General features: G+C 37.9%; 1 protein-coding gene across 1 annotated transcript; it reads left to right on the top strand.

Moving 5' to 3' along the window:
* Positions 1-16,462: 16,462 nt before the first annotated feature.
* LOC141554394 (thyrotropin-releasing hormone receptor-like) lies at positions 16,463-33,215 on the top strand. Its single transcript, XM_074286226.1, has 3 exons — positions 16,463-17,639; positions 19,031-19,448; positions 28,099-33,215. Exons 1-3 carry the CDS (start codon positions 17,263-17,265, stop codon positions 28,525-28,527), a joined length of 1,224 nt encoding a protein of 407 aa, XP_074142327.1. The 5' UTR covers positions 16,463-17,262; the 3' UTR covers positions 28,528-33,215.
* The last annotated feature ends 38,874 nt before the right edge of the window (positions 33,216-72,089 follow it).

Raw genomic sequence — 72,089 nt, forward strand, 5'->3', positions numbered from 1 at the left:
TATAAATAATAACTGAATACATGGCAACTGAAAAGGAGAAGAGGACCTAGGACAGAGCTCCAGAAGATATCCAACATCAGCAGAGACTGAGATGTGATCATTATAGGTAAAAGAACCAGGACAGAGACTAGTGTGCAAAAAACCTAGAGAAAAGAGAGTATAAAGGAAAAGAAGGTATTGACAGTGACCAAAGCTTCAAAGAGGTCAAGAAGAATGAGCATTTGGAAAAAGTCTTTAGATTGGATAATTAATGAAGATGAAAGCCGTTGTATAGAGTAAAGAAGACGGTGAGCAAAGAAAGTGGAAGCACCTGTTATAGACAGCAGGATATATATGTGTGCATGTGTGCGTGTGTGTGCACGTGTGTGTGTGTGTGTGTGTGTGTGTGTGTGTGTGTGTATGGAGCAGAGATGTTTGATAACAGCTAGTGGGGCTGAATGGAACAAGTGAGGGGTTTGGATATCATGAAGAAGACATGAGCATGTCTATAGCCAGTGGAGGAATATACAGAAAGAGACTGAAGACTCTTCTCCTTTTCAGTTGCCATGTATTCAATTATTATTTATATTTTGCTGATTTTAAAATGTAATTATAGTGAGAATATGAAAAAGGGAGCAATCTGCCGGAGAAGATGGAATTGAATGGGATCACCTTACTTGTGGAGGAGTTTGTCTTGGCAAAGAGAAGGTTCACTTCATGTGAGACAGGGTGAAGGAGAAGGTGCCTGCTGAAGACATCTGAATAATGTGAGTTCAGGAGGATGGGAGAAAAGGGAGCTCTTGGCAAAAAGCCTCTTTCTGTTCCTGAAAGATCAGGCATGATTTTTCCACTGAGAGAGTAGGAGAAAGGAGAACTATAGGAGGTTTGAAGAGATGAAAAGATTTGTAAAAGACTGTGGTGAGTTACTCAGTCTCTTGGGGAAGTGTAAAAGAATTGCCTTTTACAATGTGAAGGACCAATCAAAATTACATAACATAAATTTATTGTGCACTTAGCACAGTTTTGTGATTTTCCTGTAGTTCTGTTCAGCAGAATTTTGAGTAGGAATCAAGGCAGTGGATGGTGGGAGTAACCCAAGGACGAGGTTGGCAAGGTAAGATCAGTGATAGTATAAAGAGGCAAGGAATTCAAGAGGAAGAATAGATAATGTTGAAGAGATTCATTAAGTGTCAAGATAGGAAAATGAAGAGAATGTAGCCAGTGTGGGAGTTATGGAAGTAGAGGAATTGATTAGGATAGTGTGGATAGAGAACAGAATTTGGGGTTGCAAGGCAAAATGAGAGGTACCATGATAACAGATTATGATCACATAAAGGAATTTCAAAGTTCATGAACATGGAAATAGAAGTGGAAGAGTTGAGAGTGACGACAGGATCAAGGGTGTGACCATCTCTGGTGAAATTGAGATGGAGTGGAAGAGTCATTCATAAGAAATGAGAAATTGGGAGGTTGTGGCATTTGAATGAGTATCACTATGTATGTTGAAGTTCCCTACTATGAGGGCAGGAATTGTGGAGGAGTGAAAGACTGTGAGCAGGTACTGAACTCATTGAGGAAGGAAGAGGAATGTCTTAGAGGTTGGTAGACAATAGCTCTCAGAACTTTTATTGGGTAGATGTGAACTAAGTGAGCCTCAAAGAAGGAGAGACTATTGAATGATGGGGTTGAGGGAGATTTTGGAAGCAAGAATGAGAAAAAGATTATTCTAATTTCCCCCACCTGGAGCAGTGAATAAGAGAGAATTGAATGGAAGTACAACTAGTATATAGGACAGAGAGACAGAGACAGAGACAAAAAGACAGTGATAGAAAAAGACAGACAGACAGACACATACACAGTCATAGAGAGAGAGAGACAGGAAGAGAGACAAAGAGAGATCAGACAGGAAGATAGAGACATAGAGACAGAGCGACATAGATACACACACAGAGATTGATTATGGAGTCTCAGATTTGAAAGTGACCTCAGAGTATATTTAATTTTTTTTCTTTTTTTCTGAGGCTGGGGCTAAGTGACTTGCCCAGGGTCACACAGCTAGGACACGTTAAGTGTCTGAGATCAGGGCTGAATTCAGGGCTGGTACTCTATCCACTGCGACACCTAGCTGCCCCAAGTCTATTTAATTTAACTTTAACCTAAGAAAAATCCCCCTTGTAAGGATAATTATGACAATTAACATAGTTACATATTGCTTTAAGATTTGCAAAGCACTTTATATATCTTATTTCATTTTATTCCCAACATATGACATATGGTCATTTAAGTTTTGTTTGAAGAAATAACCAGTAAATATTTAAGTGCTTATTTTATGTTTGGGATATAAATGTATCAAGTGACAGTGTTCTTGCTTTCAAGAGTCTCACATTCTAATGAGGGTGACAAGAAGGATATACATAGATACAAATATAAAGAGAGTAAATATAAATACAATCCACAATCAAGAGGTATAATAGTCTGAGTCTATTATAAAGGATATATTGAAGGCTGTAAGTCTTGGAGGTATAGACTCATTCCATCAATAAACATTTATTAAGTCCTTACTATGCACTTAATATTACTATGCCAAGCACTGTGCTTAGCTCTGGGGATACAAAGAAAGGCAAAGTTAAGAGGTTATAGGAAATCTGTCATGAGATGATGGTCTTTAATGTATGTAGTTATTTTTACTAATGAGAATAAATATAAATCCCCTTTGCAGCTCCTTGACCATCTTCTATTCTCATTCTCTGCTAATTAAATGGATCCATCTAAGTTGATGAATTCTCTGGTTCCTGCCTATTCTAAAATGCAATGTTTCTCTGCTCATTAGGTTGAATAACTGTTTGTTGAATTGGGTGAAACTGAATTAGTATGACTTATTTATAAGAGATCTGAGGATAACAAGGTCTGTCCATATCAACAAAGGGTCATGGTAGCCAAAGAGCTGATTCAGTCCCAGCCTGCATTAATAGAAGTATCATGTTCTGAGTGAGGGTGGTCATAGTCCTGAGGTCCTCTGCCTTTTGTCAGCCAATATGGGGAGTGTTATGTTACCCTGTATTTTAGGAAAGGCATTAATGAACTTGAACATGGCCAGAAGGAGGGTGAAAGAGTATAAAAATATGACATATAAAAACTGTTTGGAGGACTGGGGGTTATTTCATTTAGAGGAGAGAAGACTAGTGGGTGAGAGGAAAGAACAGAGTGAAAAGTAATCTGTCTAGAGATGTCTACAGAAGGACTCTCGTGGAAAAGGGATCAGACATGTTTTGCTTGGTCCCAGTGTGTCAGAGAAACAGATTTTACCTGTTTATACAGAATGGCTTCCTAGGACAAACAGTTGTCCTAAGTGCTGTTTAGGATCAGGCTGCTTTGGGAAGTGACTCCTTTCTGTTAACTTGAGGTCTTCTAACTGAAGGCTGAATGACTATTTCTAACAGGTGCTATGGAAAAGGCTCCCTCTTCAGATAGGAGCTGGATTAGCTTCCCGTTGATTTCCCTTCCAATTCCGAGATTCCCTCCATCTCAACTGGATTTTGTTATCTCAAGAAGCTAGAATGCTCCCAGTATTATTCTCATGTTTTCCACAAGGAAGCGTGTAAATCCAACCCAATCTGCTCCAGGGATGGAATGTTGTCTTCCTTCCTCACGTGGATGCTGGGAACATTTGTCAAATGGAGGAGAGACTGAAGGGGGAAAAACAACCATTTTAGGAGACTGGAGTTTTGAGTGAATTACACTGTAATTTGTAATACTCTAGTGTTTTCTTCTTTCCCAGCCTATTAGAATGATCTGAAAGTGTCTTGGAAAAGCCTAGAAACATGAACCACTACATAGAATTCCCAATCCCCCTATTTTCGTCCGCCTGCATTTTTGATTTCCTTCACAGGCTAATTGTACACTGTTTCAAAGTCCGATTCTTTTTATACAGCAAAACAACTGTTTGGACATGTATACATATGTTGTATTTAACTTATACTTTAACATATGTAACATGTATTGGTCAACCTGCTATCTGGGGGAGGGGGTGGGGGGAAGGAGGGGAAAAGTTGGAACAAAAGGTTTGCAATTGCCAATGCTAAAAAATTACCTATGCATAAATTTTTTGTAAAAACAACAACAACAACAAAAAAAAACAAATAAAGAAAGAAAAAAGAAAAAAAAGAAAAAGAAAAAGCCTAGAAACTTGAGAGGCAATAAAAAGTTTTATATGTAATCATCTTTTATTGCATTGTTATGAATATGCTTGTTTTAGTCCATAAATCAAAAAGAAATAACTAAATTTAAATAAAAAAGGAATATAGCTTTCCCTCTTTGCTTATTAATAAATAGAAACAAAGAAGGCGTAATAAAGCAATATCACAGTATCTTACTTGTTTTTCCTGCAACCTTATTCTTATTTACATTTAAAATTAATAAATACATTTATTTTAAAAGTTTATTTTGAATTTAGAAATCACTCATTTAGGAAGATCATGAACTTATAATGTTAGGCTATAGTATTTAATCAACTGTATAATCTGTGAAGGTCAGCTAGGTGTCACAGTGGAGAGAGGACTGGATATAGAGTCAGGAAAAGCAGGAGTTTTAATCTTGACTCAGATACTTAAGTAGCTTTGTGGCCCTCAGCAGGTTATTTTTACCTCTCTTAAGTCTTTTTCTCATTTGCAAAATGGGAATAATTATAACATCCCCTTCATAGGGTTGTTTTGAAGAATAAATGAGAGAACACATGTAAAGAACTTTTTCACATCTTAAAGTGATATTGACATGTTTACTATTATAGGAGTATGCATATATATGCATATAAACACACATATATTTACTAAACCTGTATTCTTCTTTACATACTACTTATTTATGTTTAAATAAATGTAACAACTACTATACAAATAAATAAACATACAAAAAATTAGGAGGTGATTAGGTAAAGTAAAGCTAAAGGAATTAATAAATAAGCAAAACTGTAAAGGGTTGAAACTCTGAATAGGTGCACTGGAATCAGACAACCGAGCACTTAAGGCTAATTACTGATTGGATAATTCTTTATTAGTATATGCTTGGAAAAATGGCCCTTTTCACTATTCTGTGCTGCCTCGATCTTTTGGTGTATACAGAGAATTGTGGGAAGGATTAGGGGGTGGAGTAAGACAGGCCAGAGTCACTTTGGTGGTGGGATGAAGAAAAGAGAGGTTGTAGAGAGCTTGTGTCCATCCCCTTCACTTCTCTCCCTAAAGACCAAGAATAAAGACCAAGGGCTTTTGCTTATCCTGACTCCAGCTGATTCTAAGGCATTCAGGGTGCTAACTCAGACTTCACACAAAACAAAATAAACAAAAATTCTTTTGGTTTCATGTTTCTTCTGTTTGAAATTTTCATTTCCTTTCTGTTTTTAAAACTATGGTCATAATCAAACATGCACTACTTCATAAAGTTTTATATTGAATTTAGAACTCAAGTGTAACCACACTTTGATGTCTACATCATGTTTACAGGTATTCACAGCTGAGCAACACATTTACAGTTAGTTCTGGACATCTCTTCTGGAATGTAGAATGTCTGAACACAGGAAGTTTGGAGATGATCTAGCCTAATGCCCCTCTTTTTATAGATGTGAAAACTGAAGCTAGTAGGGGAGACATGATGTGAAAAAATATCAAGGAGTTAAACTAGATCATTTCTGAAGTTTCCTCCAGTCCTAAGTCTGTGACCCTATGACTAACTAATGGAAAAGCCCAATTCTACTTCTATTTGCATATATATATATATATATATATACATATATATATCTCCTTTGTTCTTTACATTATTTTATAGTTTTTTATTATATACATGTGCTTACCCCTCCCCTGCATTATTCATATGTGTACATGTAATTATTTCCTCATACTCATATGCCACAAATGTTTTCTTCACATTTATCTATCTTAATGTTTCTCAAGCTGATATCCCCAATAAAACCTCCTTCCCTCAAGGGAACAGAAAACACCCCAGGAAAAATAGCCGCTTATAATTGAATCTCTCTTTAGGGAAAAAAATATTTACCTTTAAAGCCCTCAGTATTTAGGAGTTAAATGCCAAAATTTTAAGAGACTCCACTGTGGTTCACTACTTCTCCAAAATAATGCATTAATACAGAATAGCCATTTCATTCTTCCCACCTTGCTTTTATTTTGTCCCTCTCTGGGGAAAAATAAAGGTGTTACTACAGTATTGCCCTTCTCAAAAGTAAATGTACATGGAAATCATGCTGTGTGGAGGTGGAGAGGGGAGATGTTCTAAGTAAAGAGCGTAGTAATGGCATCCATGTCAAGGTGGTGTTGTAAAAAGATTTGAGAACCATTCATCTGTCTCTATAGGAGATAATTATGAAGGTCTTTCAATTTTTTATCACCATGATCATTATCTCTTCTGAGTAAAGTAAGCCCAGTGGGATTTACTACTAGCTCCCAAACCTACAAGTCAAATCAGCAAATATCTATTAAGTACCTATCATGTGCCAGCTATTGTGCTAAGTATAGGTATAGAGTATTATTGTGCCAAGTACCAGGAATACAGAAAAGGCAAAGAAAAAAAAATCCCTGATCTCAAGAGGTTTTTTGCCTAATATGGAAGATAAATTCAAGCAACTCTATACAAATTATGGTTCAGTATATTGGATATAATCTCAGATGGAAGGCTTCTTGCAGAGGGTAAATTCTTGATCTGAGTTCCTCAGTTTCCTAATCTGAAATTAAATTACTTTTGAAATCTCCTCCATATCTGATGTGTTAAGATTCTATAATGTGATAGTGTTCTCTCTTCTAAACTATTTTATTAAGATCAGTTGGTGTTGTACTTCAGCACTGACACTAGAGGACAGCAGCAGCCAGGGAACTGTCCATAAAACATGTTAAATTTCAGGAAACAGATGTTGCGTGCAGACTCAAGTGAAAATCGTGACCTAGGACTGGTAGGGATAGTAGCATGCACAAAGGAGGGGGGCCAAGGGAGAATATTTGTCAATTCCCACTAAGTCAATAGAATCTATCGGAGAAAAAAGAGTGCATCCAGAAATAGAATTGTATTTGTGGTGACAGTGTTTATAGACATCTTGCCAGAAGCTAACAAGTTTTCATGTAAGGAGCATTAGCTCCCTTGGATCTGAAATTGCTTTTCAGAATTTTTGGGGAAAATAACTTATTTGCATTCACTGGAGACTCTTGTTTGCTAAAAGAGCAGTTGTCAGCAATGTCTGACTGAAATAACTTTCCAATTAGGAATTAAAATGCATAATAATGAATATTTATTATTTGTCAGGTCCTGTGATGACCATTTTGGAACATTTCAAAATTGTAAGTGACCTCAGAAGTCAAGCTGTATCTGATCAGGAGTTTCTTTTATAATCTTTCCTAAAAATATATTCATTCAACTTCCACTTGAAAACCATAGTAATGGACCATATGAGACAGCTTGCTCCATTTTGGACCGCTCAGAAAATCTTTAAGGCCCCTCCTAGGGGCTCTATGTTAGAATGTGAAATTATATGTTTTAATAACTTTTTATGTTCTAAAGGCTCTGACAAGTCAATAAATATTTGTCAATAATGTCAAGATGGTATTAAGAGACATCCTGTTTTTCAGAGCTAAGGCCCAGTAAGCAAGCTATGCCCTGAGTCTGGCGTAACAACTACCCTTTGAATTGATGATCCCTCTCAGGCAATCATTAATGGATCCAGACATGAATCCCTGCTATGAATGGACTTTTTGTCACTAGACAATCTTGCCTCACTGTTGCTGTTATGTCTCACTACTGTTGCTACACTATACTGTTGACTCTTTGTCTAGCCATAAGTAAATAAATTAAGATTCAGTCACACTAAAGTGGGTCCTCCCACTAGGGGCAGGGCCTTGGCACATGTGCCTAATCTGCCTCCTTGCCGGCAAGCTATTTCCCTCACTTTGAAATTAAACTTCTCTTTGATTCCTGTCTCTTATGTCACAAGCCTGCTCTATTTGGCTCCAGTCATCCATAGTTACTGATTTGGTCCAGTTGACAATAATAACAATAATAATAGCCAAAATAGTGCTTTAAGATTTAGAACGTGCTTTACAAATATTATCTCATTTTATCCTCATGATAACTGATAGGTAGATACACTTATATCCCAATGTGACAGATGGGAAAACAGCTACAAGGCATGTGACTTGTCCAGGGTCATACAGTTAGTATCTGAGGCAGGATGAGGTTCATTGCTCTATCCATTGTACCCAGTCGCCTATAGTATATTAAGCTCTTATTACATGCCAGATATTGTGCTAAGTGCTGGCAAATAAATACGAACAAATATATGAACAAAATAAGAACAAATAGTCCCTGCCCTCAAGGAATCTAAACTTTGATGGTGGAAGGTTACATATACATATATGGTAAAAAAGAAAGAAAAAAAAAAAGGAAGGGAAGGTGCATATTCCAAGATAAGATGATAAAGTCTAGTTGGTGAAGTATGAGTGGTCTACACTCTTCCTCAGAATGGAGGCTCTTGGAAGAATTCTATGTTCCAAGCATGTACTAGCTCTGGCACACAGTGCTCTAAATATTCTATGCTCTAGGAGCCTTTATAGTCTTAGCAGGCTATGTTCTAATGGACTTCCTAGCTCTAACAATCTGTATTCTAAGATTACTTGCATCTCTTGTGTTCTCTGTCGATTTTACCTTCTAACATTCTACGTTCCGGAAGTGCTGTTGTTCTTTAATTCTAAAACATGGCTCCTTGACTTTGAAAGGCTTATAATCCATCAGGGAAATTATGGAGAAATCCAGGTTTTTTGGTAATCTTTCCCTTAGCTCTTGAGTGCTTTTTTCCTGTTGTGTGGAAAAGAAATCATATGCTCTTAGCTTTTTACATCTCTCCTGCACAGAGCCAATAACCAGTAGACTGCATCAATCTGGGTTCATTTACGTTCAATAAATATTTGCTAAGTACTCACTATGAACAAGGTCTTCATAGTGAAAAGCAGTACAAATAGAGTACAGGGCAATCCTAAAACCAGAAAGTCCTGGATTCAAATCCTGCTTTCTAACAGGTACTGTTTGACCCTGTGCAAGTTATTTACCCTTCAAGCAACCCCATCAGGCGAGGGATTTTTAATCTTTTTGGTGTCATGGACTCCATTGGCAAGCTGATGAAACATACAAACCTATTATCAGAATGTTTTAAATTGCATTAAAATGAAATACTTGGGATTGCAAAGGAAAATAGTTATATTTAAATAATTATTAAAATATATTTTTAAATTCATGGGTTGCAGATTAAAATTCCCTGCCCATGTATGTTGCAGAGAGGGTTTTGACCTATACTGAAAAGGAAACTGTTTCACCTGGAAGTTCTCCATGCCAGTAGAATCACAGGTCCAATCCCAGTACTTATGAATAAATCACTATGCTTTAGAATACAAATAGGAAAAAGACAAAAAGATAACATATCTTGTTCACATGGAGCTTATGTTTTATAGATTATAAAGTGGAAGCATAATTCTCTTCTAGCTAGGGCAATCTCACTTCTAACCAGGGCAGTTTTGCTAAATGGACTTTGTGGTCATTGAGGAAGGATTAGAGATCATAGACAACTAGATCTAAAATTGCAAGTAGCTTCAGAGGCTATTGGTTCGACCTCCTTAGTTGATGTGGACAGACTAGCTACTCAGTCAGAGAACCTCTTCTCAATTTGAAATCTGTGCCTGAATGAAATCACAGATCTGGCAAAGATTCTAGGGAATGGAAATGGGCATTTGGGTCTCTGTGGTAGCCAGTCTTTGGATCTCCTGTCTCTGACATGGTGCTGTTGTGCTCCATGGCACACTCAATCCTCAGGGCTGGAATGCTTCTTGCATTGATACCTCTCTCCACCTGCTGAAATCTCATTATTCAAGGTCCAAATCAAATATCACTTCCCCCACAAAGCTTCCCCTGATTCTATTCCCCTTTGGGGAAAAAAAAGTTAAAGGGAAACACTTCCTTGAAAAATACTACTTGGTATCAGCTTTTCTTATAATTCATTGTACATTATCTTGTCCATCTTCCCTCTGAGACCATAAGCTGTAGAGGGAAGAGACCATGTCTATGGTCCTTCCTAGTGCCTATCATTATGTCTTGTTCAGAGTAGCACTAGAGATGTATTTGGTGATTTGGAGTTTTTGAATAGCCATGTTAGTGTGGAGGAACTCCTGGGACCCCTCTCTCCGGAACAGTTAAAGTGACAATTTCAGCCCCTTCCCTGAAGGAATATGTGGAGCAGAGCCTGGCTGACTGTGTCTCAATGGAGCAAGGAAACACAAGAGGAGATAGCCCCCATGGGGGAACTGTTGATGGGGCTCCTCACTCAGAAGGGTTGGTGCTTGTTGGTTTTCCTGAGGCAGAGAAAACCAGGTTCTTTTCTCATAGGTTTTTCTGAGAGGGAAGAAGCATCAGCTGATGAAAAGCTGGCTTTATATCAGTCAGCAGGCAGCTGTAGTCCTGCAGAAGAGGGAGAGCGAGGGGCTGTGTGCATACTCACACACTGAGAGGAAAAGCAGAAGTCACAGCAGAGGGTGTGTGTGTGTGTGTGTGTGTGTGTGTGTGTGTGTGTGTGTGTGTGTGCTTCTGCACTCATTTGATCTTTCTATATTTAAAGAAACCATACAATTTACAGTGGGAAATCTCTTCATTTAGTAAAATCTGAGAGGCTGAGGGATCGGCTTGATTACTCTCCTTCCTAAATGAATGAAACAAGACTGAAATGAAGCATTTCTAGGTAAGTTCTTCCAGGAAGTTTCAGAGGGGCCTCTGGATGATGATACCTAAGCAGGGTGGAGGGGTAACAAAATTGTCCATGTGGGGATCGGAATGGAAATTGGTCTGCCATTGACGGGAGTGGGGGTGGGAAGAGCACAGGCTACATTTGGGGGGAACCAGCCAAATTTATGCTGGAGAAGGAAGGCCAATTTTTTTTAAGCTCTCCTGAGCTGTTTAACATCAGGAGATAAAATACAGATTGTGACTGGGTGAGCTTCCACAATCCTGCAGATGTTATACATTTGAATAAGTAGTACTCCAATCCCTGGATCTCTCAACTGGGATAAAGGGACTACTCTGGATTGATTCTCGCCAAATGCGTGAAGGAAGAAATATTCTTCTGAAATATGAGGGTTTCCCAAGGATAAAGTCTTTTGACTTTGGAAGTGTTACAGGCAGCAAGTCCCTGTCCAGGTACTGACTGGTTTTTCAAAGAAGACAAAATATTTAGTTAAAGGAGGGAGAGTGTTGGGGGGAGTGGGAGAGTGGGTGATAGGAGAGGCAGCTGGGTTTCTCCTCCCCCTCCCCAGGTAGCTAGGAACTTCCTACCCTCTTGTTCCTGGCATTTCCACAGTCCCTAGTAGTTATATGTTGTTGCCAGGCAGGCTGCGTTTTCTTCACTCTGAAGCTTAGGATGGGGATGGGGGGAGCTGCAGCTTAGCCCACTGATGGGGAGGATATGAGGGGTGACTCATGCAAATCAGCCTTCCAATCACTTGGTTGAAGTTGTATTTTACGTCTGTATTTCAGGGCAAAGTAGCCATTCAGGGATCAATTGTAATCTTCCTCTGAGTAAAGGAGTTGATCGTTTGGGTTACTAGGTTTTCATTTGCTTGTCTGGACCAAAGCAGGTATGTAGTGTCTGTTGGTATATCCATAGATATGTGCATGCCCATTGTCTAACTGCCTGCATCAGCACAGGTATCATTTATTCCTCTCTGAATCATCATAGGTCTTTTTATTCACCTTTTTCAATCTGTCTTTGTCATATTTGACTGTCTGAAGCGTGAGTCTTCTGTCTGTCTATAGAGTATATGTTTATGGGCTTTTCTCTCCCCTTCTCAATAGAAATAAGCCCCATACTTAATTATTAATTGAGTGAGCTATGACTCTTATTTTATATAAACTATTATTATTTGTGATATGTTTTTATTTAAATTTTTGTATGATTTTTACAATTATTTACAAATATTATTACAAATATTATTTGTAATAGATGTGCTTTAATAAGGTTTTATCATCATACCGTTTTATACAAAATTGCCCAAGGGAGCTTTGTCACAAGTAATTGTTTAAATATGTTCATCACAAATTTAAAGAACAGAACCATTTTGGTGTTGAAATAGGGGAAAAGGGGCAGCTAGTTGGGGCAGTGGATTGAGCATCAGTCCTGAAGTCAGGAGGACCTGAATTCAAATGTGACCTCAGACACTTAAAATTTCTTAGCTGTGTGACCCTGGGCAAGTCACTTAACTCCAACTGCTTCTTGCCAAAGAACCTTTAACCAATGAATCCTTTGGCAGTTCCTCAAACAGCATGCGTAAGATGATCTGGTTGATTTTTCTTCCCCCTAACCTTTCTGGACAAAGTTGCTCCCTAATCCTCCTCAGCGATTTCTTCCAGTTCATCCTACGTATTAGCTTGTTTGTACATAGTTGTATCCCTCCTTAAAATAGAGGCTCTTTGATAGCAGGGATCATATTTTTGCTTTTCTTTGTACCCTTCTTGCTTTGCATAGCTCTTGACACCGGGAAAAGTGCTTAACAATTACTTATTGGCTGATGATTGACTCAGAGCACTCTAACCCCCACCTCCAACACACAGGATCTTAAGAACTAGGGCTGGAAGGGACCCCAGAAATTAACCAGTCCAATACTCATTTTAAAGAGAAGGAAACTGAGGCACAGAAAAGGGGAGTGACCTGCCCAAAGACACATAGGTGACATGGGTTACCTCTTTCCCTCCTATCAAAAACTGTTCTCTGAAAAGGTTTGTCATGGCCGAAGAATCTCCAGGGGAAATTCCTGAGATATGGAGACAATTCCTCCTGATTTATGGAGACAATGTCTGTGATGTAAACTCAGAGACCTAGACAATCGATCCCTAACCTTTTATTTAGAAGGGAAAAAAAAAACTGTTGGTGAGGGAGTGGGACTGGGATAGAAGAAGGCTGAATGAGGGAGTTGGGAGATGGGATGGAATCAGAACAGGGCTTAGAGTTCCCAACCTTATTTCCAAATTCTTGCATGTTGTATAGAGTCACAAAGTCATGGAAAATTGTGTGTATCATGTATAAGGGGAGGATATTATAACAAGGGACAAAATGTCACCTTCCTATTCTAAAACCTTCATGACTTCCCATTGCTTATTGCAAAAAAATACATATACATGTTATATATTTATATATGTAATGAATATTAATTCCATGATTTATGTGTAATGAATATTACTTATATAATCAGATACATGTATACCTACATATTTGTATATACATAAACACATGAACATACACATACTGCACATATATATGGATGCACACATGTACAGGATACACATAGATACAATATGCATATATACATGTGCATATATAAGTATACACACATATACAAAAGCATACATATATGCCTTTAAATTCTGATATTCAAAGCCCTCTCCCATATGGTTCTACTTTCCGATCTTTCCAATCCAATCTCCGTTTGTTTCTCTTCATAGACTCTTTATCCCAGTCAAACTGAACCATATGTCCTCCTTCCATCTTCCCTCTATCATATTTTCCATGCTCTTTACTGTTAGCTTCCCTTACCTTGGCTAGAATGGCCTATATCCTCTGTGGTTGTTGAAGTTTTTCTCTTGCTTCAAGCACCACCTCAGATGGAATTCCCCGATTACCCAGATTCCCCTCTAGATTACCCCAATTACCCTCTAGATTCTGATCTTAACTTCTGTCATTTGTGTCATTTGTAAACAAGTGTATTTATTTAGTAAGCTCTTACCCCAGATCAGGAGCTGTGCAAAACAGCTGGGACACAAAGAAAGGCAAAACTAGAATGCTTGACCTCAAGAAGCTTATACTCCAACTGGGGGTACAATTTGTAAACAATTATGTGAGACTTTGTAGGAAATTTGGGCAGGACTAGGAGTCACCCAAAGGAACGCTTCCATCTAAGTTACAAATCTTGAATTCCAAAATCCAATCAGATCAAGTTAAATGGACTTTCTGGGCCACATCTGCAAAGTAAGGGTGCTATCTCATAGCAGAGATCCGGACTAGATGATTTACCAAGTTCCCTTGCAGCTATAAAATCTATGACTTAATCTTGGAGCCAAACTATTTCCAAAAGGAGCACACCTTTCATAAAAAGCTATTTTTTATTTTGTTTATGCCTATAATACATAATACACATAAAATACAAACATGTATATTTGTTTTTATATGTACACACACATGCACATGTACATATACATACATGTGTATTTATGTCTAATATTTTCCTTGACATATAAGCTCCTTGTGAGCAGAATCTGTTTCATTTTGCATTTGCATCCCCAATCAATCATTTAGTCAAGAAGTTTTTTTTTGTGTTTTGTTTTTTAATCAAGTGCTTGCTATGCTCCAGGCACTGTGCTAAGCAAAGGAGATTCAAAGAAAGGCAAAAACACAATCCCGAACCCTCGAAGGAGCTCACCTTCTAATGGCAGAGACAATTCCTGTAAAATGTGAATAATGATACTAGGGTTACAGTGGATAGAGTGAATCAGACTGGAGTCAGGAAGATGAGTTCCCATTTGGCCTTAGAAATGTTCTGGCTGTGTGACTCTAAGCAAGTTACTTAACCCTGTTTGCCTCAGTTTCCTCAACTGTAAAAACACAACATCAATAGTATTCACATTACAGGTGATGAAGATAAAAGGAAATATCATTTATAAAGCATTTGTCACAGTACCTGGCATGTAGTAGGAGATAAATAAATTTTTATTCTCTTCCTATTAATCTACTTCTCAGGGTTTTAAGTATAAAATAAGATCACAAAAGCTGTATTCAATGTAAATAGGAAGCTAGTCCAGAGGAAAGGTAATTGGGGGAGGAGGAGAACCAAATCTGCTCTTTTCAGAAGAAGGTATTTGCCTTTTTTTTTTTTTTTTTTTTTTTTTTTGGTGAGGCAGTAGGGTTAAGTGACTTGTTCAGAGTCACACAGCTAGCAAGTGTCAGGTGTCTGAAATCAGTGAAGCCAAAAGGTGGAAGTAAGGAAAGAGCACGGCAGCACACCTCCTGATATGTATTGGCGATTAATAATTGTTGGTTGGTTAATTCAAAATGCGGGCATTTGATTTATAATGAACTCAGAGGAACCTCTTTGCTGTAAAAATGGGGGTCCTAGGCAATCATAAAATCTATTAAAATCTCATTTTAAAGTTAAAAGGAACATTTTGAATACTCTGAATAATTGATTTCATCACCTAAATGAGCTAGGGTGTACAGTGGAGAGAACTTTGCACCTGAATCAGGAAGAATTAGCTGGGAGGCCCTGGGCAATCCACTTACCCTCTGTCAACTTCTGGATCCTCCTCTGCAAAACAGGGTAATAATAGTTCCTACCTCCCAGAATTGTGGGGAGATGAAAAAATATTTATAAAAGTATCTTGTAAAACCTTAAAGTACTATATGAATGCTAGTTACTATATCTCTATTGATATAGATTTTGACCCTTCTACATTTCAGCAGATAATTTCACAAGTTACTATAGAAATAATAATTGCAATAGCATCTACCTTGCAAGGTTGTGAAGATCAAATGAAAATAATAGTTGTAAAGTGTTAAGCACACTGCCTGCCTAGGGTAGCTGTTATAAGTAGCCAACTTTCTGATGTCTTAACAGTCTTTCTGTTCTTAACTTGACTGATTAGTTAATCAATAAGCATTTATTTATTAAGTGTCTATTGTGCCAGACATTGTGCTAAGAGCTAGGGATGCAAAGAAAGGCAAAAGACAGACCCTGTTTGAAGGAGCTTGTAATCTAAGAGGGGAGGTAATATGTCAATGACTACACACAAACAAGATATAAACAGGATAAATCAGAGACAATCAACAGATGGAAGACATTAGCAGTAAAGGAAAATCAGGAAGGGCTTCCTGGAGAAGGTGGGATTTTAGCATGGATTTAAAGGAAGGCAGAGAAGCTTTAAAGATAGAAGGATGGGGAACATTCCAGGGACAACCAGGAAAGATTTCTGGAATCCTGAGATACTTGGTCTAGCCTGAGGAACAGCAAGGTAGCCAGGGTCATGGATAATGGGGAAGAGCCAAGCTTCTGCTTGAAATTTTTCTACCTTAGTAGAATCTACTGGAGCTTAGCATGGTCTGCTCTGCTCGTGTGGTCTTTGAAAATCCAGTATCACCTCCACACCTCAATGAGGAACTGGAGGAAGATATCAGCAAATGGGACAATTTGGGCAGCAGATGTAGCAGGAAAAGTGTTGGATGTGAAGGCAGGAGACCTGGGTTCCACCCCCAGCTCTGCCATTTGTGAGCTCTGTGACCATGGCAAGTCAGCTGTTGAGAAGTAGAACGAATCACCATGATGTGCTAAAGTCTCTATCACATGGAGGCCTTTAAGCAAAAGGGATTTAATTGTTTGTTAGACCAGAGATTGGAACGTATGATTTATGAAGCTTTTTCTAATAAAATTCTAATGTGAAGAGGTACTTGGTATCATAGTTTGTCCATCTATAAAATGGGCATGAAATATGCCACTTATCTCACAAGACTGTTGTAAGGAAAACACTGCTGAGATTAAAATGCTGCAGAAACATGAATAAGGAGAGAGAAATTCTAGGTACAAATCTTGGTGCTGCTATCTATCACCTAGATGGCTATGGGCACATCACTTTATGTCTTTGGGTCTCAGTTTCCTCATTTTTAAACTCAAAATGGTTTGACTAGATGATAGTTAAGGTCCCTTCCAGCCCCAGGTCCTGTGATCCTAGATCTAATGGAGAAGAAACACAAATAACTCTGTTTTTGTATTGCTTTTGCAGAAGCTAAAGATACAGGTTTTCTCCTTGAGGTCTTGGTGTTTTATATGGTCAAAAGCTCTCCAGAATCTCTAGAAAATGAAATTCAGTCATCAATTATAGTCTCTCTCTCTCTGTCTTCCTCTCTCTCTCTGTCTGTCTCTTCCCTTTCTCTCCTCTTTCCTCTCTCTGTCTCTGTTTCTCTGTCTCTCTGTTTCTGTCTGTCTCTTTCTCTCTGCTGTTTCTGTCTCTGATTATCTATCTCTGTGTCTCTCTGTCTCTCTCTGTCTCTGTCTCTGTTTCTCTCTTCCTCCTATTTCTCCCTTCCTCTCCCTCCTTCTCTCTCTCTCTCTCTGTCTCTCTGTCCTTCTCTCTCATACACACACACACACATACACACACACACACACACACACACACACACACACACACACACAAAACCTTTCCCTCTTCATCATCATGGAGAACCGCAGCAAAGCTGACAGCCCCACCAACATGTCACTGATGGGCAGTGACACTGTCCTGGGCTTGATCGAGTACAAGACTGTCTCTGTTTTCCTGGTGCTGCTGATCTGTGGGGTGGGCATCATTGGCAACATGATGGTGGTACTGGTCGTGCTGACCACTCGGGACATGCGGACACCCACCAACTGCTACCTGGTCAGCCTGGCCTTGGCTGACCTCATGGTACTCCTGGCGGCCGGACTGCCCAATGTCTCCGACAGCCTAGCTGGGCAGTGGATCTATGGGCATGCCGGCTGCCTCTGTATCACCTACTTTCAGTATCTTGGAATCAATGTCTCTTCTTGTTCCATCATGGCATTCACTGTGGAGAGGTAAGAATATTTCTTTTATTTGTTTTGCCTTCCTCATTTTGCAAGGCTTCTAGGTGACTCATAAACTATAGCAAAGTCTGGGAGGGAGTCATGATCCATTGCAGGGCAGGTCACGTGTTGTAATAAAAAGAAGCTTAGATAAAGAGACCCTGGGCATACAAAGAAAGGCAAAAATGAGGTTCTCCCACCTCCCGTTCTGATGCAAGAGACCGCTGGGGAGAACAATAGTGCCCACCTCTCAGGCTCCTAAAGACCAAAGGAGATAAAATAATGTCCCCAGCTCTGACACTCATTAGCTCTATGGCCACAGCTGAGTCACTTAACCACCTGAGACATAGTTTACTTGACTCTGTCCCCGATTTATTATTTGCTTTGAGCATTTACCTTCCTCTCCACTTCCCTGGGTCTTTCTTTCTGGGTTCTTCACTTTTAGGGGTATTATGGACCCCTTGACAGGCTGATGAAGTCTAGACACTCTTTTTTCAGATTAATATTTTAAATGATTATAGAATAAAGCGATTATATGGAAATAGTTATCAGAATGTTTTTATAAAATGAGCCACTTTAAAGTGGGGGAATCAAAAGAAATTAAAGTCCCAGTAGACCATATTTATATAACTGTTGTGGTTTACAAAGCACTTTAGAATTCACTTCCCTGTGAGACTGATCATGTCAACATCATTATCCTTTTGCAGATGAGGAAAGCAAAAGTTCAGAGAGATCAAGAGACTTAGCTGGGAACACACAGAGCTAAGAAGTGTCTGAGCAGGATTCAATCCCTCTGTTTCCAAGTTCAATTTTTCCCCCTGTAGTGCTCTACTTTTAACTAGATGGTCCCTTCTAGTTCTAGTAATACATTATTTTTAGCTGCAAAGCATTGTTCCTATTTCACGGATGAGCCATTGAGGCCGTGATGGAGCTGAGCCGTAGTTGCAGTTCGGTGGATGGTCTCCACCTGCACCATCGTCCTCCTTCCCCTCATGTGACTTAAGAACTTCTTTATCATTGACTTCAACAATAAGTATCTAATGAGTGCCTATTGTACCCCCTGCACCATGCTCAGAACTGGAAGGGATTGAGAAATGTCTAAGATAAGCAGCTGAGCCAGAACCAGCTCAACAGGTTTCTAAGAGTCTTAGGGTTCAATTTTCAGCATGAGCACTTGTTATGTAGATAAGGGCTTGTTCTATTGTTTTGTTGATTGTCCTAACTTAAGAAAGTGGAGGGATAAAATATTAATAATGCAAATTAAACTTAAATGTGTTGGGCAACACACTTTTTTTTGAAGTACTGGTTGTTAAACTTTTACCAGCGTGCCCTTGATGATGTGGCTCCCACCATGATATGATCTCTGTTTAAGTGGTCTGCACTCTGTTTTGTTTGTTCTCCAGGTACATAGCCATCTGCCATCCTATAAGGGCCCAGACAGTGTGCACAGTATCCCGGGCCAAGCGGATCATCACTGGGGTCTGGGTGGTCACCTCTGTTTACTGCATGCTCTGGTTCTTCCTGGTTGACATCAACATCACCAAAAACCAGAGTCTAGAATGTGGTTACAAGGTTTCCAGGAACCTCTACTTGCCCATCTACCTGCTGGACTTTGCCATTTTCTTTGTCACCCCCTTGGTGGTGGCCACTGTTCTCTATGGGCTAATTGGGAGGATACTCTTCCTGAGCTCTCTCTCCCACCTCCCCAGCTGTGTCGGCCCAGAGGGCTGTGCGGAGGGGAGCGCTCCAGAGAGGGGAGCAGAGCAGGGCAAGGCTGGGGGCCGGCCCCGGACTAAAGGGGCCTTGTCTTCTAGGAAGCAGGTAAGATGGATTTCCCTGTGTGTCTGGAGTGGAGGGGGCAGGGAGAGAGAGAGAAGCTTCTGAGGTGGGAGTGGGGTGCAGGAAGAAGAAAGAGATACACACAGAAAGGCAGGGATGAGCAGAGAGACAGCAAGCAGTAAGAGAAGGGCAAGAATTAGTAAGAGTTCATTGTGTGTCAACTGGGCAGCCAGAGTGCTGGGTGTGGAGGAAGACCTGAATTCAAACCCAACTTTTGATAATTACTAGCTGTGTGACTGATTTTGGGCAACTCAGGCTATTTGCCTCAGTTTCCTCACCTGTAAAATAAGTTAGAGAAGAAAATGGCAGACCACTCTGATACCTTTGCCAAGAAAAACCCAAATGGGGTTGTGAAGAGTCAGATCAAACAACAAAATCAAAATCAGTAAAGTTCGTGTTAGATGATGATGAGGCCCCCCAAGTGCAAAAAACTATTCAATCAAACAACAAAATCAGGAAAGCTCTGTACTAAGTATGAGGAGACCCCCCCCCCAAAAAAAAAGACAAAAACCTGTTGGATCAAACAACAAAATCAAAATTAATAGCGCTCTGGGCTAGGTGATGAAGAGATCCTCAAAAAGGCAAAAAACTTGTGTCCCCTGCCCTCAAGGGGCTCACATTCTGTTTTTTTTTCCCAAGGCAATTGGGGTTAAATGACTTGCCCATGAGCACACAGCTAAGAAGCATTAAGTGTCTAAGGTTGGATTTGAACTCAGAACATTTGAACTCCAGGGTAGGTGCTCTATTCACTGTGTCCTCTAGTTGCCCTGTGCTCACATTCTAATGACAAAGACTGTAAGTTATGGAAAAGGAGGGAGATGACAGATGCAAAGAAAAAAAGAGACAGTGATGGGAAGATGGGCACTCAAAAAACAGCAAGCAAGGTGGGACAAGAAAGGGGAAAGGGCTTTTAGGAGACAGGAAGGGCAGGTGGAGGTGAGCAGGGAGGCAAGGCAGTGGGAAATTCAGGAGGCAGAATGCAAGCTTGGGTCCCACATCCACAATAACTCTCCTAGGATTTTGAGGAAGGGAATGTTAACAGAACAAAGCTGAACAGAAGAGAAAAGAATGTGTGATTTTCCAGCTAGTAATTGCTACAGCATCAAATTGGTCCAATTTAATGTTCATATTTTTGCTGCACTTTCAATACAAGGAATTATAGGGTTTGCTGTCCTCTGAAAAAGCTCAGGGGAGACCCACTGGCTACCCCCAGCCAGCTAGCTCCTCATCAGGAGGGTGACATAAAAATCGTCCAAGGATTCATCACTAGGGACTGCTTCCAGTCAAACTGGTCAACATGTAGAGTCATTTTAATAATCAGTTTATTATATGTTGAGCATACAAAAGTCAGTGGGCCCCCAGCAGCCATTTTCAGTGATTTTATGTAGGTTTTAGTTACAACTGTAGGACAGATACAATGGAATTTTACAGAGGGCAGAAGTAGAAGGTAAAGATTTACACATCAAAGAATAGAAAACAGAAAGGGATGATCTGCCTCAGGTAAAACGACAAACTGTCCAGTAAACACTGGGGATAAACCTGGAATCTGCAGACTAACCATTAACAATGGAGTTATACCTAATTATTAAACACTCGGTGTTAAGTAAATAGGGATAATAGGGCTGAGCCAGAAATTCTTCTATCACTAACCAGTTAATCACCAAAGCTAAAGGTTGATGTTCCATTGAAATCTGCAGGCTCTAGCTATCTTGAGCTGGTGGTAGCAATATTTAAATTCTTTGTGACAAAGAGGATACTGGGAGTATGGTGTGTGTGTGTGTGTGTGTGTGTGTGTGTGTGTGTGTGTGTGTGTGTGTGTGTGTGTCTGTGTCTGGGAGGGAAGGAGAGGAGAGAGAGACAGAGAAACAGAGAGAGAGGGAGGGAGGAAGGGGAGAAGAAGGGGAAGAGGGAAGAGAAGAAAGAGAGAGACAGACAGAGACACATAGAGAGAGAGAGAGAGATGGAGGGAAGGAGAAACAATGGGAAGGGAGGGGGAGGGGAGAGGAGAGGAAGAAGGAGAAGAGAGAGAGATTACAGAGTAATTAGTTTAAATCCCAGAGAACTAGTCCACTGGGGCTCTGGACAGAGTGAGGAACAATGTTTGTCAGATTCTTCCAGATTCAAAGCTAGACTGCTCTGCTACAGAAAGTTGTAACCTGGTCTATTTGCTGAATCTAGAGCTTAGGGAAGCAGGGAATGTCTTATTAGATATTATCAGTATGTGTTTATTTTGTTTTTTAATTTTATTTTTAATTTATTTTTTTAACCCACATTGCTTCATGAATCATGTTGGGAGAGAAAAATCATTGCAAAAGGGAATAACTATGGGAAAGATTTTTAAAAAGCCAGAAGAAAAGAACATAGCATGTGTGGATTTACATTCAGTCTCCTTAGTTCTTGAGATAACATTTTCTGCCCAAAGTCTGTCAGGATTGCTTTAGATCACTGAACCACTGAGAAGAACCAAGTCTTTCATAGTTTATCTTCCCACATTCTTGCTGTTATTGTGTCCAATGCATTTCTGCTTCTCGTTTGCTCAGTATCAGTTCATGCAAATCTTTTCAGATCTTTTTAAGATCAGGTTGTTCATCTAAAACATTTTTTAATATTATTAAATTCATCATTTATTTATTTATTTTTATAGAACAATAATATTCCGTTACCTTCATGTGCCACAACTTATTCAGCCATTCCCCAATTGAGGGACATCTACTCTTTTCCAATTCTTTTCTACCACAAAAAAAAGCTTCTACAAACATTTTTGCAGACATGGGTCTTTTCCCTCCTTCATGATTTCTTTGGGATTCAGACCCAATAGTGTCACTCCTGGGTCAAAGGGTATATCATGTATGTTTTATGTATCGAGAAAGGGAGTATGTAGGCTCTCTTCTCTACCTTACCCTCTTACCCACTCTTGCCCCATCCTAGAGTTTTCAAGAGGTTTCCCAGAATTCTTAGATTTTTGAATAAATAGTAGTAAATACTTAATAAGTGCTTGTTCATTCATGTGTAATTGTATTCTACTCCCACTATAATCATGTTGCCTCTCAGCAAAAGCCTGAAATTTCCCTCTCTGTAATATGAGGAGATATTATTAATAGCTACAAGCCCAATGACTGAAAAGGGACTGAGGCATTTAATGGCCCAGCCTGAATAATTAAGATGATCTCTTAATACAATTAAAAATAAGTTTCAAATACTCCCCCTTTCCCTTCCAAGCAGCCTCCTCTCTCAATCTGCTCTATTTGTCTAATTAGCCACTATGAAGAAAAGAAAGGCAGTACAGATTGAAAGAGAGATCACTATATTGGGAGGCAAAAGATCTATGATTAGCATAGATCAAGTCTACTCTTTACCACTGACTGTCTATGTGATTCTGGGGAAGTTGCTTTATCATTATCAGTGAGTCAATAAACATTTATTAAGTGCCTATGATGTCAGGCATTGTGCTAAATGACAAAAGTATAAAGAAAGGCAAAATATAGTTCCTGCCACTCTCAAGGATCTCTCACAGTCCAGTGGGAGAGGCCACATGCAAACAAGCATTAGACAGAATAAAATTGGAAATACTCTATGGAGGAAAAGCCCTGGAATTAGGGTATTTGGGAAAGGCTTCTCTAAGAAGATGGGATTTTAGCTGGACTTGGAGGAAATCAGGGAAGCCTGGAGGCTGAGAAGAAGAGGAAGATAATTCAAGGTATAGGAAGACAGCCAGTGAAAATCTGCCTCTTTATCTGTAAAATGACCCAATTGTACTAGTAATTATAATAGCATTATAGGAGAAATGTCTTGTTGCTGATAAATATCTACTATAATGCAGAAATTATAGAGGTGGGAAAAACCCAAGTTTTATTATGCTCAAGCACAGGTTCAGATCTCAGACAAAAAAAAGAAATTTGAATCCCAATTAGGATTCTAACAAGGTTTCTTATAGACAAAATTATGTCAGAGTGACAGAGCTTCATTCTTTTATATACTACAATCTTGTATTTCTCTTAGTCCATAAAAATCAGAAAAGAGAGATTCACAATCTCATGCTTCCATCAATGTAATAAAAGTTGAACAGATTTTATTAAACTTTGTTAAAATAACCTCATACATAAACAAGCCTTATTAAAGAGACACTACAGGTAAACTAAGTTCAGGTTATAGTTTAAACTACATTTAAAGGGATCACAAATAGGCTGTTACCAAGGAGTCAAGGACAGTTGAGATTCTTCTCTAACTTCTTACCTAAGGAATGTTTAAGGCCTTAACTAAAATTTTACATCCCATGCCCTGACCTTCCTTTAATATTATTCCATGAGTCAGTTTTTGGTCAGACATGGTTAATATTAATAGAGAACAGGCTTTTACTTAATCTAAAATTATAGTAGGAAAGGCAATGAACCCCAATGATAACACTTAATAAAAGGAAATAAAAATCCCCATAACCATAACTAGAATTAATATGGAGGACTTTAATATTTGCAGCATACACACACACACACACACACACACACACACACACACACACATAATCAATTGACCCTCAGAACAACCCCATTTTACAGAGGAGGAAACTGAGGCACAAAGAAGTTAAGGGTCTTGCCCAGGCTCACATATATACTCAGTGTATGAGGCAAAATTCAAATTTAGGTCTTCCAAGTCCAAGTCCTGTATTCTATTTACCCTGCCATCCCCTACCCCAACATCTAGCTGCCTCTAACTAGATCAGGGGTTGTTTTTTTTTTTCTTGGTAATTGTCAATTTTTCCAATTACATGAAAAGATAGTTTTCACCATTCATCTTTGTAAGATTTTGAGTTCCAAAATATTTTTTCTCTCTCCCTCCCCTCATTGCTCCTCAAGACAGCAAGCAATCTGATATAGCTTATTTTTAACATATTTCTGTATTTGTCATGTCATGCAAGAAAAATCAGAATGAAAGAGCAAAAAAAAAATGAGAAAGAAAAAGCAAACAAAAAAAGATGAAAACATTCTACTTTGATTTGCATTCAGTCTCCATAATTCTCTCTCTGGATGCAGATGGCATTTTCCATCTCATCTATTAGAATTGTCTTGGATCATTATATTGTTGAGAAGAGCCAAGTCTATCATAGTTGAAGATCCAGGATGCTTAATCTGGAGTTCATGGATTCAGAGAGGAGACATCAATAAATTTCAGGGCTCCATAAACTTGAATGGAAAAAAATTACATCTTTATTTAACCTTTTACTGAAATCCAGCATTTTGTGTATTTTATGTATCTGAAAATATTAGAGAAGGTGGTCATCATCAGGCCATCAAAGGAGTCTAGTGCTCATAAAAGATTAAGAATTCTTAAGAAGCTTGCCTAAGAACCCTTGGAGCAGATGCGATAGATAAGGTGATTATATATAAGGTCCATTATTAGGGATGACCCCATATCTTTTAGGATTGACCGACAACTTCAGGACTGTTTCCATTCCATATTAAACAAATACCTATAGTATTTGTATACTAGGTGGACCACTCAGGGTCTCTGGCCCTTCTCCAAGTGGGGCTGGACAGAAAGAACTTTGCTTTGCTCTTAGGTGACTTGGGGCCTCTTGAGACACACAGTGGCCCTCTTTTCTTCTTCCTCCCCACCATGCTAGATGTCCTTTGCACCAATATAAGTCCTGGCCAGGGGAGAAAAAGAAAACAATTACCAGATTGCATCAGAGCAGCTGGCAGGAGAAAATGTGAGGGATACTAGCCAAATTTAGGTAGAGATTTGAAGCTTTTCCCTCCCTCTAAATCCCCTCCCCATCCCTGATTGTTTTTTCTTTATCTCATGACTCACCTCTACCCAAAAAGGTCCTGAAAGAATGAAGGGGAGGGAAGCCATGGTGTGGGTAAAACTAGGCAATGTCAAAAAAAGACTTGGAAAGATTAGGAGATAGGCAGGTTTGTCTTCAATGTCCTCCCCATCTTGTATCCTCTTAACTTTATGTCCATTTTTTTTCTAGGCTTTTAGTCTATCCTAAAATGATGATTCCCATTTAGGCTAAAGGACAAAAGGAGGAAGAATAAGAAAATGTTCCAACTTTCTTCAGCTTCCCAGCCTTCTTTCTTTGAGATTCTATTCATAACTAATAGATAATTATTAAATATGGTCCCTCACTAATTATAGCTAATAACCTGAGTTTCCCCTTGGGAGTTAATTTTCCCCGAGTTTAACCTAGTAGACCTCCAAGGAGCCATATTCCCACTTCTGTTTCTCATTCTTCATGCCCTCTCCCTTAGGGTATTCAGAGATTCCCCAAAGTGAGTGTAACCAAGCTTCTTTACTCAACTGTTCCCAATCCAATTTGCTGCCAAGTTCGTTAGTCTATATCTTTATATCTCTCATACATACTTTCCTCTGACATCTCCACATCCTGGACAGATCCTCAGCACTTCACTCCTGGACCCCTGAAATAGTCTGCTCTCAAGATGGAGGGGGGGGAGGGTCTGCCTCAAGTCTCTCCCCACTCCAATCAATATTAACTCATCTGTCAAAAAGGTTCTTCCTAAAGCCCAGGTCTGACCCTGTTCAATAAAACTCACTGATTTCCTGTGACCTTCAGGATCAGATATAAAATCCTCTATTTGGCTTTTAAAACTCTATATAAGGGGCAACTAGGTGGTGCAGTGGGGAGAGCACCAGCCCTGAAGTCAGGAGGACCTGAATTCAATCTGACCTCCCACACATAACGCTTCCTGGCTGTGTGACCCTGGGCAAGTCACTTAACCCCAATTGCCTCAGCATAAAACACAAAAAACAAACCACCAACAACAACCAAAAAAACCCTTTTCATAAGTTATCCCTGCTTTCCAGTCTCCTTTCATTTTTTACAACCCTAACACTGTCTAATGCACTCAATAATAATGCCCTTCTTGCTGTTTCTTAAGCACATTTACTCAGAGAACTCTATGCCTTTTCATTGGCTGCCCCCATCCCCACTCCCACCCCCGGAAGGCTCTCCCCTCTTTCTATCCAAATTCAGGCTTCTTTGGCTTATTTCAAGACTCAGCTTAAATGCCATCTTTTTTGTAAGACCCTTTTCAGGCACCCCTTCCTTGTCCCTACTGCTGTCCTTATGAGATTACCTTTATTTACACTGTATTTATCTTACAGAGTTATTTGTGTGTTGATTCCCCTATTAGAATATGAACTCCTTTTGAACAGAAATTCTCTTTTCCCCCATCTTTATATCACCACATTTAGCAGCTTCTGGCACTAAGGTCTTAATAAATGTCTATTAGCTGTCAACTGACTGTTAATTCCCCTATCAACTTCCCTATCCTATGTCCAAACTCTGCATCTGATTCTTGAGAGTTGATGGGGTCTACACCATCTATACCTATACCTATACTTATACCTATACCTATACCTGTACCTGTACCTATACCTGTACCTGTACTTTTACCTGTACCTATACCTGTACCTGTACTTTTACCTATACCTATACCTGTACCTATACTTTTACCTGTACCTATACCTGTACCTATACTTATACCTGTACCTGTACCTATACCTATACCTGTACCTGTACCTATACCTATACCTAAGGGAGATATAAAGTGGGGAAAAAGCAAGGTGGTCCCTCATAGAAATAAGCTCTCTGGATTCTGGAGCTAGATGATTGAAAGGGAGTGTCAGCTGTGACCTTTATTAGTTGTATGACAGTAGGCAAAACATGTCACCTTTCTGAACCTTAATTCCTTGATGATAAAAATTACATTATATATAGTGAGACAAAAATTGTGTAAGGATCTGTTGATGGATATGACTGTCATTCATATCATCAATGATACAGCGATATTCATGAAAGCTGAGAGTATAACTTTGCTGTATACAAAAATCAGTGAGTCCTGAGTAGCAGTTTTAAGCCATATTATATGTTTTTGGTTACATAGTCAGGACTGGTACAATGGAATTTTATAGAAAGCATAAAGGTTTTGGTTTATAAATCAAAGAATGTACCATGAGAAAGAGAACATCTGTATCAAGTAAAAATAAAGGAACTAACCAGTAAACACAGGACTAGCTGATGTCTCAAGCTGGAGTTTGCAAATTAACTAGGATTATTGTTTGATATTTTAGCTTACTTTTGCAGGCCCTAAATATTTCAAATTCAGCTCAAATTCTATTTCTGCAAGGGGCCTTTCCAGACACCCCTTCCTTGACCCTACTTCCTTCTTAAGTAAATGCTCATCAAAAGTATTAAGTAAATGGTGGTAATAAAATTAAGCTAGAAATTCTCTTACCACAATACTATAGGATTTTGTGAAGATTCAATGAGATATTATATATTTGTATGCATATGGACAGATTAGATAAAGCATTATTAAATACCAAGCACCATCATTTGGATTAATTAATAATATTAATTAAATTAATTATAACATAATCATATATATAATCATTACTGTCAATTAGTATCAATTCTAATTCACATTTAATCATTAAGGAATTGATTATTATTATTTAATAATAAATTATTATTATTGGTAACACTAAATGGGAGGTAGCAGCTAAGTTGGAGTCCACTGATTTGGAGGAGTTCATTCTAAAAGTGTCTGGCAATTTCCTTGTAGTGATATGGGTAGCTGATCTGTCATTGTCTACACTCTTCTCCTTACAGGTCACCAAGATGCTGGTTATGGTGGTGGTCCTCTTTGCTGTCCTGTGGATGCCGTACCGGACCCTGGTCCTAGTGAACTCCTTCATGGACCGCCCCTACCTGGACCCATGGTTTCTCCTATTCTGTCGAACCTGTATCTATGCCAACAGCGCCATCAACCCCATCGTTTACAATCTCATGTCCCAGAAGTTCCGGACGGCCTTTAGGAGGTTGTGCAAATGCCCAGAGGAAGAGCCTCAACGGCGAATGGCCTATCTGACCACCGCCAGCTACAGCGTGGTGCAGGAGGCCTTCCAAGCCAAGCCCAGGGCCTTGGGCAAGAAGCAAGGGCAAGCTCAGCCTCCTTTGGAGCAGGAGCAGGGAGCTGAGAGTCCTCAGCCTGCCGGCCAGCCGGCCAGCCAAGAAAAGCCGTATTTCAGTATGGTCTAGCACCTTTCTGTCACTCCTTCTCCTGTTTTCTCCTCTTTCCCTTGTAACCCTGCACAATTAGGTTCTTCTCCTCTTCTATGTTCCTTTAAAGACCTTTCAAGTGAACAAAAAAGATTTGTGACAAGATGATGGAGAGAAATCACCCTAATGATGAATGCACCAAAATCTTAACAGAGAAAGGCTTTTCTTCTTATTGTTATTACTTATAATAATAATAATAATTATTACAACACAAAGAATTACTTAATTCTTTGTAATTAAAAGGACCGTGACATCAGAGAGGTGATACCATGGTGTGCAAGTGAATTGGATTTGAGTGAGGGAGGGCTGTGCAAGATCACCAATCTCACTTTCTCCTCCAGAGCCATCTGGGTCTAGTGATTGCCAGCAGCCTGGAGAACCTGGTGTGAAGCTCTGGAAATAGCAGTAGGACCAAGAATATGGGAATTTAAGATATTCCATATGGAGAAAGAACTGGAAGTGACTACATAGTCCAATTCTTTGACATTTTTCAACTTTTCCAACTATAGAGACTCTGGATTCCAATGTGATATTAATCCATTGACTTTTCTTCCCAAGGTTTAAGACCCAAGGAAAGAACAGACTTTCACTATGTGGAAAATATCTGGAAAAAATGGAAATTGATTATATTATGGTATAGAAAGATAGACTCACACTTCCTGTTAGACCTGATATACCTAATCCCCAAGATGAAATTTCTTTGAATGGAAAAAAAATGTAAAAACTACACTGAAAAATAGAACAAATTGAAGGCAGTGCTCCGGTTTTCTGTTCACTAGATTTGGGAAAACGGGACCTTTATATAAGGGATATTTTAAAAGGAGGATAATGTAAAATTAACTCAAGGCTATGCAAACATCTTTTCCTTGTGTGCCCTTAGCACATTGGGTTGAGAAGGCTTTTAGGAAAAATATTTATTAAAGGCCATACCCCAGAGAAACTAGCAAATCTAATGAGAATAGGATTCAATTTTGAGACAAATATTTGATATTTCTATAATACAGAACTTACATAATTCTGAAACTTCTCCCTATGTCAAGGTCAATCTAGGATGACTTGGGGTAATTAAAGTTATGCAAATATGGCTCAAGAACTCTGCCAGGACATCCTTCTGCCAACATACCAGGTAGAAACCACATATCAAATAGCAAAGCATTTAATTGGGACGAAATATCCAAGTAAATAACAAGAAAAAAAATCAATAGAATTATTTCCAAGTCCTTCTCTCCAGCAGAGAACAAGCCCCCACAGACCCTCATGTCTGAGTAGGAATAAGAGAATGCTGACATCTGCTGCTGAAGCTTCCATTCCCTTTTCCACCCAGTCCGATCTAGTTATAATGCTTCTTCTTCAAAAGAGTGTAGCTCAGCCTATCTCAAGAGTCAATCACATTTTCAGAACTTTCTTTAGAAACGCCTCACTATACCTGACTGCTGTACAAATGTGTCGTTCAGACAATTATAAAATATATTTTCAATTTTTTTTCCTTTATTTCCCCATATGGAAAATTTCCTCAAGCCTCATTCCCATTTTGAGCTGAATAAGCCAATTCATTTCAAATCCCAGCATGCTTCTCTCTGCCAGTGCTTTTTAAATTTCTTTGAAGTTTGGAACAGCTTCCATGAGGCATTTAGCAATCTTGTAAGGCAGGGTGGCCCATTCAAGCTTTACATTTCTGCCACTATACTTCAGATTTCTTTAAGTAGATGGAATAAGAATATCTTACAATGGGAAGATCTAGGGTCCATGAGGGCTAAGTTTTAGTTTTAATTCCACTACTAACTAGCTATTCCTGGGTTAATCACTAAACCATTTCTTCATTTGTAAAATGAAGATTTAATAAAATAACTCTTTAAAAGCAAATGTTCTAGGTTGTCTGTGAGTTGTAGGTCTGAAAGGATGGAACTCTGAAGTAGGGCTTTGTTTGGGGTGGACCATAGAATTCCTTGGAGAAAGGGCTGATATGAGAATTGGGGTAAGGTAGAAAACTATTAAAAGGAGCTGGAAAGACATCCCAGTTTATATGAATTTTTCTTCAAAGTTTTCCATTCTCTTACTCCTAATCTTTGGGGGTAGGATCCTTCTTTTTCCCTTTGTGTCCATAGCTTTACAACTAAAAGACCCCCTTGTGAGGGCTGTGGGAATGGGCTGCTAAGAGCACATAAGGAAAAGATGTTTGCCTGTAGGCCACAAAGTGGAGTAAGATCATCGCTTGAGATGCATCCTCCATTGCCAGGTCCCCAGTGACCCCAGGGGACCATGGGGCGGAAGCTAGAGGAGCTGGTTCCCAGTTTGATGTAGCAGTCCAACAGGTTTTGAGCTGGAAAGGTTCAGGCTACTGAAGGAAAGAGGAAATCTAACCTCCTGGGTCAGTCTCAGAGGGTTAGATAAGTCCACCCCAAATTTTCATCCAAATGAATTGAATTCACTGCAATTTTACTAAAAAAAAATTAATAAGTAAATATTAGGCACTTGCAACATGTGAGGCCCTCAAAGACAAAAACAAGCCAGTTCTAGTCCTCAAAAAATTCAAATTCTCTCTAGAGAACTTTCTCCAACTCTAAGATTATATTGTGTGAAGGGAAGCTATTTCCTCTGAGTCTTGGGCAAAGATTCAAGCTGAATAAAAGGGTACAGCTAACAGCTTCTCCTCCTCCCTATTGTTGTTGTTCACTTTGTTCAGGCTCTTTATGACCCCATTTAGGGTTTTCTTGGCAAAGATCCCAGAGTGAGCAGGATTGAGTGATTTGCCCAGGAGCCCATCTTCCTGACTTCAGGCCCAGCTCTATCCATTTCCCAACTAGCTGCTCTACCCCTACCCATGGCCATAAATGTCCAGTTGCCCTCTGGGAGTTCCCAACTCTACTTGAGACTTTGCCTTCACTCACAAATGCTCTGTCAAAAGACAGTCTTGTACCTCAATTTTTCCATGAAGAGTTGATGCTTAATCAGTTTAAATTAGTGCAAATAATGAATTTACCTGGAGTACTGTACTTCTTATTTGAACACTCTATAGTTCCAATTGACTGCAACCATTTACCAGATTTTGCGTCATTTCCTCATCTGTAAAATGAGCTGGAAAAGGAAACGGCAAACCATCCCAGTATCTTTGCCAAGAAAACCCTAACTAAATGGGATCGTGAGGAGTCAGACACAACTAAACAACAGCAAACATTAGGTAAAAAAGATGAGTATGATGGAATTTCAAAGAGCATATTAGGGTGGATAATAATTTACATATCAAAAAACAGTTGGCAAAAGAAAGATCCATATCAGGTAAAGCAGAAAACTAGTCATTTGGTACTAGATAGATAGTTGATGTCTCAAGCTTGATTTTGTAGGCTACCTGTGTGATGTAAATAAACAGAAGTAAGAAAATTAAGCCAGAAAACCTCTTATCACAAGCACTATATAAATGCTAGTTATTATTAACTGTGTGACCTTGGACAAGACCATCAATCTCTTTGTGCCTCAGTTTCCCCATCTGCAAAATGAGTTAGATTCTGAGTTCCCTTCAGCACTGTCTGAACCTGGATTCAAATCTTGACTACTATTTAGTGCCTGCATAATATTCAATTCAAACAAGCATGTATATATGCATCTAATATGCAAAAAGCTCTGCACTAGAGATTCAAAGCTTTTTATTTTTTATAAAAAGACACAAATTCTGTCCTATCTTATTTTCTTTAACTTTTTTGACTGGGACTCAGATTACTCATATGTAAAATGAACAATTAGCTCAAACCTTGAGAGTCTTGAGAGATTTTCTATGAATTTGAAAAATTGGAAAGCTTTTGAATTCCCAGTGTTTCTTAGCACAGTATCTAGCACACAGTAGGCACAAAATAAATGTTTACTGACTCATTCCCTGGGTAAAAGCTCCCTTCTAGCATTGTATCTTGTGGTTGTGTGTGAAATCCTGATTGTAAAATTCTGTTTCTTCTTTGGGCCACTTATTCCTCTCCCTGGATTGAGCAATGACTTATGGGAAAGTGACTGGAGAGAAAGTGATTGAAGGAAACTGTAAGCCCTGCTCCTTCAAGACCAGCAAAAGGCAAGAAGGTGGACAGGGAAGAGTTCAGGGCTTGGACTCTGGAGCCTGAATTTTAGTCGATTGCTTCTTAAAAACTCTCTCCTCTTGGAAAAAATTTCATCTCTCTGGGCTTCTGAGATGTTTAATACAGAAATTGCAGCATTTTTTTCTCAGAACTGCCATGAAGATTAAATGACATGAAGGAAGTAAAAGTACTATGTAAAAGCATAGTCATTGAAACTATTATTGTGAAATATATTGATAAAAATAGCTGAAAATGGGCAGCCAACCCTCCAGGGAATTTGCTCATTCAAGACCTCCCCTGGGATTGTCCCAAGCTTGGACTCCCCTCAGCATGTATGCACTCTGGAATATAAAGTGGAAGAAAAAAAGGAACAGAAGCTAAGACCTAATTCTCCCAAGGAGGATGTATTTGCATGTATTTGTGCTGTAATTGTATATATATATATATGTGTGTGATGTGTGTGGCTTGAGTCACACAGCCCCTAAAAATTCCAGTTTCCTGGGACAGGGACCAGATTCTGTATTGTCTTCTATAGTATAAGGTCATCAATAAATATTCAAATTCAAATAAAAAATTCACATTCATCTAATGATGAATACTCATAATTACTTCCACTGGCTTTCAAGGATTTCTCAAAATGTTACTGTTCATAAAAGAAATTTTTGGTAAAGAAATAAAAGCAGCCAGGCATAGTGAGAAATCAAATGAGATGATTGTAAAGCACTTAGCACAGTGCCTGCCATGTAATGAGTGTGCTATAAATGTTAGCTATTATTTTGGTGGTTAAAGAACTGAAGTTTGGAAGCCAGGAAGACCTGAATTCAAGAGCTGCTTGTGCCATTTAGTGACTTTGCCATCCTGGATAAGTCTAGGCAACTGTTTAAAAAGTTTCCTGGAGAAGGAATAGATTTGTACTAATATAGGGATTTTCTCCCTCTAGGAATTAATAGTATTAGTGAAATCGTAAGTCCGGTCCCTAACTTTCAGTTGGAATATAAATATCTTTACCCTTGAGAGAACTTTAGTAAATCACATTGGAGAGTGAGGCTGGAGGACTAGGAGCTATTATGGAAAAATTTTAGGATTTGGGTATCCTGCCATCTTTCAGGTGGGCAAATCTTAACTATCCTTAATTTCACTTTCCACATCTGGAAAGTAGACTTGATTTTTTTCTCTAGCCACCTCATATAACCATTGTGAAGATCAGATGACAGCATTATGTAAAGTATTTTGTAGACTTAACAGAACTATACCGGTTAGCTGGAAAAATTGGGATTATTTTGTGGTAATCAAATCAAATAGGCCGAATGGGCTAGGAATATGGGATTAGATCTAGGCTGGACATATTTATTATCTGAGGACTAGCCCAAATTTCTCAAATTCATCTCCTGTTTGGCTACCAGAAGATGGATGATGTGGCTTTGGTAAATTAACAAAAGCCAGCTGCTAAGATGTCTTGGGGAAGAAGTTCCTACACAGACAAAATAATGGATCCCTCAATTATGGAACAAAGTACTGTTTGATAAATGCCTTTGGTTAATCAATCAACAAATGTTTATTAAGTGTTAAGTGGCCAACGCTGTGCTAGAGATACAAAACCAAAATTCTTCCTACCCTCCAGAACCTTATTCTACACAAGAGCCAATATATACATAAATAATTATTTGCAAATGGATAATATGGAAATATATTTGCATGATTTCACTTGTATAATTGATATCAAATTGCTTGGTTTCTCAAGGAAGGGGTAGAGACAAATGGGAGGGAGAGAATTTAGAACTTGTCATTTTAAAATGACTATTAATACTTTTTACATGTAATTGAGAGATATTAGATGAAATAATTTAAAAATGAAACAATCAAACAAATGAAATAATGAAATAAATTTAATGAAACAAAATATTGAAAAGAAGAATTATGTGCAAAATAAATACAAAGTAACTTTTTTTGGAAGGGGGAGACCATTAGTAGGAAAAACTTCCTGTTGAATAGGTGTTCTTAACTAGGCTTACTGAATGGATTTCAGGATATGGATGAATTTGGAAGGGGTAAAACATTTGTTTTTATTTTATTAAGCTCTAACTGAAATTTAACATTTCTTTCAGTTATTTCAAGTTTTGAAGGAAACCAGGTGAGGAGGGAATTCATTTCAGGAGCGGGGCTTGAGGGGGCAGCCAGGCAAAGATGCAGAGAAAAGACATGGAATGTTGTGCGTAAGGAATAACAGCCACTCAGTATTAGCTTAACATGGGGGAAGGAGAGAAGCTTCTCCCAGAAGCTGAGACAGAGGATTCCCATCCATCTCAGCTCAGGGAGCTGGAATCAAAGATAAAGGGTCCTTGTCCCAGGCCAAAGTGAGGTTCCTTATTTTCTGTGCCTGTACCCACTGCTTGGAAAGACCAGAGTGGTTAAGAACAAAGTTTGGTTATAGAAAATAGTGACCTCAGTGTCCTATCTGTTCTTCCTCCCCATGCAGGGAATCACTTTTCCCCTCCCTCCAGGGTCCTGGTCCTTTTCCCAGGCCCTTGCAGTCCTGTTATCACCATCATTTAACTGAGACTATATAAAAGGGAAGAGTTGCCAGTGTTCCCTTTCCCAGAGGGAGCTGCAGTTAAGCCTCATTTCTCTGTAGAATAAAAGGCTTTGCTCTTTGTCAGAGTTTTTCAAGCATCACTGAGCTGAAATGTTTGGAATGGTGGAAGGGAGAAGAAAATGTCGGGAGGGGGAAGGAAGATGATTGATGTAGCTGAAGGGACTTGGGATGAACACTTCCACGGTCTGTGAATAGCATCCCCACCCACTCAAAATAGCTTCCACGCACACCTCCAAATTCTAAGGGTTCTCAGAAGTCACCTAGTTTAACCCAAAGTGAATGAGATGAATCTCTACTTTGGGGGGAAAGGACAAGGCTAAGTAATATCATAAGCTGGTTAGTCTTTGAGAATCACAGAGCTTAAAAAGCTTGCTAGAGGTCATCTGATTCAGTCCTCTCACTTCACAGATGAGAAAAATGAATCTATTAACGCATTTACACCAGTGATATGCAGATAGCATATGTTCTTATGGAGGAAGAGAGAAGAGGAAAGAAGAGGAAATATGGAACATGATGTCCTATGATCCCTGATGTCCTATATTCATTCAGCAGACATACATCTTGTACATGTCCAGCCCTGTGCTGGGGGCTGTGTTGAGATACAAAGAATAGACAGCTAAGTGGGACAGTGAAAGGAAGATGTGAGTTCAAATCTAAGCTCAGTCACTCAGTAGCATTGTGACCGAGTCATTTAACTCTACCTGCCTCAGTTCCCTAATCTACAAAATGAGGATGATAATGATGTCTACCTGCTAGGGTCATTGTAAGGATTAAATAAGATCCTATTTGTAAATCTCTATATAAAAAACTCCAAAATGCCATATAAAGACTGGCTATTACTATCTCTTTCAAAAGAGTTTACAGTTTAGTGAAAGAGATATAGTAGGACGTGGACACAAACAAATGACATATGATAAGTGTTAAAGGACCACCAGAGAGTGAAACAAAAGGCTATGGGAAAGGAGAAATTATGTTTGTCTGGAGGGATCTGAGAAGACTCCATGTAGGAAGTACCATTAGATCGGGGCCTTGAGAGGTGGAAGGAATGGAGAAGATGAGGAAGCTTCAGAAAGAAAGTGGAATAGGAAGACAGGAAGGGGAAGAAGCTCAGAGGGTATTTGGGCAACAGCAGATAACACAATTTGGCTGGAACAAAGGGTACGTGAAGGGGAGTAAAGAGGGAAAGGCCAGAAAAATATGCAGAACTATCTTGTTCAGGTGCTCAAATGGTAGGCGGTGTCTTATAGACACTAATGAGATGGTAGGGGTCCCGAGCAAGGAAATGACCTGATTAGGAGGAGCATTAGAGTGAATAGGAAGATACCCCTCCTCACGGTGTTCCAGATACAACACTGGCATGGAAAAATGTAGAATGAATCAGACACTTTAGACTACTGGTCACTTTGCTAAGAGCATGGTGAAAGAGCCTGCTATGGCCAGAGCCTTCGAAATCGGATTCATTTTTCTAGCCTGCTACAATACTACATGATCTAGACTTACCATATATAAAGCATCCAATGGACTATTCTGTGTGATCATCCCCTCCCCTGTGCCTTTGTGCATGAGGGACCCTAGGAAAATGAAAACAAGTTTGCCAGATTACTGAAGGCTGCCAGGGAAGGCTCTGCACTGTGGATGAAAGATTTAACTGCTTGCTGAAACACTTTTAGGTTTGAAGGTTTTCTTTTTTTTTTTTTTTTCCAGTTGTTTTGTTTTGTCTGAAGCTGTCAAGCATGTCTTGAGGTTGATAGGAGAGACTCTCAGAGGGTTATTTGGATCAGAGACTCAGCCTAGACTAGCCTGTGTTGAAAGATAGATTTAGGGCTTCATCCCCTGGCATTTGGAATAAGTAGACTTCCCTGTTTCCCTTTTCTTCCCTCCCTAGTCAATTTTCCACATTAATTCCAAGATTATTGGGATGGAGGTCTGGCTGGTGATGGCTCAGATGCTCACACATGTACCTTATGCTCTGCCTGGTACTACCCAATGTAAAGTCTTGGTGAATTTGCTTCCAGGAAGAGGGGATAGAAGAGTAACTATAGGTTTTCTTGGACTGATTCCTTTGGCGGACTGTATGGTAATAAAAATATTTTTAATTGGTTGCTCTTTCTCTGTTTCTCTCTCCTCTTCCTGTTCTCCCTTCCTTCTTCTCCCTCTGTGGTAGGTGAAAGAGGAAATGACTGAAAAAACAAAGGTTTCATTTTCTGAGCTTATAGATTTATTAAGCAATTCGAAGCAATTGCCCAACAGGCCCCTTTCTCAGCTTAAGGCTGGACTTTGAATATAGAGGGGAGGGGAGGGGGAAGAAAGACTTTTTATATATTGAATGCAATTAATTAAATAAAGCCAATTAATTAAAAGGGAACAGCACAACATTAGATAGTCTGATTTCTAATTGAATGAAAGATTAGGGATTTTCCAAGTTGCCAGTGGGAAAGCAAACAGGCAGTTCCTTAAAATCAGAAAAGGGGGTGTCCCATTCTCCTCAAATGTCTGTAAACAATTAAAAAAAACCATGGAAACAAGTGATTGAACAATACAGGGTCAGTTTTCACGTAATACATGTAGATTGGTTGAGATATATATTTGTGAGAAAACTCCTTACATCCATCTTTGAATCATACTAGGTTTCTGGTCAGCATAACCCAGGTCTTTAGTTAAGGGCCATGATACAGCATATGGAAGGGGTCCTGCTTTTCAGCCCTCAAATCTAGGTTCAAACAGTGCAGTAAGATTTTTTTCTCAATTCTCACAATTGAATAAAGTTTCTCACAAGATTGCAGAAGTTGGACTAGTCCATCATTTTTTTTTATTTTGCTTTCTTTTTTCTTCTTTTTAAAAAGCTTTTTTATTTTCAAAACACATGCATAGATAATGTTCAACATTCATCCTTGAAAAACCTTGTGTTCCAAATTTTTTTCTCCCTCCCTCTCCCCCACCCCTCTCCTAGATGACAAGCAATCAATATATTAAACATGTGCAATTTTTGTATAGATATTTCCATAATTGAAATGAGCAGAACCAGGAGAAGATTGTACACGGCCACAAGAAGACTATATGATGATCAATTCTGATGGACATTGCTCTCTTCAACAATGAGATGATTCAAACCAGTTCCACTTGTTCAGTGATGAACAGACCCAGAGAAAGAACCATGGGAACTGAGTGTGAACCACAGTATACCATTTTTTACTCTCTGTTGTTGTTTGCTTGCATTTTGTTTTCTTTCTCATTTTTTTCTTTTTGATCTGATTTTTCTTGTGTGGCAAGATGATTATATAAATATGTATACATATAATGGATCTAACATATATTTTAACATATTTAACATGTATTGGACTACCTGCCAGCTAGGGGAGGGGTGGGGGGAAGGAAGGGGAAATTTGGAACAAAAGGTTTTGCAAGGGTCAGTGTTGAAAAATTATTCACGTTTATGTTATGTAAATAAAAATCTTTAATAAAATAAATATATATAAACTAAAAAATAAAAAAGATATTTCCACAATTATCACACTACACAAGAAAAATCAGATCAAAAAGGAAAAAAAATGAGAAAAAGACCAAAATGCAAGCAAACAAGAACAATAACAATAAAAGTGAAAATACCATGCTGTGATCCACACTCAGTCCCCACAGTCCTCTCTCTGGATACAGATGGCTCTCTCCATCACAAGTCTATTGGAATTGACCTGAATCATTTTGCTGTTGAAAAGAGCCACATCTATCAGAACTGATCATCACATAATCTTGCTATTGCCGTGCAACAGCTCTTGTTCTGCTCACTTCATTCAGCCTCAGTTCATGTAAGTCTCTCCAGGTCTTGCTAAAATCATCCTGCTGGTTGTTTCTTGTAAAACATTCCATCACATCATATCCAGGAACTTATTCAGCCATTTTCCAACTGATGGGCATACACTCAGTTTCCATTTCCTTGCTGCTACAAAAAGTAGCCCATCATTGAATAGAAAGAAAACTGGGCTAGCTCCAAAACTAAGTCAAAAGGTGGAATCAGTGTGGTTCACTCATTTCCTATAATTAACCATTTGCTGCCATAATATTTTCCCTCAATTAACTCATCTCCCACTTGCTCTGTCTCCTTGAAGGCAGGGGCTATTTTTAATTTAATTTTTGTACCTTGTACTTAATAATAGCAAATGCTCATTGACTTCGTTTGGAGATACTTGTATAAACAGGCACAGGGGTCTTGTTTATACAAGGTTGTACAATGGAACCATCAGCAGAGCAAAGGTGGTTCTCTAGGATAAATAAATTCTGAAGTTTTAAAAATTAAATTAATTTCCCCCTTTTTTCTTTATGAACTTGGCAAACATTTTATGCAGGAACATTTCCATATATAAAGAATGGAAAAAGGATTGTATATGAAACCTTGGATCTCTCTTCTGTGCAGCTTGATTTTAATATATACATTAAATTTAGTATAATAATTATATTACTATAATAATATAATAATAATTTAGCACCAGTACTACTTTGCAGCATCGATGTCTCCTTCTGTTCTTTTCTATGTGTTTTTAAAACTGACATTCTTTCTTTGTGGTGGTGGCCAGAAACTGGAAACTCTGTGGATGCCCATCAATTGGAGAATGGCTGACTAAATTATGGTATATGAATATTATGGAATATTATTGTTCTATAAGAAATGACCAATAGGATGATTTCAGAAAGGCCTGGAGATTTACATGAACTGAGGCTGAGTGAAGTGAGCAGAATCAGGAGATCATTATAACTTCAACAACAATACTGTATGATGATCAATTCTGATGGATGAGGCCATTTTCAACAATGAGATGAACCAGATCAGTTCCAATAGAGCAGTAATGAACTGAACCAGCTACACCCAGAAAAAGAACTCTAGGAGATGATTATGAACCACTAGATAGAATTCCCAATCCCTCTAATTTTGTCCACCTGCATTTTGGATTTCCTTCACAGGCTAATTGTATGCTATTTCAAAGTCTGATTCTTTTTGTACAGCAAAACAACTGTTTGGACATGTGTACATATATTGTATTTAATTTATACTCTAACATATTTAACATGTATTGGTCAGCCTGCCATCTGGGGGGAGGAGGGGAAAATTAGAACAAAAGGTTTGGCAATTGTCAATGTTGTAAAATTACCCATGCATATATCTGGTAAATAAAAACTATTAATTACAAAAAAAACTGACATTCTTTTCTCTTCTGTTTTAATATCACTATCACTAGCCTTAGGTTCCCCTCCCATTCAGAGACTAAGAGAAAGGGAAAAAAAAGAAAAATCTTCTTTATTACTAAAAAATATCACCGAGCAACACAATGGACACAGGGAGGGTTTTTGAAGATATCTGTGTCTCAAATGTCCTTGATCTCCTTGATCTTTTGACAGGGCTGCTCACTTGCTCCTCCTGCATTCTCTCTTGTCTCTAGATTTTCACATGCTCCTTCCTGGTTTGCCCAACTCCTTCTCAAATCTCATTTGCAGGGTCTCATCATCCAGGAGCTGTCTCCTATGCCCCCAACACTCTTTTCTCACCATGTAGTTTCACCTTCTTTCAAAGTAGATGACCCCATTCATACCCTAGCCCTCATTCTCTTATACTCTACAGACCCATATCTTCAATTGCCTTCTGGACATCTCTCCCTAGATATTCCACAGAGATGTCCAATTCAACATGTCCAAAACAGCTCAAACAGCCATCCCTCTAAATCTCCCTTTTTCTGTTGAGGATATTACCATTTTTCTAGTCACCCAAAGTCACAACCTATAAGTCCTCCTTGACATTTTTTTTAATTCCTAAAGTATGTTCCTAAAGCATAGACTTTACTAGGTTGCTCATTTGCTCAAGAAGCTTCACTCTCTCCCTAATGCTTCAAAGATAAATAAGAAATTCCTTTGTCTGGTTTTTGAGTCTGCTCACAACCCAACTACAAGTTATCTTGCTAGAATGAGTTCATCTTATTCCCTCTTATACATCCTAAACTCCTGCTTTTGTCAAGGACCAACTGGGTGACTTTATGAAAATGACTTTTTTTCTCCAGACTCATTAGGTTGGATTAGATCAGTTCCAATGCCCCAGCATCCCTGAGATTCTATGTTCAAAGGTCTCTTCCAGCTCTGACATTTAATGATCTAAGGTCCCTTGCAGTTCTGAAATTCTGCATTCCGAGGTCCTTCTCAGTCTGATATTTTCTATTTTAAGGTCTCTTCCAACATTTAATCCAATAACTAGCTTAACTACCATTGAGGTTCCTGGGCCAGGCCCAAGAGTGACAAGTTGACCTAAAGGTTTACCACCAGCAAGAAACTGTTTTCCCCCCTTGCCAGCTGTTGGGGAGGAGAGGCAGGATGCACTTGGAGTCGTGTGTGTGTGTGTGTGTGTGTGTGTGTGTGTGTGTGTGTGTGTGTGTATACTTGCCCACTTGCTTGGATGTGAGATGGGAAGCAGAGTATAAGGCTGGCCACATTCAAGTTCTCAACTTACCTAAGGATGATTGGATCCTTTCTCTGAGAATTCATGGTGTTTGCCTCTAAAAATGGGGCATCAACTCAGCAAGTAGGTATATGATTGTTATTGAATATTTTTGTTCTGTAAGAAATGACCAATAGGATGATTTCAGAGAGGCCTGGAGAGACTTATATGAACTGATGCTGAGTGAAATAAGCAGGACCAGGAGATCATTAAACACAGCAACAAGATTGTACAATGGTCAATTCTGATGGACATGGATCTTCTCAACAATGAGATATTTCTCATCAGTTCCATCTGAAGATTGAAGAAGAGAGCCATCTACATCCAGAGAGAGGACTGTGGGAACTGAGTGTAGACCACAACATAACATTCTCACTCTTTTTGTTGTTGTTTGCTTGCCTTTTATTTTTTTTTCTCATTTTTCCCCTTTTCACCTATTTTTCTTGTACAGCAAGATAATTATATAAATATGTATGCATTTATTGAAATTAACATATATTTTACATGTTTAACATACATTGGGTTACTTGCCATCTAGGGAAGAGGGTCGGAAGAAGGGGGGAGAAATTGGAACACAAGTTTTTGCAAGGGTCAATGTTGAAAAATTATCCATGCATATATTTTGAAAATAAAAAGCTTTATTAAAAAAAAGAAACTACCAAAAAATGGAGCATTGAGGCAATTTGGTGGTCTGTGGAGAGGATTGGAAAAGGTCTTTTGTTCTCCACCCAACATGATTGCTCAGAGGAGGGAGTGTAGTCCCTCTGAGTGGGAGAAGATGGTGGAGATAACTTCATTTTATTGGAAGGCTACACATTCTTGGATGTATGAAGCATGGTGGGGAAACTTCTGCCTCCCCATTTCTGGGACCATGTCTCTACTCCTAGCCTTCCATCTCATCTTTTGTCATTTGCTCCTCCTTGGCTTCCTAGAGTTCTCCAAGTTTAGAAGCTTGGGGTGGGAAGGGAGGCCCTTTTGAAAGCCAGTATGCTGTGAGGGGAGAAAAGAAATATTTTAGGGGAAAAGTCTCTGCACATTAAAGCTGCCTCAGGGATGGGAAAAATGCTCCCCCAGTTTTCTGCAGTTTCCTGGCATGGTTTTCCTCAAGAAGGGAAGGCAAGAAAGAGTAGGGGTACTTCTAAAAAATCTTGGGCAATAGCTCCAGAGGCCATACCCCTAGCTTGATGATTCCATGTTGCATAAACCTTCCCAATGAGTGATGTGGGTGATGAGTGATGTAGCTCCTGGGTGAGAAGGACCCCTCACCCTCTTCAGCTTCTTGTATTAGTCATGAAACCAGGAACTAACAGTCCTAGGTCCCAGAGGAGGTTGGATTTCCATAACTTGTCTGAGCACCTGCTGAATGAGAGTCAGGAAGCAGGGTTTTAGTGCCTTTCTGATATTAACTCTGAGGTCCTGTTGTTTCCTTCTTTGTAAAATTAGGGAGTTGGACAAAGTGGTCTCTTGAGCTCTTTTCCAGCGAATTTATAAGATTTGGGCCACTGTTGACTCTCTCAGCTCAGCGGTAATTTCAGACAGAGCTGAATAAGCTTCCTCTGTGAATTTGGCCAATTTTCCTTTCTTGGTCTCAAATCCCTCTGGAATTGGACTAGGTAAAGCATCTCACCTGTTCCATGTGTCCCAGAAGCCTTTGGCAGTCTGGTGTAACCTAAGAGCCCTTCTCAGAGTCCTAGTGCCAACCGCATAAAATTAAATACATAGGATCACAAATTGTAAGTCAATTTTATTGAACCAGTCATCAAAATTAAAACAAAACATAACAAAACGAAACAAATTCGCAGAACTTAGGTGATTAAGAATCCTTCGATCAGAGCAGGACTTCTTAAACCATGGGTCACCATCCCACATGAGGGTCATATAACTAAATGTGGGAGTCATGAAATTGTGATTTATTATCAATGTTTGATTTGTATACCCATTTCATATACCTCTATACTGGGGCTAGCTAAAAGTTTCGTGGGCAAAAAATGTTATGGGTCATAGGTGGAAAAAATTAAACCCTGAACTTTAGGGTTCTGTCTAATCCCTTCTAGTATTGACATGAGGCATTTGTGGGGTGATGGAAATAAGCATTCATTTAACAACTACTCAGTGTTAGGCACAGATGCCGTCTCATTTGGTTCTCCCAATAACCCTGGGAGGGAGGGGCTATTATTGTCCCAATTTTACAGTTGAGAAAAGTAAGACTCAAGAGACTTCATATTTAAGGCCAGATTTCTACTTAATTCTTCCTGACTCTGGTCCAGTGCTCTATACGCTAAACCATCTGCTTCCTTTGTCATCAAATCTCTTTTCAATCCCCTTCTCAAAGGCATCTATATGTTTACTGTAGGGCTTCCTGCTCTACCATCCATCTCCTCAGGTCAGGTTTCTTGGATGCCAAGTATGAAGAAAGTATAGCCCTTACCTCTATCTATCAAATGTAATTAATCAGAAAACAGCAATATGGTTCTGTTCTTGAGGGACCAGACTCCTAATCAGTGGCTATATATACGTAACTGAGGCAATTGGGGTTAGGTGACTTGCCCAGGGTCACATAGCTAGGAAATATTAAGTATCTGAGACCTGATTTGAACTCAGGTCCTCCTGACTTCAGGGCTGGTACTCTATGCATTATACCAACTAGCTGCACTCAGCTTCCTAATATTCTAGGGTTTTTGTGTAACGACATGTGGTGTTATTTCCACATCTCCCCCCAATGGAGGTAGAACACCTAGTGCTTTCTATAGGGGCAAAGGTTCTTCATTATGACTCTGCCAGCCCTGACATTCTAAGGTCCCTTACCTCCCAGACATTCTGTTTTAATCTCTCTTCCAGCTCTGACAGTCTGAGTCAGCTTCAGAGTTTTGCTCAGGGATGATGTTTGGGAATTGGGGAATAATGAGGGAATGAAAAGAAATAAGAGAAGGGAGGGGGAAGCACCCAGAGAAGTCACAATCTTTACAGAAGAAAATGACTATTCAACCTCATGCAAATTGAATGCAAACCAAATGCAAATTAATTGATCAGTCCTTCATTATTATTTCATCAACCCATATGTTGCCCTTGGAAAAATACTACTAGAAAGTAATGCTTTATGTAGATAATCTTTGCTATAGCCAAATCCTACATCATTTGTGTTTATTCTATGTCCTTGTCACACATATCCCACCCCCTTCCTCACCCCCATCCCCAGCTTGAGGCTTGGTCCTGAAGGAATGTTAAAGATTCTACTTAAATAAAAAGATCTTTCCCAGCTAAGGACCTATTGATTGTAACAACTGGCATCTCTTGATTCAGCTCAATGAAGATTTATCATATAATATTCTGTGCCAGGCTCTGTGCTAGGGATGCAAAAAAAAAAAAAAAAAAAGGCATTAGAAAGTTCTTGTCAAGGAGCTCATGTTTGGTCATGTTTTAGATATACCTGTAAATGTATAAGTAAATAAAAGGGTGGGTAGCTAGGTGGATAGTGAATAGGGTATTGGGCCTGGAATTAGAACCTCAATTTGACCACAGGCATTATCTGTAAGATCTTGGGCAAGTCACTTAATCTCACTTGCCCCAGTTTCTTCATCCCCTAAAATAAGTTAAAGAAGGAAATGGCAAACCATTCCAATATCTCAGCCAAGAAAATCTCAAAGGAGGTCACAGAGAGTTAGACATGACTGAATGACTCAACAATAATAAATACAACGACATTCAATCAGAAGTGATGCACTGAAAATAAAGTGTGGGATCAGGAAAAATATGATGTCAGAGATGGTAACTTGGCAAAGCCTTGATACTAAGAGTCTGAGCTGACGATTGAGCCATGGAGGAGACAGTCTGTGCACAGATATGGAGGGTGGACATGGGTTATTGAGTTTCGAGAACAGCTACTAGGACCATTTATCTGGGACTAGAGTGCATAAAGGGAGAGTAATTAATATGAAGTGTGTCTGGAGACATAGTTAGGTGGGAACTGGATTGTGAAGGGCTTTATATGCCAGACTGAAGAATCTGCATTTTCTCTTAGCAGAAATAGGGAACAATTGAAGATTTTTGAGCTGAAGAATAATATAATCTGAGCTGTGTCTTAGTAATTTTTATTTGACAGCTTTATGGTGGATGGGTTAGAGATGGGAGAGACTGAAAGTAAGGAGACTATCACCATGGAACAGTGAGGATTGAAAAAACCCTGAACTAGGGATACTTAGTCACTGATTGGATATAAAAAAGAAAGAGAGAAGACAGGGGTTGCAAACCTGGGTGCTTTTCATAAAAATAGGTAAATTTGAAGGAGTGAAAGTTTTTTTTTAAAGCTCTTTAATTTTCAAAAGCTATGCATTGATAATTTTTCAACATTAACTCTTGCAAAACCCTGTGTTCCAATTTTCCCCATTCTCCTCATCCCCTCCCCTAGATAGAAGTAATCCAATATATGTTAAACATGGCAAAATATATGTAAAGTCCAATATATGCATACATATTTATGTGATTACCTTGCTGCACAAGAAAAACCAAATCAAAAAGGAAAAAAATGAAAAAGAAAATAAAATGCAAACAATCAACTAAATACTATGCTGTGATCTACATTCAGTTCCCACAGTCCTCTCTCTGAGTTCAGATGGCTCTCTTCATTACAAGACCATTGGAACTATTCTGAATTGTCTCACTGTTGAGAAGTGCCATGACAGTTCAGAATTTATCATTGTATAATCTTGTTGCTGTGTACAACGATCTCCTGGTTCTGCTCATTTCACTCAGCATCAGTTCATGTCAGTCTCTCCAGATCCCTCTAAAATCATCTTTACTGATTGTTTCTTACAGAAAAATAATATTCCATAACATTCATATACCATAACTTATTCAGCCATTCTCCAATTGATGGGCATCCACTCAGTTTCCAGTTTCTTGCCACAACAACAAGGGCTGCTACAGGAATGAAAGTTTTGAGGGGGAAAATATTGAATTCTGTTTTAGACATATTGAGTTTGAGATACAGATGGGATATTGAAATAAAAAAGTTTAGGAAGCAGTTGTTAATGGAAGACTAGAGTATAGGGCTGAAAATGGAGATTTTAAAGTCACTTGTAAGGAGGTGATGACTAAACTCATGGAAGATGATGTCATCCAAAGAAAGAGTATAGAGACAGGAGGAGAAGGAGTTCAGGATAAAATCTCAATGTACAACTATAGTTGATGGGTGGGGAATGGCTAATGAGCAAATAAAGGAAAATAAGAGGTAGTCAGACAAAATCCAAAAGGATAGTATAAAAGTATCCAGTAGGAGATGATGGTCAACAATCTTAAAAGTTGCATGGTAGGAGGTAGGTAGGAGGAAGACTGAAAAAAGACCATTGATTTTGATTGGTTATTGACCTTAGAGAGTGATTTCATTTGATTTGGGGGTGGTAGTAGTGTCAGAAGTCAGATTATAAGGAATTGAGAATTGAGTGGGAGGTGAAGAAAGGGAGAATCAGTTAGATAACTCTTCCTAGGAATTCGCTTGCCATTAAAAGGTGACAGCTACAGAATGAAAGTTTGATGAAACAGCAGGTCAAATGGAGGATTGTTTTTTTTTTTTTAAGGAAAGGGAAGACTTAGGAATGTTTGTAGTTAGCAAGAAAGTAGAACCATGTAAGGGAAGACTGAAGATGAGAAAAAGAAAGAAAATTCGAAGGATGTGATTCTAGAGAATAGGAGAGGAGATGGTCTTAAGGAAAAAATAGGTGAGGTTGAAGTTGATAAGGAGAAAGAGCACTTCTTTAGGTACTGGACTCAATAGGGAGAAAACTGGGTATAACAGAGATTTGGGGATGTGAAATGGGGAAGAAGATGGGCCTTCTGACGAAAATCTATTATTCTATTATTTTTCTTAATTAAAATAGGAGGTAAGGTTCTGGGCTGAGATGGAAGCTGGTGAGGGATAGTATAGGGAAGTTTAAAGAAGAAAAAGAAGTTTGGAGGAGCAGATGAAGTGATTTCCATAGAAATTCAAGCAGTGTATATACTGTATACATATACATGTACATATACAATGTATATAAAATTATTTGCCAGAGAAGTGAAAAAGAGGATAGGACAGGAGAGGGAGGGAAAAAAATTTGGAATTCAAAAAAAAATTAAAGTAAATGCTAAAAATTATTTTTCCATGTAATTGTAAAGAATAAAATACTATTTATAAAAAAGTCAATCAATGATGAATAAAAAGATGTCATGTAACAATGAGAATTTGGGCAAGATTAGATAACATATATTAGTAGATCCAGTCAGCCATTTATATAACTTCTTAGAGTTATGTTCAGCAGCACAGAACACAGAAAGCAGCTGGATGTAGTCCAGGGATTGGGTTGGGCAAGAAATTCAAAGACAGAAGACAATGTATATTGTGCTGGTCACAGCTGGGAAAGGAGAAAAGTAAATTGTGAGTAGGGTGATGGACTAGGAGAACACAAAGTGGTCAAGACACTGAAGGTCAATGTGATCATGAAGTATGGTTATAGGAAAGTTATGCAGAGATGGAAAGACAAAAAGTTATGATCAGGCAGAAGAATGTTGAAATTCAAGATCGTGAATTGAGCCAGTTAGATATCACAGTGAATATTGAACCTTTAGCCAGGAAGATCTGTGTTCAAATCCTAATTCAAGAATTTATGAGCTATATGGAAAACCATTCTGCCTCAGTTTCCTCATCTGTAAAATGGGGATAATAATACCACCTACCTCACCAAGTTATTGTGAGGATAAAATGAGATGATATTTATAAAATGCAAAATTGAAAATGTCATGTAAATATCAGCTATTGTATTAGAGTTATGTGTGAGAGAGAGGTCTGAGGTATGACCATCCCTCTACATAGCTGACAAGATACAGATCAGATAGAACATTGCTGTGTATAATAAAGACCCAAGGATGAGGGCAGGAGATGGGTAAGAGCGAGATTTTGACTTAGATACTGATTTCCTTGAAAAAGACTGGTAAAGGAATAAGGCAAAAAATTTGGACTAGAAGTTATAAATAGATGGAATAGAGAAAGAGTCTACTGACGCTGACTAAAGGATGATCTGGGCATGGCAGTGAGGAACAAGGTATATGAGAATTTCTGTTCTAATATTCTGCTGGGCACGAGAGAAGGAGCTCCTAGAGGGAGAGCAGAAGGAAAGACAAGGAAACAAGCACTTATTAAGCACTTACTATGTGTCAAGCATCATGCTGAGTATTTTATAAATGTTATCTCATTGATTCTCACAAAAAAACTGGGGAGGCAGGAACTATTAACTTCTCTATTTTGCTGTTGAGGAAACAGGCAGTGGTTAAGTGATTTGCCCAGGCTCACTCAACTAATAAGTGTCTGAGACTGGATTTGAATTCCTGACTTCAGACCCAATACTCTATCTATTGTGCCGCCTTGCTGTCTCTAGGAAAATGACCAGGAATATAGTGTGCTCTGAAGGGTGCCAGACTTCTATGAGTGCAAGTAGATGGGAAATGTACTAGAAGATAGGATGTTAGGGCAATAGAAATGTTTTACCCTTCGTTCTCAAAGTGCACCAAAATGACATCACAATGTTAGAGTCCAGTTACAGTGTGTTCGACTGTGGCTGATCAGACCAATAGGAGCTCAGAGTGCTCTGCCACAGGTCAGACTCAAAGAGTTCCTAGGAACATTTAAAGTAGCTTCTCTAACTTTGAGCATCTCATTTTCTTCTGAACTACTTCAATTCTGCTTTGTTTATAGAACATAGCACTTTCTCTGATGAGGGCACACCATGCTGGGCAGTCCTGTGCCAGTGTCTGCCATGTCATACAACCAATTCTAAAGTTAAGAGAGACCCTTGAAGATGTCCTTGTATCACTTTTTCTAACTACCTTGTGAGTGCTTACCCTGTGTGAGTTCTTCATAAATTTTTTTGGCAATTGATCAATGTTGCTTGCTTGCATTTTATTTTGCTTTTTTTTTTTTTTTTTGTACTGGTTTGACTTGATTTTTCTTGTGTAGCACAATAATTGTATAAATACGTATGCATATATTGGATTTAACATATATTGGACTATTTGTCATCTAGGGGAGGGCATGGGGGAAAGAAGGGGAGAATTGGAACACAAGGTTTTGCAAGGACTAATGTTGAAGAATCATCCATGCATATGTTTTGAAAAATAAAAAAGCTTTAATAAAAAAAATTCCTTTGGCATTGTCCAGGTTAGATCTTTGATAAGATTATATTTTCCTGTTCCAAGCCACTGACCTTGCTGCTTTAATACAAAATAGTGGATGATTAATTCACAGTCAGTTCATATACTCCAGCTGCAACTTGACTTTAAAAAGAGAGAGGAGACAGAAGAGAACAGACAGATGGAATAAGAACTGGAAAAACACCAGAGAGGAAGTAAAGGTACCCAAGGATTTGGATTCTGATTTTATGGAGAAGCTTACACAATTCTGAGGACCTTTTAGTGAGTCATGTAGCCCCAGAGATGATAATGGTTGGAGTCTCAAGAAGCCTTTGAACAATTCTTGAGCTGAGCTAGATATAAGTATGACAGCTATAAGAAGGAGGGTAACAGGGCAGAGCCAGGTTGGAGGAGTAAAGGCCGGGACTGACCTGAAGCTCCTAAAATTATTTTTTCATCCCAAACTTTTTTTCCAGATAACTTAAGATAACAACTCAAAATGAATTCTGGAACAGGGAAACACACAAAAGGAAGAGGTTCATCAAAGATTGGCAGGAAAGGTCTGCCTCACTAAGGGAAGAAGAGCACAGTTCAGCTCATGCTACATCTGACAAGCCATCAGTAAGATCCAGAGCTCTGGGCACAAGGCAGCCAACATTAGGCTTTGAATCTGTGGAAGTGACTTTTGGATCTCTTGGCCCTCTGTCACTGGATGTGAGACTGAAGTATTGCCCATATAGGGATCTAGTCTCTGTGAGAAGGAAAAATAGTACACCAGAGCTCCTGGCCACAGCAGACTGGCAAGCGTGGTCACAATCTGAGGGCAGAAAATAGTGTTTGTAATCACCATAGACCAGAGTAAGGGATAGGAGAGCAGTGACCACAACTCTTCTTAGATCAGACCAATTTGGAAAAACTGAAAACCTACAGATTCCCAGAACTGGCTCTGAACACCAAAAACCAAAATTAAAGTGTGAAAAAGAATATACAATGGTAGAAAAAGAAAGGAAAAGTGGAACGGGGTAAGTTATTACATATAAAAGAAGTATGAAGGAGGTTTTACAGTAAAGGGGAAGATGGGGGTATTAGTGGAAAATGCTTGAAACTTATTCTCATCTGAATTGGCTGAAAGAGAGAATCACATACTCAGTTGAGTATTGAAATCAATCTTACCCATAGGCAAATACAGAATAATGAAAGTGTGTGTGCGTGTGTGTATAGGGACTGAAAGAAGTGAGGAATGGATTCAGGGAAGCAGTGGTCAGAAAAAAACACTTTTGAGGAGAGAGAGGGTGAAAAGAGAGAATAAACAGGGGGGAAACAGGATGGAGTGAAATAGTAACTATAACTGTAAATGTGAATATGATGAATTCATCCTTGAAAAATGGAAGTGAATAGCAGAGCAGATTAAAAAATAAAATCCTACTATATATTCTTTACAAGAAACATACCTGAAGCAGACACACAAAATAAATTAGATAAAATATTGGAGCAGAATCATTTTTCTTCAGCAGAAGTTAAAAAAAAAAAAAACAACAGCAAGTGTAGCATTCATGACCTAGCCAAAGCAAAAACAAAACCCAATTAAAAGAAATAAATAAGAAAACTACATCTTGGTAAAAGGCATCATAAATGAAATGGTATCAATACTAAACATATCTATATATCTATATATCTATATATCTATATATCTATACATATAAGCACACCAAATAGTATAACATTCAAAGTCTTTAAAGAAAAGTCAAATGAATAACTGGAAGAAACAGTAAAACTGTGTTCGTAATTCCCTTCTCAGAATTAGATAAATTTAATCTAATATAAACAAGAAAAAAAGTTAAGGAGATGAATAGAATTTTAGAAAAGTTAGATATGATGGTCCTCTGGAGAAAATTGAATGGGAATAGAAAGGAATATATCTTTTTCTCAGGGGTACATGGCATCTATACAAAAACTGGCCATGTATTAGAGCATAAAAAGATAAAATAGAAAAACAAAGCCTTCACAACCAAATGCAAAAAAGCAGAAATAAATGTTTACCTTTCAGATCAGAGTGCAATAAAAATTACATTCAATAAGGCTTTATGGAAACAGATTAAAAATTGGGAACTAAATAATCACATTTTAAGAAATGAATGGGCCAAAGAACAAATCATATAAACAACCAATAATTTCATTAAAGAGAATGACAACACCTAGCTGTCCCCAAGAATTTTTTTTAAAAAAGGAAACATGACCTATAGATTCAAAAATATTTACAAAAGCTCTTTTTGTAGTGGCAAAGAACTGGAAATTGAGGTGATGCCCATCAATTGAGAAACAGCCGAACAAATTGTGGTATATGATTGTGATGAAATGCTTTTGTGCTATAAGAAATGATGAGCAGGATGATTTCATAATAGTCTGGAAAGACTTATATGAACTGATACAAAGTGAATTGAACATAACCATGAGAAGTGTACATAGTAACAGTAATATGTACAGCCATTAACTGTGAATGACTTACCTATTCTCAGCATTACAAAAATCCAAGATAGTTCTATATGTGTATAACCTTTTAAAAATATTTTGTCTTCCCAGTGAGGAGGAAGGGGTAAGATGAAAGGAGAGAATTTAAGACTCAAAATTTTTTTTAAAAGATTAAAATTGTTTTTGCATTTAATTTGAAAAATAAAATTTTTAAAAAGTAGGATAACAGTGATGTAATGAAGGAACAAGTTTCCTAAATCAAAGGCAGAATTCTTAAATGATCTGGGCACTAGAGCAGAGGAACACTAAGAGACAAAAGCATTGGAGGAGCAAACTTGAATCATGTCCTTCCTTGCAACTATAAATCAGACAACTATTCACATCCAGTGAAAGGGTTATCAACCTTAACTATCGATTCTGGTTATTTTCTTCCAGCTGGGGGATCTCAATCTCAAGATAACACTATAAGTCTAAAAAACTATAGAGATATTTCTAAGGAAGGTGAGACTCATTAGAGAGGGAACAGGAAGCATTTATGGTCCAAGTCCTTTGTGAGATTTTTTTAGTGAGTTAAATTTCTCAATTTTAATGTTTTGTCAGCCTTAGTGCTTGCAAAGGAACAGAGTCTTTATTTTATTGTCCTTAACAAGGATCAAATTCTGATACTTACAGTGAAAGTCCTGGCTGTGAGCAGAGATAGTTTAGTATTGAGAAGCCCCCAGGATTGAATATGTGGTGTTTGTTGTGGAGGTGGTGTGGGGGAAGTTGTAGGCCATGGATTACACACAGATTAGGAAAGGAGGAGGTAAGAGTTTGCTGACTCTTCCTATTGAGATTGGAACCTGCCCTGGAAGGTCAGTAGACAGTTTTTCTCCCCTTATTTGGAGCACCAACTTGAGCAATAATTTCTTTAGTCCAGCTACTTTGAAGGAAGGAATAAAGAATTAAAAAAAAATTAACAACATTTTATTTTTCCAAATACATGAAAAGATAGTTTTCAACATTCACCCTTTGCAAAACCTGTGATTCAAAGAATTTAGAAGCAATGATTTACATTTTGAGTTACATCTTTGTCAATCATTACTCCTATGTGTAACAAGTATGCTTTTGTCCCATTCTCTCAATGCCACCTGAACGATATTTTTCCCTTGGGTATGTTGGTTCTCTAATGCTATTGGCTCAAACCCCCACCAATTAAGTTGCCTACATTTTTTAAGAGCTAATGCCCGAGGTCCATTTCACCACTTAAAAGATATTTTTTCAAAGGGATTTTTACTCCAAAGATACAGCAAGACCGAACACAGACATTTCTCTCGATATCTCCAGGACCCAATCTTTTGTACACTGTCTCAGTCTCTGGAAGGAACCTTAAAATTTAGCTCAGTTATTATATAGCATTGGTCCCACAAAATTCATGTCCAGATGTGTCATGACTGCTAGGACTTTCCACTGAGCTGAGGCCCTGGTTACTCGCCCAAATTTCTCCTTCCTTCTTGGGGCATCAGTGTTGCTTTAGCTGCAGAAACTCTACCTGGATTTCTGTGACTTTCCTCATCAATACTGGAGGCTCTCCTCTCTGCAACTTGAATGGAAAATAATGAATCAAAAAACTAAAGACAGAGGCTTATGGGGGAGGGGGAGAGGCAGAAGGCCTCATGGGGGAAAAGAGCTTAAGGTAAGGTATAATTAAGATTTCTCATCTTAAATGCAGGGAGTTCTCTAGAAGGAAATGAAGCACAGAGGTCAAAGATGACATTTTTAAAATGATGACATTTCTGTCTACACAATCAATAAAAAAGTATCCACCTAACCACATTTTTAGCCAACCAGAACCAGTTAAGGAACATTGATGCATGATCCATAGTCTCTCCAAGGTACTTCTCTTATTCATCATGAATTCCCTGGAACACTATTGTCTTTATGGTCTCCTGGAAACTATCTCCTTAGATTGTTCACATGGAGGATTTATATCAGCTGAGGAAGCGGATAGGGTCTACACATGTGCCAGATGCTCATTACATATGACTTTAGGAAAGCCATTTCTTCTCTCTAGGTGTGAATTCCCAATCTATAAAGTGAGTGGGGTAGAAAAAGATTGTCCTTAATATCTCTTCCAAATATGAGTTCTATGAAAGAAGTCCTTGACTTGGCAATTCTGCCTCAGTTTTTTCATTTGACAAATTAAGATTGACCTTCATATAAGAAGGGTAAGCTTGTGCAGAATGCCCTTACTCCATGAGGATGGACCTCTTTAGTCCTTTGGTCTCTGTGTCCAGAAATAAATGCCAAAGGAAATTGATGACTGAAGCACTGAATTGATGACTTTACCCACTCAATAAACTGAAAAGCAGAATTAATTCCCATTTTTTCTCTGTCTCTCCATTTGTTTCTCTTTCTGTATCTCTCCTCCCTCTCTCTGTCTCTTTCTCTCTTTTTATCTCTATTTGTGGCTTTCCTTCCTTCTCTCCCTATTTATTCTCTTTGTCTCTGTCTCTCTGTCTCTCTTTCACACACACACACACACACACACACACACACGCTCAACATGTCAAGATTCTTTGAGCTCTTTATTAGACCATAGGGGTTTTATGTGAATTCCTTGAATCAGGGAGTATCTTTTACTTCTTTTTGTATCCCCAGCACTTAGCACAAAACCTGGTATATACCAGGTGCTTAATAAAAGCTTGTTGTTTCATTGATAGCATGCATATGTATGTATGTATGTTTATCTGTTACCCTACTCCCCAGTAACACATGTGTCAGCTGAGTGTACATACTTGTTTGAGACTAGAACTTCAATTCGTAGCTTTCCTTTCCATTTTGTGTTTCTTTCCTTGAGCACAGGCAACTAAACACCAATCCTGAGATAGATAGCTTAGGTCAGGCTGCCCGAGATTTCTCAGCTGAGCCCTCAGAATATTTGTAATCTCTATGACTCCTTCAAGTTTCTATAACTTCATCCTACAAAGCCATAAAACAACAAGAAGAAAGTTTTTTAAAAAAATACATTTTATGTATTTTTAGTTTAAAGTTAAATTAATTAAAATTTAAATTTAAATAAAATACATTTTATGTATTTCATTAAATATTTCATAATTACATGTAAAAATGTTTAGATTTATTAAAAAAATTTTGGCGTCCCAAATTCTTTTCTTTTCTCCTGCCCCTCCTCATCCCTTAAGAAGGCAAGCAATCTAGTATTGATTATACTGAAATCATGCAAAATATTTTTCCATATTAGCCATGATGCAAAAGAAAATACACAGAACCCCAAGAAAAACAAAGTGAAAAAGGGATGCCTCAATCTGCACTCAGAATTCATCAGTTCTCCCTCTGGCTGTGGAGAGCACTTTTCATCATGGATCCTTTGGAATTTTTTTTATCAGAGAATTGTATTGTATCATTGTAGCTAATCAAGTAGCTAATCTTTTCACAGTTGATCATGCATACAATATTGCTGTTACTGTGTTCTCCTAGTTGTGCTCCTTTTACTCTGTAACCATTCATATAAGTTTTCCCAGGTTTTTCTGAAAGCATCCTGCTCATGATTTCTTAGAATATAATTATATTCCATCATCATCGTATACTACAGCTTGTGCAGCCATTCCACAATTGATGCATTCCTCTTGATTTTGAATTCTTTGAGTGGGCAGATTTCGAGACCAATCTATAAATTGGCAAACAGAATACTTATCTCCTAAACAAAATCCTTGATTTTCTTCCCACACTGCTTCCCACTTCTTCTTATACATGGATCACATGTAGCATCCATTCATGAGGGGAGAAAATTTGCTACACTAGTGAAATGAATACTAAAGTATACTAGAGTATAAATATGAATATTTAGAATAAGAAATCCTGGTTTCAATTCCCCAGTTCTGCCTTTTACTGGCTGTGTGATTTCGTGCTAGTCAACTGGTTTCTCTGAACCTCAGTTTCCTGAATTGCATATCAGAGATTATAATATCCAGGCTACCTACCTCAAAGAGTTGATTGAAGACTGAACAAGATAATGTGTGCCCTGAAAACTATATATTGGCAAAATCTAGCTTCCTGCAGGAGTGGACATGAAGAGTGGGTCACCTTGAAATGTAGTGAACTCCCTCGTACTGAAGAAATCTGGGTAATCATTTTTATCATCTATGTTACAGAAAGAATTCCTTAGAGGGAATGCCCCCAAAAGTATTTCCCATACTTAAGACTGTGTTGTTGTTACATCTGAAGGGTGAGAATTGGCATAAAGACAGTTATTTTTGTGTAAGAGGGAGTGAAGAAACCCAAGATGATATAGAAGGGAGGATTGGGTTAGAAATAGAGGAAGGGCAACAATGATACTGTACGAGGATGCATGCTGATGGAGGTGGATATCTTCAACATAGAGAAGAGCTAATCCAATTCCAATTGATTAATGATGGATAGAACCAGCTACATCCAGAAAAGGAACACTGGGAAATGAGTGTAAACTGTTATTTTTACCTTCTGAATCAAATTCTTCCTGTGCAACAAGAAATTCGGTTCTACACACATATTGTATCTAGAATATACTGTAATATAATTAACATGTATAAGACTGCCTGCCATCTGGGGGAGGGGGTTGGGGGAGGAAGGGAAAAAATCTGAATAGAAGTTAAGTGCAAGGGATAATGTTGTAAAAAATTACCCATGCATATGTACTGTCAAAAAAAAGTTATAATTATAAAATAAAATAAAAATTAAATAAAAAAAAAAGAAATAGAGGAAGGGTAAAATTGGTATGGAGGGTAAGGATTAGCATAGAAAGGGATAAGGAGTCAACTTGTTCCAGGTAAATAATTATGGAGCTTAGATAAGAAGAGAACAGCTCTTATTTTCTTCTGTTCCAATACCATCCAGTCAGTCCACCAAGCAATACCAGCCAGGTATCTCCTATAAGCAGGTCAGTGTCCTGCAAACTGTCAAATCAAGAAGAAATGAAAAATTAATTAATCAAAAAATAAACATGTTTAAAATAATCTTTTATTTTTTGAGTTACATAAAATCAATAAGCATTTATTAAATTTATATATAATCATTATATAATTATATTATATATAAAATAAAATACACATAAAATTATATATTTATATAAATATATATTTATATATATACATATTGTATTATATATTATTATTGTATATAATAATATAATATATATATAAAAATAAATAATAAATTTATTAAATACCTATGTGTGTCAGGCATTGTGGTAAGTGCTGGTGATTAAAAAAAGAGGCAAAAAACAATCCCTGCCCTCAAGGAGTTTATAACCTAACAAGATAGACAACATGCAAGCAAAATTTATGCAAAACAAGCCAAACACGGGATAAATGGAAAATGATTAACAGAATGAAGGCACTGGGAATAAGAGAAGCTTCCTGTAAAAGAAGAGGTTTTAGTGGAGACTTAAAGAAAGCCAGGGAAATCAAGTGGAGTAGATGAGGAAGATTATTCCATGCATAGAGTACAGAGTTTTAAACTCAATGGTTTAGATTGTGAGAGGGAAAAATTTCCCCATACAGAAAGCTGAAATTTGTTTCTCTTCATTTTCACCGGTCTCTTCTATTTCTGCTCTTGGGAGTCAAGCAAAATACTTGAAGACAGCTGTTATACACACCCTAAATCTTCTCCCATTTGACATGGCTTCCTATTTTCTCATCAACCTAGGAATAAGCATGAGATTGTCAATTTTAAAAATAATATCTAACATTTACATAGTGCTTTAAGGATTGTGAAGTACTTTGTAAATATTATTTCAATGTTACAATGATCCTGGGAGGTAGGATTGTTATTATCCCCCATTTTGCAGTTGAGGAAACTGAAACAGGTAGAGGTTAAATGACTTGGCCAAAATCACACAGCTAGTAAATATCTATTTGAACTCAAGTCTTCCCGATTCCATGTCTATCACTCTATCTTCCATGCTGCCTGGTTGTCTATCTGAATATCATTCCTAAGACCTCATAGAAAAGTCTGAACACAAAGATCCAGATATTGACTGGTCATTATAAATAATGATGGATCACTTGCCCAATTGCATGCCATCATCTAGACACCAGTTTTTTTTTTCATTTTCTTACTTTTTCCTGGCAGAGTGATCAAGTCTCTCTCTGAGTGACCCTGTAATATTTCAGGGATTCACACAATCAGTCCCATGTCAGATGCAAACACAATCAGAAAAGTTCATCTCTGTGAAATCCTATACCCATTAAGACTCTGAACCGGAAATCTTATGTGATACTGTCCACATTTGGCAAATGTATATTTCCCTGTTGCCTACATGGCTTGTATAAAATCTTCTTGGTGGTACGGAAGCTTACAGGCTCCTAACATATTTAGGGAAATATCTTTTTGAATAAGAATATTCAAGGCTTTTGCTTTACCGAAGTCAAATGCTTTTTGTAGAGGGGCCAGGAAAGGGGCAAGATAATGAGCAAATAATAGACATAGTATGCTCTTGTATTCTCAATACTTCTCAGTCACTTGCGACTGAGAAAATGTCATCTGCTGTAGAAAGCTGTCTGCCAAAGCCTTCTATTTTCATCAAAGATGTTCTTGATAAGAGGAATAGGACTATGTTCATTTTTTAAAAAATCATAGAGATGAGGAAGTAGATATGTGGTTTAATATCTGCTGATGTCACAGCTCCCATGATATTTTCTATTTGGTGATACAAGAAGAGGCAAAAAGCAATCTCTGCCCCTCCAGGAGTTTATAATTTCTATTTTATATTTTCTATTCTTTTGGAATCTTCTTTTTTTGAGATATACGGAAAGCAAACTGAAAGAATACCTTTAAAACTGTGTTCACTTCAGCATGAATTAAATTGTATATATTTAGGGAGGTTTAGCTGCTTTCCCCATCTCCATCTTCTGAGTGTCCTTTCTTCTTCCTATCTATATTAGATATTAGGCTATTAGAGTCCAAAGCAGCAGGCTCCCTTGTTGACACTGAGATGAAGATCTAGAAAGCTAGAAAATCTGTTTGATTTTGCATCAGGTTCCTTTCTTTCTTCCAGTTTTTTCTATGAAGACTCCTGGGTTGATCTGGCTTTGAGTTTATATCTATCTCTGAGCAAGCTAATTTTCCTGTCCATTTTTTTTTTTTTGCTGTTTTGTGAAGTTATACTTCTATACTTTCGCCATCCTCCTCTGTGGTGTTTCCTGAATGTGAATATTCTAACATGGTACTGTCATATATGTCAGCTTGGGGGAGATCAAGTATACCTGAAAAGGTGACTTCTGGGATCTTTTGGCCTCTTCGGTGTATCCATAATCATTTCCCAAAAAAGGTGATAATGAGAGTGAATTTATTCAGTCATGGAACCTATATTTTCTTTTATGTTTTGTTTTTAATTTTTAAAAAATTATTCATTTGGTTAAGGATTCACTAATTGGATTTGTTTATGATTTTAAAACTCTGACTACAAGTGTAGCTACACACTGCCAAATGTGAAGGAATGCAGGATATTTCAGCTTTTTGCAAAATGAGTTAAAAACCTGGTAGTAGGAGAAACCAATTGCACTGGGGTAAAAGAAGAAATTCAGTGGGTTCTTGTAAGAATCATCACTTTGCAAACTTTAATTAGCTATGCAAAATGCTACCTATCATTTGGGGAATGACTAAACAAACTGTGGCATATGGTTGTGATGAAATTGCTTCAAGAAATAATGAACAGGATGTCTTCAGAAAACAACAACAACAACAACAACAACAACAACAACAACAACTAGGAAGACCTATATGAACTGATATAAAATGAAATGAGCAGAGCCAGAACCAACATTTTCTAAGGGCTTACATTATACAAAATACTAGACTTTTTCTTAGGAATAAAGAAACAATACAGTCCCTTCCTTAAGGATCCTTATATTCCACTGGAACAGAATCAGCAAAGGTAAACAAAAGGTAACTTCAGGAAAGAAGGGAAGGGAAAGAAGGGGGAAGGAGGAAAAAGGAAAGAAAGAAATAGAATAATAGACTCTTCTCTGGCAGGATCAGAGGAAATAGAGGATGGCACCTAAATTGAGTTGTGAAGGAAAATAAAAGCTATGAGAAGAAGATATAAGGAAGAAGTTCATTCCAAGCTTGAGGAATGACTTACACATATTGATTAAAATGGCTGGTATGATGTCAAATTTAGTAAACATTTAAAAATTCTTTCTTTTTTCCCTTTTTTAGTATTGACAACTTATGTAAGTGGTTTAATACAGCCTTTGACTTTTGCTGTAACTAGTTGATTTCTTGACAACACAGATAGCTAATCTCAAACTGACTCCCACTGACGGTCATTTTGGGCCACTGACACAAACTACATTTTATTTTTTGTCATTTTGTCCAATATTTACTGCATTCAATGTCTCCTGACTCTTTTCTGGAATAAATGATTCATTCTACATAATCAAAAGGCTTCCAAGGATTTGATAAATGTTTAACATCTTTCATTTCTCAATACCAATCTATGTTTTCCAACAATTCCCATCACCTGCCCTTGGAGCCTTTTTCATTTGGCAATCACTGAAAATAAATGCATGTATTGATTGAATCTTGTTGTGTTTCTTGTTAGATTTCTCTTACTTCTTTATCCTCAGTAATGGATGTAGGTGCAAAAGTCTGATTTGATTCCTTTCCACATAAGGAAGGATGGGTAGGGTAGACCAGTAGACCATAACCATAGAGTGACTGGTGAATGCATAAACCTCAGTGCACCAAAGGAACCCACCTTCCTTATTATCTGCCCTACTTTAGATTGCTCAACACAGAAGTACTGAGGTTGGAAGTTATCCATACCCTTCAATCTCCAGGTCACTCATCTTTGGATGCTCTCCTACTTAAAAATATCTTTCCTAAGTTGTTGGTGGTAAAGCACTTGACTTGCATTTAGGAAGATCTGAATTTGAATCCTTCAGTCATTTAGTATCTGCAATCCTGGGCAAAATTCAACTCCAGTTTCCTCATCTGTAAAATGGGCTTAATAAAACCTACCACACAGGATTGTCATGAGGATTAAATGAGATCATACATGTAAAATGCTTTGCAAATCCCGTGGGCCCTTTCCATCTGACTTATAGCTGAAATTTTTTCTGTGGGTCCCCCCATTCGAATGCGAGCTCCATTCATTTTATGTTTCCATTTGTATACTCAGCACTTATGACAATTTCTCACAGAACTCAGTGAATGCTTCGTTCAAAATTATGATGATGGAGATGACTGAAACATAAAACAATACTACAGGTGTGGTTTGACCAACAGAAGATAGTCCATCTATTATCTTTTTTATTCTGGAGTATAGTTTAGATCTTAATCAACAAGTGTGTGGTTAGGGCTAAATATATGCCAGATTCTATGCTAGGCACTGAGGATACAAAGACAAAATGAGATAATGCCTGTCTTAGCAAGCTTATATTCATACATATAAATTCAACTCTGGTTGCCTAGGCTCCCTGCTAAGAGCTCAATGCTATGGAAATGCCTTACTTTGGAACTGAAGAATAAACTCTGCCCTAGAGTAACTTGGTGTTCTCTTTTCAGATTTGCCTTTGGAAGCTTCTGGGAAGAGGAAACAAATATTCCTATCAATTTTGAACACCACAGATCATAGTTCAGCTGTCTTCCTTGTGAAACTTGTGCCTTCTGGTAGAAGGAAGTATAGAGGTCAGGGCTAAGCCACATCTGCTTTCTGTAGGATGATGATGTTCAGGACTGATGGCATACATGCTACTGATCCCATCTTACTTTCTGCTCCATTAAGGGAAGAAGAGTTAGTAGGAGAGATAAAAATCCGACCCATTAGCTGTGGCCAAAAGCGGCCAATTTATATTGTTTATATTGCTTATCTTCTGATCATATTTTCATTCCCTCACATAATCACATATGTCTTGTGTCCTGTCATAACAACAACAACAAAAACAGAAAGCAAAAATGGAGCAGCCACCAAACCTTTGTCTAGTGTGATTAATGACGGCAATAGGCAGAGATTCAGGAATAGGCTGTGATTCCTTTAGAGAGATAGGAAACATATCCTTGCTTCAATATAGATTGAAGTTGGGTGGGGACTGGATAGAGGGAGGGAGAAGAAGGCACAGATTCCATTTGAAATTTCACAAGGGAGACAGCCGAACTATGATCTATGTTATGTACTTAGAGAAATATAAGTTCCCAGTAAGGAAGAGAGCCTATAAGAAAAGAGATATTTATGTCTACATATTATGTGTGTGGAAGACTGTTTAAGATATATAAACATGGCCTATGGGTTGCATTTATAGATGTGATCTGAAGTTTATTCCCATCTTTGTTGAAAGCAGGAGGAAGGTCATGCTTGCATGGCTAGTAGCCTATCTGGGGAAAGGGGTAGTTAGGAACCAGGACTCCAGAGATTTGGATGAACTTTCCTATCTCTAAAAGACAGTATTGAACTATAAGTATATATATTTGCCACCCCCTCAAAATTTCTAATCTAGAGATATGAATTTTATGGATTATTAAGAAAAGTTGCTTCTCCAATTGCTCGTTAGCAGGAAGGGAAATCTTAACTTAAAATCAATCAATAGCTCAGCATCTTCCCACCCAAAAGCTATCTACACAAAAGACCATCACAAATAGTGATTCATTATTCAAAGTAGCAGACAGAAGTTGGAGTTCTATAGCTGTACCATAGGATACACCAGAATAAATGGGCTCTTTAGCTGGAATTGAGATAAAATCTCAGCTCAAATTGAATGAGAATGCTTCACTCAGAAGTCCACTCAGCAATACATACCTCTAGAGTCTCAAAGGACAAGGAATGCAATAGAATTGACTATTCATACAAGTTCATGATTCCAAAAGCTCCAGAAAACTGAGTATAATATTATAGAGGGAAAAATGAACCTTCAGTGAAATATAAGGTTCCAATTACGCCTGATAAGAAGACCAGAGTTTCAGAGAAACTCTCAAGTTCAAACAAAGGACTTTTAAAAAACCACAAAAAGGTAAATACAAATGAACAAACAATCCTGAAGATAAAATCCTTATAATATAATACAGGAGGGTACAATACAGGTATCTTCTCTGAATCTGAAGAGCTGTCTGATCCTGGGTGAGTCACTTAATTTTGTCTAAGCTTTAATTTTTTCATCTGTAAAATGGGATGATAATAATAGCAACTACCTCCCAATGTTGTTGGTAGAGTACTTTACTTTTTGTAAAGTTTTTTTTTCTTTTGTAAAACACTTTGCAAATCTTAAAGCACCATATAAATGTTGTTGTTGTCAACATTATTAATTGTCATTCTTATCATGTGTAAGGAGCAGCAAAATAACCACTACCACTATCAAGTTTTGTTGGATTGAAGAATGCATGAAATTGGGTAACAATTCTAGATTGGGGACAGATTTTGGAGGGTTTTAAATGCCTCAAAGAAGTATTTGCTTTTGATCCCATAGGTAACAAAGAACCACTAGAGCTTATTTAGTAGGGAATGATGTGGTCAGACTGGTGCTTTAGGAATTTATTTTCAGAAACTTTCTTGGCGTCTAAGACAGTCTTTCATCCATTTTCTTTTCTGTGAATCTTCAACCCTTCAAACCAGATCTCCACAGGCATTCCCAGAGGAGTTAAGCCCTTTCAACTCTCAACTCCTTTGGTCTACACATCCTCGTCTTCATCATGGCTAATCCTGACCCTCTAGCTGGCCATTCCACCTCTTTCCACCTGTTTCCTGGAGAACTGTAATCAAACACCATAGTACTATTGCCTCTGGGTCATGTTCTTTCCTGTTCTACTACCACCTCTGGTTCTTCCCATATCAAAATTCCCTTCCCTGACCACAACTCCCCTCCTTTCTATACGTTTAAGTCTCTTGAGGTTAGAAAATGTCTCTTTTGTGTTAGGATTCTTACAAGGTGCTAAGTCATTGGAATGAATAGACAATAATTATCTAATTTAGCATGGTCCAGTATGATTGATCTGATCCTACAAGGAGATATTATGGGCCAGAACGTGAAACAAGGTACTAAGTGGAACTGAGGAGACAATGGTTAAATCTAGTTTAGCACTGATTAAATCCTACAACAAATAATGGTTTCCTTGATACTCAGTGTGGAGCATATAAGGGAGAAGCTGTCAGGGCTAAGGGGACTTTGGGAGATTCAAAACTAGGATTGACTTCGGGGAGATTCACAAGCCCAAGAAAACCCACAATCCCACACTCTTGAAGGCGGAGTCTGATTCATTCCCACTTCTACCTTTAAGATGACTGGAGACATTGGGAGGACAAGAGGCAGAAGTTGGAAGAGACAAAGGATTAGCAGCAAGAACTCTTGGGAACCAAGGAGAGAAGAAGGCCTCCAGAAAACTAGCTGAGCCCCAAGTGAAGGAGATAAGATTTTGGAAGAGACAATAGAGGATTTGGACTTTAACTCCTGGCTGCATTTGAGGTGATTAGTGAAACAGAACTGAAGGGAAGGCTGCCTCCAGAAGCCCTCCAAGAAATCTTCTCTCAGAGAAAAGAACACTACACTTTTGTATTTGTATACCCATTACTAGGCAAAATGGTGTGATGGATAGGAAAGCCAAGAAAAACGGGATTCAGGTCCCATTTCTACCTCATATTGGCTGTGTGGTCCTGAACTTTTTAACCTCTCAATGCTTTGGGCCTAAAAGTCTTAACTTATAAAAAAATTAAAAAAAAAAAAAAAGGTACTAACTTGAATCGTAGAACAAAGTTCCTCTCCTGGGAGTCCCCTATATCAAAGAAATCAGAGATTGACTCCCTAACCAGAGTACCTAGTAAAATGCTTGGCACAAAGTGGACTTAATAAAAAGATTTTTAATTCATTGTTCAAGAGAAAAAAACCTTAGGGTGATTTATTATCAGGAATATCTTGGCAGCCTCTCTTCTCCTCTGTTCTTTACAACCAAGCAGATAATTTAGCTTTAATTTTTCAATATTGCTTCAGTCACAGAAAATGGAATTATATATTGATCTCAGGTGGATTTTCTCCAATTCCCTTTTTAAATGCTAAATACTGTAGAGTGACAATCACTCTATCTTGTTCAGAAAACTTCTAAGGAATTGGGTATCAGATTTTTGGCAAAACATTGATGAGGTAAAGAAGGCAGTAGATAGGATGTGAAGATCTTTGTGATCATGGACTCCATGGAACTTGTAGACAACTTAACCAGGACACGTAGCTGTGTTTGGAATTTGGAGGACTATCGTGTGGAATATCATGAGACTAATTCTACCTGGCTCTAGAGGAGAGAATTTGGAGTAGAAATGGGAAAAAGCTGCAGAGAAGCAGACTGAGTCTGATATAAGGAAGCATTTGCTAACCATTAGATGTATCCTAGAGTACGATGGACAGTGCTGGGAGGTAGCAGATTCCCTTTCACTAGAGGGAAATACTCAAATATTTCTTAGAGGAAATCTGGAGCTAAATGTGTCCTTCAAGGTTCAATTCTGAAGTCCTCTGGTAGCATAGGGATGGAACCTTTGTTCTGGAGACAGGAAGATCCGAGTTCAAATGGGATCCTAGGTAAGTCATTTAATCTCCATCTGCCTCAATTTTTTTGCATAGTTAGAACCCATTTCTCACAATTGTGAGGATTAAAATAGTATAGTATTGTTAAATGCTTTGTAAACCTTAAAGTGTTAGATAATTGTCAACTGTTCGTGTGGGTATATCAGCTTAGATGTGGTTTTGTGTTTAGCACAAAAAGTTCTTAATAAATGAAAGTATTCTTACTTAAGTGTTCTTAAGTTCTTAATAAATGTTTGTTTCTTTCCCTCCTCAACAAAAAAAAAAAAATTGGTTAAACTTGGTGTATTATAATGATATATTACCTATATACCTCAGGTTTCCCTTTCTGTCAAATGAGGTGATTATTTTAGATGATCTGCAAAGACTCTTCTAGCTCTGGATTCCAGGATTCAATGACTTATTCATGAGGATGATCTAGTTTATTTCCCAAAAGTACCCTTGCTTGAGAGAGAAAGTTAGAGTCTAAAGAATGGAGCTTAATTGTACATAGATTAGGGATCAGGTACAATAGAATCCTGGAGAGCTGATTGTTAAATTTTCACTATGAGCATTTATACCATAGAAATCAGCAAACTATGCAAATCAGATATGATTTGTTATTTTGTTAATTGTAAGGCTTAGGAAATAATAAAGAAACTGCAAATAATTCAGATTAGGTGGAAAAGTATGCCATATTTTCCTCCATCTCCTTCCTCTAAATTCACCAAGTCAGTTGTTAAACATTTTAAATGACTGCCCTGTGGAGCCTGTAAACCGTGGGGTGACCCTGCAATAAAATGTCATTGGCTTAGAGCTCTGTCTCAGCCTTTTTTACCGTAGGTTGGATTATTATAATCCCCATACTAGGACAAACCTTAGAGACTATTGAGTCCAAATCTCTCATTTTACAGATGAGTATTATATACTGAAGGACAAATTATCCAGTGTCACAAGCTGGTTCATATCTGAGGTAGGATTTGAACTCAAGTTTTCTTGGCTCTGAGTAAAGCGTCCTGTTTACTACACCATATTATCTCTTATTAAGTGTGTTTCTCATCTCTTGATAGAGAGGTGGTAGACTAGAGGTATAGAATGAGACATGCATTTTCAGATATGGTTAAAATGTGAATTGGTTTTGCTTGACCATACTAGTTTGTTACAAAGGAGGGCTTTCATTTTGGAGAGAGATTTATTGAGGGGAGGAGAGAATGAATGAATAGATGGTGATTAAAAAAAAGGAAAACAAAAGACTGAAAATGTAACATTTCAGAAAACACAAAGATATAAGCAGAAAGAAATTCAAAAAGAAGCACAATGAAGTCAGGGTTGGTAATTTCATGTTAAATAGTATAGATTTTAAAAAGCCAACTTATAAGTCATAATAATTCATATTTTCCTGTGCATATCTTTTGATCCAGCAGTGTCTCTACTGGGTCTATATCCCAAAGAGATCTTAAAGGAGGGAAAGGGACCCACATGTGCAAAAATGTTTGTGTCAGCCCTTTTTGTGGTGGCCAGAAACTGGAAACTGAGTGGATGCCCATCAGTTGGAGAATGTCTGAATAAGCTAAGGTATATGAATGTTATGGAATATTATTGTTCTGTAAGAAACGATCAGTAAGATGATTTGAGAGAGGCCTGGAGAGACTTATATGAATTGATGCTAAGTGAAATGGCAGAGCCAGGAGGTCATGATACACGGCAACAAGATTATACAATGATCAATTCTTTTGGACGAGGCTCTCTTCAACAATGAGATGATTCGGACCAGTTCCAATGATTTTGTGATGATGAGAGCCATCTACACCCAGAGAGGATTTTGGGAACTGAGTGTGGATCACAACATAGCATTTTCACTCTTTTTGTTGTAGCTTGCTTGAATTTTATTTTTTTTCTCTTTTTTTTTTCTTTTTGATCTAATTTTTCTAGTGCAGCAAGATAATTGTATAACTATATATGCTTATATTGGATTTAACATGTTTTTACTATGTTGAACATATATTGGGATACATACATCTAGGGGAGAGGGTGGGAGGAAAGGAGAGAAATTGGAACACAACGTTCTTCAAGAGTCAATATTGAAAAATTATCCTTGCATATGTTTTGAAAATAAAAAAACTTCAATAAAAAAGAAAAAAATTCGTGTTTTCATTTCCAAGCCTCTTTTTTTATTCTTTGTATATGCCTGTGGTTAAGAATCCACAAGTTTGGCTCATAACAAAAAAGAAAATTAAATTTAAAAGTTTCAAATGCTATAAAAATGATAGCTATTATTCAGCCAGATGCAGGACCCAGTTAAAACTTTCCATCATTTAGTCCTGTCTTTTCATTTTTACAAATAAAGAAAGTGAGACACACAGAGAGGAAGTGATTTCCCTAACGTCACACAGGAAGTCAGTAACAGACTGAGACTAGAATTCAGGATCCTCGTCTAGGGATATTTCCATAATTTCACACTGTATAGAAAGCCCCCAAAACTCCTTTTAAAAAAGGGGTTTCATAAAGTCTAAATCTTCTTGCTAATATTCTTTGGTTGGTACTTTTCCAAGTCCCCATTTCCATAGTAACCAAGAGACATTCTTGTTCTTGTTATTCTTGAATTAAATAGGATGCTATATTCTCCCCAACCAGCCCAAGAAAATTCTATACAAGCACTTACCATCCTGATCTATCCCTGTAAGAGCTGATCTTGTGATTCTAATGGAGGATGAGGAAGAGAGCTTCAACTGCCTTTATCTTATCACCTTATCCTATAATTTTAAGTAAGGATGTGTGTGTGTTTCTGTATGTATGTTTATATATACACACATATATGTAAATATATATGTGTATATATATATATATATATATATATATATTCAACAAAAGCAAATACATTCCCAACAAATTCCCCCTTTCCCTATTCATATGGATTAAACTCTATTAAGATTGTCTAGTTCACTTTTTTATGGATTTGGGATAAGTCATGAGGAAGAAAGAACAATGGGTTACTTATAATTGAAAAAAATATTAAGATGTTTTTAATACTATAATGATAATGTCTCATATTCATATACCCATTCATGGTTATGTTGCACCTATGGGTGTTATTGTGGAAGCTTGCATGTGTTGGTCAATACTTGTTTCACCTGCTATGTTCTCCTTTCTGGAAAGGGGCAGATAGAAATCTTCCAAAGCCTCATTTATTTTCTCCCTGGGGCATGCTTTAGGCAGTGATCTCTTTGATCTCTTTCCTGTTTGCCACCCTCTTCAGGCTAGAGATTTAATCAATCAAACCTTCATACATCAATTAATTCACATATAGACTAGGAAAAATACTATGGCTCTCAGGTTCACAGGGGTCCCTTTCTCTTCTATCTTATGTAGGTTACATCAAACAAAAAGTTATTAATTTAATCATAAAAGCTCAGAGTCCCCTAGTTAGGAAAATTCCCAACATTTAGACAAAGGTATGCTCTCTATCTCAATTTAAATTTTGTACATTTTTTAGATAATTCTTGCTTTCCCCCATCCCCATTCCTTTTCTTGGCAAGGACAATATAATATATTAATATATCATAAAGATAATATTATTAACAATATATAATAATATTATTATAATATAATAATATATTAACTATCATGACCAACTTTGGCTTTCTTTATACATGAAGTAAAATCACTCTCTCTCTCACACACACACACACACATATAAGAAGTGAGAGGCTTCTATTACTTTTGCCCAAATTAAAACTTTTGATCATCTAGTTCAGTGCTTTCATTTTTGCTGATGAAGAAGCTGAGGCAACATAAATTGCCTAATATCACCTAGTAAATTAGTGGAAAAAAACAAGACTGAAACCCAGGATCTAAGAGCAAACTACAGTTTAGTAGTAAATATCCCTAGTAAGAATCCCTAGAATTTATGAAATCCTTTCTCCAAGAAATTTCCAGGGCTTTACAAAAAGAGCACATAGTGGGAGGTATGGGAAGCAGTTCCCAGTTCTTGAAAAGCCAGATATAGCCAGCAGCCTCAATGTAATTTCTTTGTTCTAAAATGCCTTCAGGGACCTGATAGCCCACCTCAATCTCTTTCTTTCACTTTGTGCTTATGTCCATTGCCCTTTGGGCTACTTCCCTCTAGCTCAGCTCCCTAAATCCTGGATGAAAATGAGATCTCTATCTTTCCCACAGCCACTTCTCCAGACACAGCTTCTTGCTTTCAATCTGTTCTCTAATATATTGTATATTTAAAAAAAAAAAAACAACCCTCAAACTGCCAAGTGTGATTCGACTCCATTTTCTGGCTCAAAGATTATGAAACTCTAAATGACATTCAGGAGTGAGAGGAAATTCTTGTACTTCTGAACTACAAACCCCAGAGTTCCAAAAAGATCACAAACTACTATTATGGCTATAATGTGTTTTATAGTAATTACTTCATATTATCCCTATAATGATACTATGAGATATAAAATGTATATATTATTACCCCCATTTTACAGATGAAGAACCTAAGGTAAAACTAAAAGTTGACATGTCCAAGGACATAAAACTGGCATTTGGCAGAATTTGGCTCAATCTCAAACCTTCTGATTCCAAATACAATACCCTTTCCACCATACTTGCCTACTGTTCACTGAGCTCATCATTTCTACACAGGAGAAAAATAAAAGAAAAAACAAACTCTAAGATCTCTTACAATCCATTTGTAGGAGCCCATAGTGCAATCTATGAAATTACCTTCAGTTAAGATCAACATAATTACTCAACAATAAAACTCATCAAAGAGTTCTTGGGAGACATTCAGGCTTAAGTGCTTGGCAGAATTACAAAAGACATAGTTACTACTTAGGTAGTATTTTACTCATCCCATATCAGCTGATTGTTGGTAGAGACAATGGTTATAATGATTTTGAAATGTTTCTTTCAAGTTGGGCAGAAATACCATCTAAAGAGTTCATTGACATATATTATATATTGCTGAAATCAAGAGAAATATGACATCCACTCAGTCAGTAAACATTTACAGCCATCTCCTCAATGCTGGGCCCTGCTAGGGATATGAACTACCTTAATGAACTCACACTTTCAGTAAAGGGAAAAGATGCTTACAAAAACAGCTCTATACTAAGGAAGTCCATGATGTGGTACATAAGAAAAGTGCAAACAAAATACAATCTTACTACTCTGAGGTGCCACTACACACCTCTCAGATTGGCTAAGGTGACAGGAAAAGATAATGATAAATGTTGGAGGGGATGTGGGAAAACTGGGACACTGATGCATTGTTAGTGGTTGGGAATTGATCCAACCATTCTGGAGAGAAAGTTGGAACTATGCCTAAAGAGTTATTGCCAAACTGTGCATACCCTTTGATCCAGCAGTGTTTCTACTGAACCTGTATCTCAAAGAGATCTTAAAGGAGGGAAAGGGACCCACAAAAATGTTTGTGGCAGCCCTTTTTGTAGTGGCAAGAAACTGGAAACTGAGTGGGTGCCCATTAATTGGAGAATGGCTTCATAAGTTATAGTATATGAATGCTATAGAACGGTATTATTCTATAAGAAATGATCAGCAGGATGATTTCAGAGAGGCCTGAGGGTACTTACTTACATGAACTGATTCTGAGTGACATGAGAAGAACCAGGAGAACATTGTAATGATCTGAGGGGGAACAAATTTTAGGGAAACCTAAACTTTAGATAATAATATATCTAAAAAATAATGGCCTAAGAAAACAATATACACAACATTAGAAAACATCTAAGGGTATATGTTACAGAATCCCAAAGGCCAAGGGTAGCCCTAAAGAGGAGACGTGAGAAGACAGAAGACACTTCCTCCCACTCCTTTGTACAAACGAGAAGTTCATAGGTGTCAGACATTGCATATATTTTGAGATATTTTAATGCATTGATCAGTTTTGCTGATTTTCTCTCTTTCTTGTTTTCTTAAAAGAAAGTCCTTTATTACATGAGATGGCTTCTTAAAGAAGGAAAGAGGTGAAGAGATGCTGGGAGAAATTTAGATGATATAAAAATGTGACATATGAATAAAATTTTATTAAAAAAAAGATAATTGTCTGAAAATAGTTTCATTAGAAATATCTTACAGAGATGGAAGAAAGGAGATAGAGAGAGTAAGAGATAAGAGAGGCAAAGAGACAGAGAGGCAGACAAAGAGACATGCAGAGATGTACAGAAAGACATACACAGAAAGAGAAAGACAGAGACAGAGAGACAGGGAGAAACAGGAAGAAACAGAGAGACAAAGAAAGAGACATACAGAGAAAG

This window comes from Sminthopsis crassicaudata, chromosome 2 (assembly GCF_048593235.1).
Source record: "Sminthopsis crassicaudata isolate SCR6 chromosome 2, ASM4859323v1, whole genome shotgun sequence".
NCBI lineage: Eukaryota > Metazoa > Chordata > Mammalia > Dasyuromorphia > Dasyuridae > Sminthopsis > Sminthopsis crassicaudata.

What these genes read in the sequence shown, in the direction of transcription:
- LOC141554394 (XM_074286226.1), top strand. Translation starts at nt 17,263, where the DNA reads ATGGAGAACCGCAGCAAAGCTGACAGCCCCACCAACATGTCACTGATG. An exon ending in ATGGCATTCACTGTGGAGAG is followed by an intron (nt 17,640 to 19,030) that starts GTAAGAATATTT and finishes TTTGTTCTCCAG; the next exon opens with GTACATAGCCATCTGCCATC. An exon ending in CCTTGTCTTCTAGGAAGCAG is followed by an intron (nt 19,449 to 28,098) that starts GTAAGATGGATT and finishes TTCTCCTTACAG; the next exon opens with GTCACCAAGATGCTGGTTAT.